This window comes from Lycorma delicatula, chromosome 3, assembly GCF_047948215.1.
Source record: "Lycorma delicatula isolate Av1 chromosome 3, ASM4794821v1, whole genome shotgun sequence".
NCBI classification, from domain to species: Eukaryota; Metazoa; Arthropoda; class Insecta; order Hemiptera; family Fulgoridae; genus Lycorma; species Lycorma delicatula.
The window spans coordinates 172,919,725-172,991,813 of NC_134457.1; the positions used below are offsets into that span (position 1 = coordinate 172,919,725).

Below are 72,089 nucleotides of genomic sequence, written 5' to 3' on the forward strand. Positions count from 1 at the left end.
AATTTATTTTTTGTTAGAACATTTTTGGGCACTTGAACTTGGGCACTAGGACTAACTTAGTCTATAACTTTTAATACTCCAATTTGTTCTTTATTTTTTCTTGCTGCACGATTTATTCATTTATAAACTGTTACGAGTGAGGAACCGCAAATAAATCGTACTACAAAAAGCATATGATGTCAGTTTTCCAACGAACACCTTTAATAAAATACATTACCATTCATTAAGTACATATAATAAAGATATACATATACATATATATATACACGAGTGTAAAGGTGATATATGTATAAAGACACTTGCACTGAATAAGACCACATAGGTACAAGAGTTAACAAAGGTCTAATGAAAAAAACAAAAAAAAAAATCCATACCTAACAAATAGTAAAATAACAAACTCATGAAGATAAATAGAAAGAGGCCTTTCTATTAGAAAGGCTCATCACATATCTGATATTGAACCAAATCACACAGATTCCCAAGTCCAACACGTAGGCGTTTCAGTCACCGCACTTTCTCGTAAATGTCTAGGTGTTACCACTAGAAAGTTCACAAGATTACCTAACGCTTTGTATAATTTGAACCAACCGTTTGAATTCCTCGCGAACATAAGGTAATTCTAGGTAGTCGTGAATTTCTTCGTTCCGTGTGAACCACAAAACCTCTACAATGGAACTCGCCAACTTATTCTGAAAACGTTGCGTAATCTCAATTGCTCGTCGTACCACATACCTCTATACCATGCATCCAAATCGGTTTTAAAATCATCTTATATATTAAAAGTTTGTTGGATAGCGACAAATGTGAATTCCTACCTAACAACCATTACAGATTTTTATACCTCGTGTTTAACTGTTTGTTTTTTATTTCACGTGAAACTTCCACTTCAAAACGACGATCAAGGTGGAGCCTAAGGTACCGTTTTAATATATACAGTTTTATTGGAAAAACATAATATGATGAAAAATGAGACGATGAGGCATTTGACAGCATGTTTATTTTTTATATCCTGATATAATGGATGTACACAATTTATCCATAATTTTTCTTATTTTTTTTTATAATAGATTATGAAAAAAACAAATGAATTCATCAAGTAAAACTTCTTATTTTACACGAGTCAGTAAAGAATGATGAGGTTAATATAATTAAAAAGCAATCAATATTTAATATTATAATAATAAATTTAATATTTCTACAATGAAAAACAATCAAACATTTTTACAAAAAAAGAAAAAAATTTTAGTTTTGTCGAGTCTAGTCTAGTAAGGTTAGAAACGAACTTAACTAATGTCAGTTATATTTTTATTAGTCCTTAACTTAGTGATACGGGAAAAACCTATATACATCGTTTATCTTGTCTAATTTTATGTAACATTTCTGCACGGATATGATCATGATAAACGCTAAAATATAGAAGATTATTATTAATAAACGAAAATAACAAAAAATATAAAAAGATTCTGTACGGAAATTAATCTGTCATTCTACATTACCATAAAACTAGCATATAATAATATTTAATAAAACTAATTTCAAACGGTACAAAAAGTATACTTTAATTATTAAATTGAATAATTACAATATTTTTTTTAAACATTTTTCTGGAAAAAGAAACTGTCAAAAACTATGTCTCCCTAATAGAACATATAATTACAGAGTATTCCACCAGTAATTACCGTTATATTCTGTCGGGTAATCTTTCAATTTGAAAAAACAAAATACCGTCCAATTAAAATGATTGTTGTTGAAAACTAGTTCTTTTATTTGTTTTTATTTTTTTCTTTAAGAAAGTAAAACGGGATTCTCCATGTGGATAGCGTTACATAATACTTTTCAAAACAAAATTTATCTCTCTTAAAATTGTTGTTGCTTTATTCTACTACTCGTAAAACTACACTAGAAAACGATCAACATATTTTATTATTGCGATTATAATCAAATAGTATAGACACATATATATGTATATACTTACTTACATATACACATGCCGAACACTACGGGTACGTTTTATAAGATGTGTAATGTGAATTATATATAATTTGTAAGTTATTGCAGTACACAGTATCTTAACAGTGACGATCATTATAATTGAAACGAACTGAACATCAGGAACAAGAACTTCTACCGTACTTAATATTTTTATTTAACTATTTAGAACTGCAAGAATATGCTATTTACACATTAAAAAGTGTAACGGTTAATAAAACCGGTACTGTAATATTTAAATTATATCACACTACTTAGAGCAAGATGGCATGAATTACTTTGATCCCAAGCGACATTGATAATATCACGTGATACAAAACGGGGCCATCGTGCTTGTTATAAAATAAATATTAATGTTTTTAATTAGACACACATTTTGATTTTAAGTATACCATCCGTTCCTAATTAAAACAATAATGAATAAAGAAGAGAGGGTCATTTTAAAATTGTTAAGGATTGAACTGAGTTATCCAAATACATTTGATCACCTCGGCAACCTCGCATTGACTTAGCTACGCGTTTCTTCTGGCTAGCACATCAATAAAGCTTTAAAAGATATTTAAATCTTGGTTGGAAATACAGAAATTTTGTTACTGGAGTAAAAAGAATAAGCCACCTTTTTTAAAAATGTTAGCCAAAATATGAATATTAAAATTGTTAAAAACCACTTTTTTCGTGGTAAATTACGGTAACATTTATTCGTACAAATGAAAAAAAAAAAAACAAATAAAAAATAAAATAAGCTATCATCATGTTTTAAAAAGATCGTATTTTGGTTTGATTATTATAGAAAGAGTATCGTCATATATTAAAAAAAATTGGGTGAAAACCTATTCCCAGTCCGTGTGGGCGTTCGACTAGACGGATTGGACAAATATTTTTTTTGATTCTGCTCGGGATGATCTACAGATATATTACGAAGCGTCATCGTACCCTAAACTTGAGTATCTTCTGAAAAATCCTCATTTATTACTTAATTGAGGAAATTTCCGATGTTATTACAGGAAAATCATTTTGAAGGTCTTTCGATGCTGGATAACATATCTGAGGGTCATTCCGAGAAAAATAAAATTAGTCCGATCCTTCCAACAGAACGTTGGGACGGACTAGAAATACGTTCTGAGCATGCATTTTACCCGTGGTAGGAAAGGAAAGAGAAAAACAAGGAAGTTAAGGGAGAGATGTATCATAAATGGAATAGGTTTTTGCCGACTTTTACAAAATAGTTAATTACTTTGTAATAATAACGCCATGAAAAAGCACGGGTTCACTAATTTTTAGCCAATTTTTTTTTTTAAATATATAATATTACTTTGCAATAATAATGCTGCGGAGCAGCAAAGAGCCTCTAGTAAATTAATAAAAATCTTCAAGAATTAAAGATTCTATTGATATAAATTTCTTTGAATTATCCTATCTGCGGTTCGAAAAACTACGACCTGAATCTTTTAGATCTAATTAAAATTGTAACATTCTCTCCTGAAACCTGATGGTTAAAAAATTGGTGGGTAATTTAAAAGATTAATATTTTATAAAGTAAAAGGATTTGGGTACGCATAAACATCAACGGACAAAATTAGGCTTCATGAACTTGTTCTCTAAAATCTCAAAGTAAAATAGCGCTGGTTTTGATTTTCGTTCAGATTGTTTTTTTTTTTTTTTTTTAATTTAGTAGCGGTTAATGTATGTATAAAATTCGTACACATGATACAAAAATAGAAAAGTTAGTTGAATAGCTGTCATGAGTATAATGAGTGGGAAAAGGATTTTCTATAAACGTTTTGCCGATCACCGATCTCGTGGTGGAGTGGTAGCGACTCGGCTTTTCACACATAGGTCTGGAGGTTCGAATCCCGGTCAGGCATGACATTTTTCATACGCTAAAAATCTCAATCTTCATATTTCCTCGTACAAGCTTGTATGCAAGTTTCCGTACTGAATTAATTCATTAGTCAAAGTTGCTATAATGCATTTTTGCTTTAGTTTTGTCCTTTTTAAAAATTTATGATGATGAAAAATAAAAAAGCACTGATTTTTAGCAAATGATTGTACTCATCATTTAAAGGGTTTCAAAATTATTATTTTTTAAAAAGCCTTTTCAGATTTTATTTCTCAATCGTTAATACATTTAATTATTTATTTTAGGACATTTATTCTATTTTTACTCTAAAGGTGCGATTAGTTGGTTAAAATTCTATGCACATATTTAAAAAGATAAATATTTTAAGATATAAAAATTCCAATTTGTTAGAAAGAGATACAGCTGCAATTTGAAATTAAATTTTTTTTTTGCTATTTGATTTCATTGAAATTTGTCTTTACAAATGAATTCTCAATGTGTAAATTATGAAAAATAATATTACAGCGAAAGTGGATAGAGAACTCATTCTAAAATTTAAAAATCATTTGAGACAAAATTTCTTGTAAATTTTAAGGAATTTGAAATTTAACGATAAAATGTAACCTACTCAATGAAATTCCAATAAACTAATTTAAGGTATCTTTGTGTAAAGCGTAAACGAGAAAAGGTACAAATTGCAATTTCCTAATAACTAATAATCCTCAGTTTAATATGAAAGGCCCAACATATGATATGGCAAAAAATTAAAAACTAATTTAATATTTTATAATAAATAGTTTTTAATAATTACTCTACCTTAGTGGAGAAGGATCTTTCTTTTCATATTTTTTTAAAATCATATAAGGAAAATTAATTATCAATTATTTTGATCAAGCTAATAAAAAATTGTCAATACACGCTTACACTTTTTCCTGCATAATTTATTTATTTATTATCAGCTGTTGAAACAGCTAATCTGTTGCAGTGAAGTACTCAATTTTAAATATAAGTAAAATCATAATATGAATTTTAATTTTAACTGGATATAATGCACTTATTTTTTATTTACTTTACATGCAAATAAAGTTTGCACCACTATCTCAGAAATGGTTGGCCTGAGCCGGAAGCAGAAAAATTCTAACAACTAACAGTTTAATTCGCGATAATAATACAACTACGTCGTAAGGATTAACTTTTTAAAGAGAGCTATTCATCGATAAAAATTATATTTCTTGAAGACTTAATCCGCATTTTTATTAAGGGTGGGGGAGAAAGTACTTTTCTCATTAAATAGAATATATTAAGTTGAATGCAGAAAATAAATTCATGTAAAAGGTTACCACGTTGACGTGTTGGCCTACTAATTTTTTCTATATCTGTTAAATTTTTTAAAAGTAAGTTGGAAGATTGAAAGTATTATACTACATCCATAAATTTTACATTCATGTCGATAAAAACAAATAGTACGACATTTTAAATTCACCGTAGTTCTCAATTAAAATTATCATTATATTTTAACTTATATGTACTATGGAAAAATGTTAAAATAAAGATTAATAAAAAAAAAAAAAAAAAAATGGCAATAATAATAATTCTAATACGAGAGAAATTTTCTTATTATCTTGTTCTACCTTGCATGAAATTGGTTTTAGATATTTTGTGATTTTCCTACATAAATCTGAACAAACCATAACCAAATGAATATAATGCGTTTTTTAATGCGTGTATTATGTGTTATACTGTTAGTACTTTATGTACATTTATCCCCACCATTTTTCTCCTTTCACCCTCCCTCAATCGTTCTTATTCGTTCTCGTTCGTGCTCTACTCTTTTTCTCTTTCTATCTTTAAACAGTATTAAACTGGGGTGCCAACTGCTGTTGACAACGCATTCTGGAACACCCACTGTCAAACAGTTCAGTTTCCTCTTTTTTTAATGTTAGGACGTAACAACAAACCGACTGAACTATTCGTTGGTCTAGTTTTCCCGTTATCCGACATTTCCACACTTCATTTTCCATTCCGTCTTTATTATAGTATTTTTCTTCTTATAGCTAATACAGTTCCTTTTTGTAAATCATCCGGTTTGATAAATAGTATAAGATGTTAATGGAGGAGTACAGTTATTTATTAATTTATAGCACACTTCCTTATATAAGATAATAATTAAAACAACTCAATAATGTACTAAAATAAGAGCGCGTTAAAAATTTACCGATCATAAAATATCCACACAGTACAATGTAATCTTCACTAAATTAAATCAATAACTATAAAATAATTAATTTATTTTCACGAGGAAAAATAAAAATAAGTGTTAACTGGCAGAATTCTCTAACTCTTACATCGCACAGGAGTCTCTAAGACTACAGTAAATTCAAACAAAGTAGCTTCAGTATTATCAAAATGATTTTTTTTTTAAATTGGTAAACATTAGTGCCACTGTTTTATAAAAATCAGTATTTAAATAACGTAAAATTTTATTACAATTGTGAAAAAAAAAATTACTTTGATCGACAAATAACATTATTCATACAAATATTTTTAGAAACTTATTTTCAAATAAATTTGATAATTTAAAAAAAATATATATATTTGTTTTTCAACTAATCAAGCCTCTCTATTAACCTTCAGTCAGAGTTAGACGAGATTGAAGCGTGGTTGAAGAAATGAAAAATGAGGATGAATTAGAACAAATCAAGCCATGTGGCATTTTTCGATGAGAAGGGGTGATTGCCCTTAGGCCCACCTGAATGGCGTCTACATCCCTCAAACTGGTCGAGTACGGTACCTTGACCTTCACTTGGATCGTCGCCTGACGTAGAAGGACCACTTAGTAGAAATAGGAAACAGCTTAACATCAAGTGTAGAAAAATTAAACTGGTTTGTGGGCAGAAACTCACAGTTATCGTCAAATAAACTGTTGATTACAGAGTTATCCTTAAACCAATCTGAACTAACGGGATCCAGCTATGTAATAGCAATATTTAGGTAATTAAAAGATTCCAAAATAAATTGGTGAGCACCAGAAGAAAGGCGCCGTGGTTTGTTACGGGCAGAGAAATTCATGACTATGTAGGATTAAATTCTATTTTCGATGAGATCCAAAACATTAGTTCACGGTACTTTACCAAGGTTAGACAAACTTCTAAATTATCTACCAGTAGATTTACTGGTACATAACAGCGATGATATCAGGTGATTGAAACACTACCATGTGCTCGACCTGGGAGATGTAACGAGAGTGACAAGGAGAAGAAACCTACGTGTGGGAACATAGGATGACGCTGTAACTGGGTAGTGAACGTCACTTTGATAGTCTACAAATAACAGCTATTTCTATTATCAACGAAAATTTGTTTTATTTACAGCGTTGTTTTCATATATTGGTACTGATTACATCGGTTTTATTTTTTCCTTCCTGAGATATCAATGGAATGTTAAGTATTGAACTTTACTTCGCCCCTAAACAAGTGTTTTTCTTATATGTGAGATGTTGAACCTTTATAATCTTTTATGGGGGATTTCGTCGAAGACCTCTTTCCACGTGATTATCATGACTCCAATTTACCTATGGTCTCCTATGAGGTACCGATTTTAGGTGCTAACAAATAGACAAAAAAAAGGTTCTCGTATATTATTGGGGTAGTTATACAATCTCATACTACCCACTGTAATTTGTGTGATTGAGATGTATCGTTTTATATATCGGTTTCACCAAAGTTGATGAAATAGTTCTTTAACTATGCAGCTCTTTAGCTGCACAGAACAAATAAATAAATATCTTATCTTAAAACGTCATCAAATGTATCACAGTAAAAAATTGGCAGCAACAAAATATACAAATAGTTTTATTTGTTTAAAATATAAATTTTAATTTTAAATAATTCTAATAATCTGTGTTAATAAATTAAAAGTTAAACTCCTCATTTTTACGTCCCAGAATGTGTATCAATTTATAACAGAATACCCAAAAAAAAAACCTTTCATAGGTACAAAAAGTGTGGCTAAACCGAATTTTATTTATTTTTTTTGTCTAAATAATAACTTAAAAAGCTTCACGAAAGCAAATATTTTTCAATGAAAAATTTTTATCTGTCGGACAGATTATTAATCATAAATTCTTAAAACGATCAGTATTATTGAAAACAGGACTTTGTTTCTTACTCTAAAACTATTTTTAATTTGCGACATTGGTATGGTGTTAATGAAACAAATATAGTTTCTAATGTAATATTCTATAACTTACCATTTATTTATCCTCTTTATTTGGATTATCGTTGTTGTTGTTGTTGTTGTTAATTCATTCCCACTTAATGACATACAATACTTAACTTTAATCAATGGCGAATTAACGGGGCGGAAAGTCTTTTGAACCGTGTTTAATTGAATAAAAGCGTGAAACTTTGTTTACGATCTCGATTTAAATAAAAATAAAAAAACTACTTTCATTTTAGGTTATAGCCGATCAATCACTATCTACGTTTTAAATAAATAAAACCTTTTGACATCTATTGATATAGGTGTTGAATAAAAGGGTTTGTACGGCAACCTAATTAATATATGCTTGGTAAAAAAAAAAAATTACCTTTTATATTTTTAACTTTTATTTATATTTTCATTCTTCCTAAATTTCCTAAATATTTATTGGTAATTATGTGCCAATTGAAATTGTTATACCTGGTTATTGAGCGTTCCATTTGATATTTTATTTTTATATTTTTAATCTTTCAACATTTTCAGAACTATCTTTTTTTTTTTACTTTCTTTTTTTTCCTGTTTAGCCTCCGGTAATTACCTTTCAGATAATACTTCAGAGGATGAATGAAGATGATATGTATGAGTGTAAATGAAGGGGATACTCGGGGTGTCCCTGTTAGAGGCATTGGCATAAAGACCGAGTTCCGGCTTCCGAAGTGGGGACCCAAGGACGGTACAGCCGAGCCTGGTGGATCCTATTCTGGGGGTTTGAAGCGGACGCAAAGTGAGATCCGACCAGCGGGCCGAGACATGGAGGCCCAATAGAGAAAAGGACACTTCCCTGGGTTGTGTAATACTTAACTGTAGGATCCGGCCGGGGGAGAAGAAGAAAAAAGAAAAAAACCATAGAACACCGATATCCTTGATCTAGTATTCAAATCCGTATAAAAGTAACTGCCTTTACTAGGACTTTTACGCTGGAACTCTCGACTTCCAGATCGGCTGATCTGGGAAGACGCGTTCACCACTAGACCAGGGTATTGGGTTATTTTTTTTTTACTATACACATCAAATAAAACTCTTGAAAATGCTCATGTCTCCCGAATGCATACCATCCAAGCTAAATTCTTCGTTCAACTTCTTTGACTGTACCACCTTTAGTTGACATCCGATAGCCAAGATATATAAATGGTCTACTTATTTGAATTCTTCTCCAGAGACAAAACGTTTTCTTTGCTTGTAAAACTTGCTGAATATGACCTGGCTCTTCTTTTTAAGGTCCATTTTCAGAGCATAATTTCACCAGCTACTCGCAGTTCCTGTATGAGTCTGTAGTTCTTCTGGTTCTCGTGAGAAGAGAATTGTATCATCTATGATTCTCACCCTATATTTATGTGCGCCATTTATTCCTATGCCCTCTTCTTCCCATTCCATCTTTCTAAATACCTTTTTGACGCAGGTTGAGAGAACATGAGGGATATAGTGTCACCTTGTCGTAGACCTTTTTATATATCTGTCTCTTTGTATGTTATATGTAGTGTTTATGCTATGCATATTACCTTAATTTTTTAGTTAATAATCATAATGGAATGATCTATTCACTAAAGCCAATAAGATATAGCAGTAAGTTATAGTAAAAAAAAAATAATTACATTAATTTTTATGGCTATGTAAGTAGTCCGTATCCTTGAAAAAAATAGATTTCTTAAATTCCAGATTCATGTCCCCCGGATACAGACAATACATTACCCGTTACATTATTATCATCCATCGCAGTAATTATTATTGAGCGTCAGTCTGTTGCTGCTGTAATTATAAATTAATAAACAAAGATATTCGAGAAAAGTTATTAATTTGTAGTTGAATTAAGAATCTTTTAATACAGGTTGCATTTATAGATCTTTAGATAAGTTCTTTCAATTAAATTACATACCTGTAAAAAATATCTAACGTACAGTCCGAAAAGAGTGTGTGTAATATTCGGATATTATTAAATTTACTGTTCTGATTAATGGTTGATAAATAGATGGACTGTATTTTCGGCATTCTTCCAAAACCGGTGAGGCTGGAAAACACCTATCCCCTACATAAATCTCTATACTAACTTGTATTACAGATCAATCCACACCTCAAATTAATGGTTTCTGCAGTTCTAAAAATAATAATAAAACGGTAATTTTTTTTTTATTATAACGACTCAGCAACTTTACAATCTGTTGAGCAAGATAATTTAACAACAAATAAATAAGATCTATATTTGAACTAACATTAAGTAGCCACAAACCCAGCGGCTGGTGACTTAACGATAACAACGAAATGAAATAGAAGAGCACTCCGTACAGCCAGACCATAAAGTCAGCTAATTGAGACGATTAGGCAAACCAAGAATATTGTTCCTTAGCAACCTTCAAAAATCACTGTTCGTGTTATCCAATAAACTGACCGTCAAATAATTCGGGTGCCGATCCAAACGACTTGATACCGTAGAATGACCAGAGAAATTTCCTGCCGAACGATCCGCAACTTAAGATTATTATATATGAGACTGTTGCTTATGTACCAGGGTATGTTTAGCAGTTTTTGCAATGTTTTTGTCTGGTAGCGTTCAAGTATGTCAATGCTAGAGTCGCATGCTGTTCCCCACAATTCAAGTCCGTAAGTCCAAACAAGCTTCAAAACTGATTTATAAATCAGTTTACTTTCTACTGAAAGCCAAGATCTACGATCAGCCAGTACATGTTTTCAAACTGAATAACAATAATAATAATAATAATGGTAGTAGTAGTAGTACTAGTAATAATAATATAATTTTCAGAACGAAGGGATACACAACTTCAGATAAATTATTTAATTTTTTACTGATAAAATTTGAATACTTGATTAAAGATGATACGAAAAGGTATATGTACATATTTGTTATGTGTGTAAAACATTCATCGGAACTGGTCATAAATAAATCATGGTGATTAAGTTCTATTGATTAAAGGAAGTATCTTCACGAACAGTAACGCATATTAATACAAGACACTTTTTTAATGGTTAAATAGGTCGCAAATAAGAGAATATAACCGCTGTTAGAAAATTTATATTGTAATGAAAAATACAGAATAGTACGTGTACACGTTAATCGTCTTCATAAAATACGATTAAAGACTTACACTGTTTACAACATCGTATTTCCTATATTTGGAAACAGCAATGGAGAACAACAACAGAATAAGGAGGGTGAAAATGATCGTTTAATATTAATTACAAATAGATAATCTTTGTTGAATTTTATTAATAACATAAATTTATAATGACTAGCAAGGAATTAAAATTTAAATTCTTTTTAAATTAGTATCTATTATAACGAATATTTGATTTTAATGATTAATTACAACATCGGATCTTTGATTTTTATTAATTACATAAATTATGAATTAATTATTCGTAAATTCCCCCCAAAAAAACGGCTTAATTAATAATAATTTAAATAATTTATTCTCTAATAAAACAAAATAACAATTTAAATACGCATCTAATTTTGCGAGTATTCACTTTTAATAAATTTGTAAATAAGTTTCACGGATTTTAATGAAAAAAAAAAATTGTTTATAATATTCCAATTTTAATAATGATTATATTGATTTATATTATATTAATATAAATAAAGTAGTATATAAGTAACATTTACAAAACTCAATAAAATGTATTCATTTAAAAAACATAACCTGTAAACTGCAAAATAAATTAACAACCATACATAAAAGATTAATTAGTATGAATAATCATCTACATGACTTTAATTTCCTGAACTGAGCTTGATAAACGAAGATAGATGATCACACCGTGACCAAATGCTACATGATCAGATTAACATTATTAAATTTCAAAATTAGTAAAGTTGTAAATTTGTCTTCCGAAGTTTCTAGACTTTTGTATACATATACATCATCATTTCAGGCGTTATCGATTCGTTATCGATTCGGATGAAGGCCTATTCAGCACGTTTCCAACTAATAGGGCCAATTCTGCCTAATGTACTTGATAATCATCAATCCAATGAGCCTTTGGTTTTTACGTGGGCGTTTATTTATATACATAGATATAATAAATATACAACTAGCTTTTAATTAAATGATTTCAGATAATTTTCTGTTATACATTTCCATGAACTGCTTATAATCCTTTAAGAGTTGTATAGATATTTAAAAAAAGAAATGCTATCAGTAAAACAATGTTTTTTTATTACGATCAATAAGGTTTCAATAACGATACATTTAATAGAAGAAAAAGCTTTATTCGAAAATTACTCTTCCATTCAAAAGATAAGATTCTTTATAACTTTCTTTAAACGAAACTTTCTTTTATTGATATATTAACTCATTATTTTAATTGTTTGTCGTCGGATACATATTAAATTTTTTATCAAAAATCCATCAGGAAATAATTGTTTTTTTTTTTTTTTTTAATTAGAAATACCTTAAATTGATTAATTAATAGGACTAGAATAGAAAGTAAGTATTCCTTTTCAAAGTTACGCTTAAACATTAAAGTCGGTACAAATAATCAACTATTTTAAATTGTTTACACGCGAAATTCAAAAGAAATAATTTTAAACATCTTAGGAATACAACGTTTATTTAATTAATTTTATAGAAATATGTTGCTATTGTTGTTATTACTTTATTGTATAATTCACTGATTTACAAGTTTTGGAATTAGTCTTGAATAAATGTTTCCTTTAATCGATCATTTTTTATTATAATACATAAATATTATTTCACAACATCTGCTGATATTTTTTTGTTTTTATTAATTTACAAATAAAGCCAAACACGAATTAACTTTGCCTATTATGGCGAAGAACAGACAAGACAATGTGTAACTCGGTAATCTATACATACCAAAATAATAGTAATTAACCATTTCTACTTTCTTTTCCTGGCAAGACGATTTTTTTAACAGTAAAAACTAACCGCCTTTTTCCAACCAGTGAATCTACGTCATTAGCAGTTCTATTTAAAAACAGACGTATATATATATATATATATATATATATATATATATAACTTTTAAAAAACCTTTTAAATGTTTTTTATGTACATTTATATAAAACAACCAAAATTAGGCCTATCACCACAATTACAAGAAATATACATTGCTTTAAAAACGCAATATATTTTTTAAAATGTGATAAAAGCTTAACTATATTGAATATGAAGAATTTTTCCGAACTGCACTATTATAATTTAAAAAACTGCACTATTGTATAAAAGTGTGTTACTATTGTAACACACGATTATCGGGATGTAAGCAGTTAGTTTCAAAATAAATTTATTTGAGAAGAGAAATTGTTTTAGTAAACACAATTTAAGAACAGATACCGAATCTCCGTGGCAGAGTGGTAGCATCTCGGCCTTTGATCCGGAGGTTCCAGGTTTGAATCCCGGTCAGATATGGCATTTTTCATACGCTAAAAAATTCCATTTCCATATCCCACGCACAAGCTTCAAGCTTATATGGTATTATCATTAAACAAAATAAAAGCTATATACAAAATATTTTGAAATTTTTTTCACAAAGATTTAGAGCTAGACAACTAGTTTTCAAAAAATTCATTAAAACGGTGCGGTGAAAAGAAATAATAAAAACTCACTTTAAGCAGGTATCAAAAAAATTCGTGCTAAAAACACCAAGAACTTTTAACCACTTTTAAGATTTTTAACAAAAATTAATTCAAACGGTTGACCTTATTAGGCACAATGGTAAACCACATCTTCTTCCATCCTGATAGTCCGCAACACCGAGAACCTCATAGGGCACTGACTCCCAAACTGTGCGCCGCGGCGTCTTGAGGAGCCGTGGCCTCTTCACAGGGGCGCCGCGAAATATTGTAAAACCTTCATAATTAATTGAACCAAGACATTTATAATTATTAATTTAATGTTAATAATGTAAAAAATTAATGAAGGTACACGAGTTTTATTTATTTTTATCTCTTACTTACGAGTATCATAATTTTACTTAGGGTAGGGCGCAATGGAAAAATTTTAATTGAAAAAGGGCGCCACGACTCGAATAAATTTGGGAACCGCTGTCTTAGGAAGTAAAATTTTGAAATATAATCGGTTATATTTAAATAGAAACGATTGAAACCGTATTTAATAAACATATTTTCGTAGAACATGGAAGTTAAACGATGTTGAATTCAGTTTCATTTTATTCTGTAGGAACTTATTAAAGGCTAACAAGGATAGCTGTTGATCAAACTTATAATTTATTAAAGCTTTATAATAATTTTAATATTTAGATTCAGCTAATGAACATAAATCAGTAACTGTCTTCTTAAATGGTTTTATCTAAGAGTAGATTAACGTTCGCTATTACGTAGGTGCAAAATTCGAAAGTGAATTTCATCGGGTATATTTTTGTTATTATTATTATTCAAATAAACCAAGAGTAATTTCAGAACGTATACAAGAAGTTTTATTGGCTGTAGATGAGGCTAATCTGTCACAGTTAACATTTTATTAGCCGGCATTCGTAAATACTCGTACTGTAGATGAATGATAGCGATAGTTTATTTATAAACGTGCACCTTAGCCCTACTTATCCATACCACAACAAACTAAACTGTTACTGATGCGCATTTCCATTTAATTCAATTCATTGTCAATGCTGTCGGAGAGGGAGAGAGAGAGAGAGTGATAGAAAAATGCCAGTAGGAAAAAATGAGGACGTACTATCGTGGAATTATATACCTTCCCGTAACTGTAGAATAATAGTAACACAAAACTAGGAATTTCGATTCTTCTAACACAGCTGATACAAATACAGATATACCACGGATAAATCGTATTTAACGACGAATCAACCTCGATTCGCACGCCTTATTGAAAACTATCACTGTGTTTACACAATGCGATTGTAATCTACCTGACGGGTGAAAGGTCACCACCTCCATCCAAATAATACCATCAATTTTATTGTGACGACTACAAGTAGGGACGACAAGAAAACATTAACACAACGTAAAAAAAAATAACGTAAATACAATTTAACCGTTATTTAAATATTTCTTTAATTTTTTAGTACTTATATTTAAGGAGCCGGTAATGTTTTTTCTTTAAAAACAAATTCATTATCAACGGGCTAATTTAAAATTTTGACAAACAAGTTCTTGACTTTCTCCTTGTACAAAAAATATTGAAATTAAAACAAGAAAAAAAGACCGTAGAACAACGTTTATTTTTTTTAATATTTATCTGCAACTTCATAAAAAAAATTTTCAAATTTTTTCATTAATTAAAATTATTCATAATCACTGCAACAAAACTTTGATGTAGTCAGCGCATAACTTTCTGCTTGAACCACTCTAACCTTTTACAATATTATTTTAATAACGCATATTTTTATTAAAAATGATAAATCACTAAATTTTTTTGTTAATTATCTTTATTCTTTAAGGAAAAAAGAAAAAATCAACTGCCATACTGGTGTAAATATTAAAGTTCATAGGTTCCAGTATATTTTTGAAGATCCCCATTTAAAGAACGAAAAATTTGTAATATATTTTCTTTTTTTAGTTTAGTTTTTATTATATTCATCTACATTACTCATTCAATTAACGTTTCTTTCAAACTTTTATTTGTCATGTAATTATACTTAACCACACACGAAGGATACTTTCTGAAATTAACAGTATACAATCAGCGGATGGATAAGTAAAAGAAAAAGAAAAAAATTATTTTAAAATGTATAAAAATACTTTCTTACCTAAAGAGAAAAGATAATTCGGAGTTTTGATTTTACATGTAGATTTATTAACAACCACAACAGTAATAATATTTTTTTATTTTTTATTTATTTCATTCAATTTAAATTTTTATAGGATCTCTTAAACAACACAGCAGTTCGTCAAGGGTTCCTTATAAATAACAAATCCGCAGTTAAAACAAAAACGGAAATAATTTAGTTGAAAAACAAAACTCATAACTTAAGATTAATTATCATAAACAAAACTAAAAAATATCCTTATCCTCATAAACATCAATATTTTGCTCTCCAATTCTGTCCTTCCTGTTATTTAAAATTAATTAAATAGTTAAATAAAAATTAAGAATGTCTTCCTTCAACTTCTTCATAGAAATGAAATTTAATTTGCCTGGTGACAAATATGAGAAAATCTTTGGTACAAGATATGACAACGTACGATAACTGTACTTGTTATGAGGCCGGTGTATAGAATAAGGTGTGCTACGAGTTTCATAGTTCACATTTTCTATTTTTAAAAAGTTTGTTGAGAAAAAGTTATCCATAGTAATATTTTTATATAGCAGACCTCTAGGTGATAGAAATCTGCTGACTCCGTGAGAATTTTGGGTATTTATTTAAAATTTTTATTGTTATAGGCTTTTAGAATAGTTTCAATTACTTGTTTTTGGATGGAACGGATTACACTTAAATAACAATCTTCACCATGTTCAAAAGCAGTAATACCACATCCTAAGACTGACTCAAATACATTTTACATTGTATACCACGCAATCGAGCAGAAATAACACTAGTTGGCTTCGACCAAGGAAAAATCATCAATAATATTGCCTAAAATAATCCCTAAATACTTATGCTCGAATTAATAAGCTACAACAGGGCAATTGCAGGATCGTGAAAAATTTTGCAAACAAATACAAGCACGTATTTTAAAAAATAAATTTTCTTTAATTACTGATTTTGAGCAACAAATGTGCATTACAGCCGTCTTTTTTCATTAATAAATAAGCCTTGAACATGAGCGTAAATATAATATAATAATAACAAAAATAAAATGAAATATTTAAAAAATAAATATATTCTTCCATCAATATATTTAATCGACTAATTACGTAACACGTCACTATTGTAACTTACAAAAATAAATTTAAATTTTCACATAAATATTAGATGTAAAAAAAAGATCTCTTAATTTACTGTCTAATTAAGATCAAGGACGCAATATGGTAAATTGCGCATTATTATTGAAACAATTTTCATATTTCTAAATAAACTGAAAATTAGAAACAATAAGAATAATTAACACACCTTCGATTTTAAAAGACTCTACTCAGTAAAGAATATAAACACAAATATCAATTTAACAAAAGACGCATACAAAAAAAGTAGTAAGCTGTGGGATCATTGCAATGGAATAATGGCATCTACAGCATATAATTGGATAAAATTAATTAAAAATTATTTATAAAAAAAAAATAAATAAAAAAAAATATTTTTAATTTAAAATTTACGTTTTTCTTAAATTAAAAAAAACCGAATTTTTATGTTTATTACTTTTTCAATACAATTTTATTAATTCTCGTCTAGAATAGACGTGTAAAGAAGTTAATATTTTTTTTTTTTAATGTATATAATATATATATATATATATATATTATAAATTTGTAATGGTAATATTGTAAAAGTAAAAATGTATTTTAATATATATGATATTCACTACTATATTAATGTTGTTTTTATTAAAAAGAGCCCATAATCAGGTAAAATCAAAACGGATTAATACAGTAGCTGAAAAATAATTAAATTAAATAAAGAATCTCTTTCGCTTAGTTAACTTTGCGGAAAAAAATAATCAAGTTCTCAGAAATCTACTAAATTTATCAATTTTGACAATAAACTGGTTTATTCAAACAGGCTTTATAACATAACAACTTCTGTTTAGTTTAATTCAACACACTGTGAACATTTTTTAGGTTTTTTTTTCGGTAGACTAATTATGATTAATTTTTAACACGCTTCGACACAAATATATGAGTTTTTATTTTTTATTTCTTGAAATTAATGTGGTTCGCTGATGTATTTTTATAGATAATACATGATGACGTTAAACTACAGTATCTAATAACAATAAGTTTATATTTATCAATAAATTCTTTAATTTTTTGCCGGCCACCGTGGCGCGAATGGTAGCGTCTCGGCCTTTCATCCGGAGGCCCCGGATTTGAATCCCGGTCAGGCATGGCATTTTCACACACGCTACAAATCATTCATCTCATCCTCTGAAACAATACATAACGGTAGACCCGGAGGTTAAAAAGAAAAAATTAAATCATTAATTATTATTTATTAATATAGGTGATCCACCGGGTCGATCTAGTGGTAAAATCGTTATCACAAATCGGTTTTTTAACAGCTGATTTTCGACGATTAAACATATGTTCCTAGGCTCAAATCCTAATAAAGATAAGTTAATCTTATACGGGTTCCAACACTAGATTGTGCATACGGGTGTAATTTGGCGATTGGTGTTCAATTAACCACATATTACAGGAATTATCGGCCTGAAACTGAACAAAACTACATCTCAATTATATGTCGTGTATGATATGATATGTAATCCTCATTTGGACTATGAAGTCGTTTATTGTTTCAAAGTCAAACAAATTGCAAAGTCACATAAGGAATAGAAAATTTAAAAATATAGTGTATGCGTTTAAGGCAGAAAGAAACTAGTCATTTATCACATAACTTAATAAGATCTTCTCGGGTTCCGCCAGCTGATTTTGTACAGTAGCCGATTCTGAATTGGGACAGGGTAACTCTCCCAATTGAAAAACATACATATACACGATTATATACTAGAATATATTACTATTTATAGAAAATTCGTGATAGTCAGGAAACACTTGCTTTCATTAGTACTTTTTTACGGTTTTTTTTTAAGTAAATTAAATTTATTTATAAAATATTTTTCGAGAAAATAACTTAAATAAAAGAATTAGTATAATACTAGAAAACTCTATTGTGTGTATTTGCAGCAAAGTTGAAGTTTTACGCAAACCTGTCCACTAAACACATTTTTTTTTGTAATTTATAGAAAATTTTAATCTATTTTTTTTTTAAATTGATGTGGACACCACATGACTTTCTTGTACGGCTATTCAATTATACATACACACTTTTTACAAATGACAAGTACATAAAATTTTATTTCATTAATAACTTCTAACATTTTTTGTTTTTTTTTGTTTTCGTCATAAAATGTTTTTACAATAAGAGGTTAATAATTATTAATAAATCAATGTATTTAAATTAAAGAAAGTTTAAAAATAAAGGAGATTAAATCTAATTCCGATGTGTGTCTGAACCGATGTGCCTTCCCCTAAGATCCAAAATTTCATTAATTCAAATTTTACTTGGCTGAAATTCTGGAACCAATGAAAATAAGTACCACTTATGATATATCGTTGAGAATCTCTCGATGAGGGCTTACACTGCAGTTAAGAAAGTCCAAAATCCATTTTTTGTTTTAATTTTTGGCTTTTTTAGACACTTTTAGTTTAGTAGATTGCAATAAAAAAGGGAGGTGTACAACTAGACGTTACAACAGTCCTAAATCGAAAAATTCAGCATCATACGGCTAATCGTTTTTTAGTTATGCGAAGTACGTACGTGCGTACAGACGTCACGGCAAAACTAGTCAAAATGGATTCAGGGATGATCAAAATGGATATTTCCGTTTAAATCTAAAAACCAAAATTTTTCGCGATTACAATACTTTCTTGTACGTAACAAGGAAGTAAAATGATAAAGTTTAATTTCAAGGGTGATTACTACTAAACCAACCATCAGCAAAACAGTGAAATTTCAAAGGTATGTTCTTTTTATAATCAAATAAAGAGAATAAGTTTAGTTTTATATTTTACTTTCTGAAATAACAAAGTTGATTCTTTTTCTAGTGTTTTGCTTGATACGCATCAAAAAGTCGTATTATTTTCATAATAATAATTTAACATGTTTTTCAGCATATTATTTGAATTGATAATATAGGCTTGATTTTGTACCCCTTCAAGTAGTCTCTTCTTCCTTAAAAAATCTTTACACACAGTAAATCAATTTAATTTCTAGTACAATTATCTACGAAGTAACTTATCATGACAGTTAAAATATGATATACTTAACTTTTTTTTTTCAAGTTTTATGTATCAAGCGTTATCCTTTAGCATTCACTTCATCTCTTTTATTTGAACAACACAAGAGAATTCTGTTTTAATTTTATTTTCCTAAACGACTCAAGGAAATAAAACAAAGAAAAAATATTCAGAAAAAAAGTTCATTAATATTCGTTTTTTATGTATTTAAATTATTACGGTAACCTCAACATACAAGCTTTATACTTTTATACTTTATTGAAGCTTTATCATACACTTTAATTGCAAAATTTTATCACTTAAGCGTATATTAAACAAATTTAATTAGCTTGCAAGACTCGGAAACAATTTATGTAAAACAATTATGCAGTTACCTGAAAATACACTGCTCGGTTTTATTATAAAACCAATTAAATAGTTCGTTGGGAAGAGATTACAATTTGTCAACGAGTCTCTAATAAACAGATTGTAATTAAATTCTTCAACTTACAGAGAGATATACGATAAGTGAAACGTGTTCAGTTTATTGTATAAAAAAAAAATAAATAATGTATGTAATACTGATTACTGTAGGTTATAATCTAAATAAACGTGGGAAGTATTTCTCTTAGTCTTTACAATCATTTTATATTTTATTAATATTAAATATTAAAAGTACCTATTTCCTTTTCCATATTAGAAATAAAATTGTGACTTAAAATAATAATTAATCTATTTTTCTCACGCCGTAATTGAAATAATAGAAATTCTTTTAACAATATTGAATCCAGTCTACCTAAATTTAAAAAAAGGCAAAAAATGCGTCCATTAAACATTATTTCATTTAAAAATATGTACATGAATATTTTTTAATGGGTACTATGATTCGACTTCCAAAATATTTCGACATATCTTCGCGTTTCACATCCCTCAGACCTCAAAACCACCGTCAGAAAAAAAGTTTATATATATAAATATATATATTTCACTTTCTTGTGGACACGATAACTGCCGTAATTTTGCGACAATCACTTTCAAATTGTTCCTTTAAAATAACTCGTCCCAAAATCTCGGTCGATTTCGTTAACGGCCAAAATCGGACCATGAGGGTGGAATGGAAGGCTTTTTCGAAAAAACAAATATTGCTATAATTTTCTTATTAAGTAAAATGCCGAATTCGTTTAAAGTTTCTACTATTTTTTTTGGATAAGGGCCTAAAACTTATGTAAGTAAAATTTTTTAATATAACCAACCATTGACCCGGGGGTAGAAAAAATGGGGTTTCGAAGACAAAAAATTATACCTCCCTTAATAGGGAATTATCTCCCTTAACAGTATCGAATCGGTTTAAAGTGGTCGTTAGTCCTTTAAACACTACCCAAACGTTTGTCTAAAAAAATGTTGATATGACCTAACCCTTACGGCAAGGGATGACCAAAATGCTGCTGGAATTGTAAAAAGACGGAGCTTGTCGTATGCTAAACATGTGAAACTCTTTTTCACATGCAACCGTTGTCGTATTGAGTAAATTTGAAGTTTTTCTTAACTTTCAGGTGGAAATCATTTTTATTCCCTACTTAGCACCGATGAAATTGAAATCTACCTCTCCTTCCGGCGTACCGAAAGGTATTTTTTTTTTTTATTTCAACGTATTTACGCGCCTGGGTTTGTGTAATAGACTTACTGATACTATTTTTTAGATTATATATATTATTTTTTACTAAAATCACATAAATAATTTATTTTATTTTTTACCATACGTTTGTCATTGAAATATTATATTTTCTGCATGTTTAGCCGTATCAATGTATCAGCATCATCAAGAAAATGAAAATTATTCACATTACGTTTCGTCAGTCTTACATACAAAAATCATATAACATCATAGCACAATACTACACGTTAAAGTATATTATTATTACAAGAAGCACGCAAGCAAAATTGCCTTGTTATCCGGTCTAAGCTTAGGCTTGAACTGATTAAAATTCTACTAATCTTTATCTTTTATTGCCAATGCAGAAAACATGTTATAAAATTCAATATTTATTCATTTATGAGTTTTGGACCGAGCGATGTTTTGTTTGTATGTATTTGTAAACTTTCCTATGCATTTATATTATAGCCTTTATTACCAATTTTTATTACTTTAATTGTTTTATAAATTACATTATATTCATATACCGTGTTTAAAATATAACGGGCATAATTTGATTTTTCTGGCTGATTCAATCTTATTGCAGCTGTATTTTGCTAGTACCTATTTTTAAAATTTATTGTTTGGCCAGTGTATATGCTATAACACGATTCACAAGTAATTTTGTATACACCAGAACAGATGTACTTATATTTTTAATCAATATTTGTGTGTTATTTTCATTTCTAAATTATTATTAGTTTTATATACAATTTGGTACCGATTCTTTTTCTGAATAGATTTGTGATTTTATAAGTTTCAGGGTCCCTAAACGATTAAATATATATGTCGCAGGGAAATGATGAAAGTGGAGATTTGATCCAATCCATGAGGTAGATGATGAATTACGGAAGATGTTAAAATTACAACTTTCTGGGTGATTTCCCTAAAGAACATACGTGACTTTGAACAAGCGGCATGATAAAGAACCTCGTTAATCAGACGAGGTTAGCGAGCGAAGCGAGCGTAGGTTATGCTTGATTAGATTATGTTGATTCCGTGTAATGACTAACGCGCACTATATCAATATAACCTAACAAAACATAACCTACGCTCGCTTCGCTCACTAACTTTAATTAACGTTAAATATACAAATTGAATATATATACAAATTTTTTATATATTTTCTGGCCACCTATTTAGGTGGCCAGTAACTTCATTGTATCCTGACTTGTATATAATTTTAACATCTTCCGTGAATTGATCATCTGCCTTAGGGATTTGATCAAATCTCTGTTTTTATCATCTCCTTGCTATATATATATATATATATATATATGTGTGTGTGTGTGTGTGTGTGTATACCACACACACGTACGCGCGCGAGTATATATAATAATAAACTATTAAATCACTAAATGCTAGTTACGAAGCGTAAGTTAATTTAATTAACTATAAAATTTATTCTTCGGTATTGACAAAGAGAAGTATCAGGACTTGCAATTTAATATCTTTATTTTTATAAGTACATTAAATTTTGTTAAATAAATCAACATGAAAATGCATTTATTAATAAACATATAAATTAATTAATTTATTTTATTTTATTTTGGTTATTTTCTTAGATATATTTAAAACCTTCCGTAATACTTAAAAAATTCTCATTATTAAAAAAAATATATAGTGTATGTTTCCCGATTAGGTTCAAGTATCTGTTCATCATCCTCAAAAATTAATTGAAATCGATAAATTCGTTCTGGACTCTGTAACTAAAATTTAATTTATTTTTGAACAATTTGTTAGTTGTTAAAAAATAAATAATCAATAAACTTGTTACGTCTACTGATCAATAATCAATAAAAGTTCTTATGTTTATGGATTACTGAACTCCATTTCCTTCATTATCAGTTATCCATTTTTAACGGGTTCCTTTTTCTTTCTTTGATAGATACTTATTACTTAAAGATGCAAATTGATTTGATTGCATATCATCAAAATTTCACGAATTAAAAGTAAAACTTAGATCATTTAATTTTGTTTAATAAAATTATATTTTTTTTATTTATTTATCACAAAAAAGAAATAACGTATCCTTTCGAAGAAATATGGGATATTAAAATACAATATTCAACTGAAGAAAATAATAAAAACATTACAAGTTAATACGTATAATTACTTTTTTAAGTACGAAAAAATTCTACAACTCAACACTCTTGGTCATTATGAAATGTACAAACAAAAACCAGTGTAACCGTTATACTAAGCATCTACATACAGCTCATATTTAATATACTTTTTGACTACGTTCTAAATGCGTCTTAATTTAGAAAAATCGACATGAGTCACTGATGATAAATAAGTAGAAGAAAATATTTTTTCTTGAGTTAAAAAAAAAATTAAATATATATGTTCGTCACGAATCTTATGTAAATTCATAATAAAATTTAAAAAAATTCATGAATATTATAAAACAATAATTTTTTTTTACCGCAGATCATCTCAGGCAAAGTAATTCTGGCAAGTAATAATTCGACTGCGAATGATAAACGAAGCTTGATGGGTACAAGATGGAATAGATTTTACCAAAGTCTTTATTTTTTTATTTTTGACGGACGAATTAATTTACTGCAGAAGCTTAAAAAGAAGCTTGTACGTGGGAATGTAAAAATAAAAATTTGTAGTATATGAAAAATACCACGCCGGAGAGGAATTTGAACCCAGGACCTTCGGATGAAACGCCGAAACGTTTCCACCCCGACACGGACATCTTGCAATTATTTAATTTTAATAAATAATTACAAGCTTATAAATAATATCTATCTACTCTAAGTCTACTTTGAAATCATAGAAAAACAGATGATAATTCAGTACCCTACATAAAAGCCAGGTAATATAACTTTCGTTGATCGTTGAAAATGAAAAGTTTCAAAAGATCAGAAATGTATTTTTTATTTAATTTTGCTTATTATTATTTTCTGTTATATTATTAATACTTAAGTATTAAGAAAATAGAGAATAAATTATTCACAATTTTAAATGTTGATCATAGGAAGACTCAAATTTCTTGACGTATTTGTGATTTGAATAACTTTAAAACTGCAAATATTTGCATTTACGTAAAATTAAATTAGTGCCGTATATATATCATTATATTAAGTCAATATACTCAGCATTTTTGAAAATAATTTTTTTTAAAGCTTAGATTTTAGATTTTTTTAACATGAAAATTTTAATTTTCCATATACATGGAAATAGATCATGTAAAACTTGAAATTTCTCGGTCGCATCGATTTTTATCAATGAGAAATTCACTGGTATTACCAAAACAATTTCAATTAAATCTTATAGAACTAAAAAAATATTTATTTTTAAAAAAACCGGGATCATAAAAATGTACATCAACTGTCAAGATATAACGTTAAAATAATATATTTCCAAAAAATGTACTGTTAAACAGTACATAGACAAAAATGTTTAATGACCCTCTAATCATAACTTTAGAACTTTTTTAATCAAAATATGATTTCTTTTTAGGGAAATTTGGAGTTAACTTTGTAATAATACAAAATTTAACTAAAAAATAATGATTTCTTTATTAAAAAAAAATAATTAAAGCAAAATTTGATAATCTTTATGATAGGTTAGATTAAATAAAAAACTGTACAGTTAAAAAAAAATGATGCACATTATTTTTTTTCCTACATATGTCAATTTCCCGTTACTAAAATCTAGATTCTAAAATAATTATTTCAACCGCTAGATAATTTTAACTAAATCGGTTTTAAATACATCAAATATTTTTTTACGAATACAGTTACAGATCTTATATAAAGCAATCATTATCATAAGATAATTAAGAGTAAAGATTACCTAATAATTAAAATTTTAAAATTTATAAGGTAATATTGCCAAAGAGTATGATTTTATTTTACCAGATTTTAGCTAAAAAAATATAAAAATCTCTTCTTGTTTATTATCTGAGATTACTGGTGTCACAGCTGTAGATTAAATGATTATTTATTTTACAAAGGATAATGTGAAAAGGGGGGGTTTAATAAGCGTTTTCTGAAAACACAAGAATTATTTATTTTCTCTTGAAAAAAAATAAATTACATCCCAACTATAATTACGTTACATCGTAACTTTAAAATGGATGAAAGAATGATTGCAGCAAAAGATGCAAGCCAACCGAGATTTAAACACGATCAAGTTTAAAAAAAGAAATAATTCATCAAAAATTTGGAGCTAAAACAAGAAAAATCGAAATTTCTTAGCCTATTTCTGTTGTTGCCGTTTAGACATCGATATATTTCAATGGTACCGAATATCAGTTTATTTAGAAGGGTAACCAGGATTTATTAATGAATTTATTTATAATAACCTCTAAAAAATTTCCTAAGCTTATCACTTAAAAAATAATTGATTAAAATTTTTTTATCACATTTTAATTTTTTTTTTGTAAAAGTAATATAGATTTAAAACTTTTATAGACACATCACAAGTTAATCTAATAAAGCAGTGGATTATTAAACAGTTAAAATTGTATACCATTAGTCAAAATAACAGTTAAAAGTAGTTAAAGTAGTGATTTATTAAACGCGTAAGTAAATAAAAGAATGTGACAATAATGTATTCAAGCAAATTTATTCTATCCATTTAACTGATTGTAACTAATGGACTTCATCATGTTATAAAAAATATAAATATACTTATTATTCCTTATATTCAAAGTAACCTAACTACTGCTTGAATTTAGTTATTAATTTTACAAAAAATTTACATAAAAACTTTCGGCATAAAATTTTCTTAAATAAAATAGCTCGTAGGCTAAATGATCTCAAAAAATGTTTCCTTATCATGCAAAAATTCCATATGTAGAATTCAGTAGATTGAGTGCCAATCATATACTACTGATTCTCAGTTCAAAAATGTACCATTGAGAAATTTTAGCTTGCCTGTTTCCAATCTTTTGTAAACGTGATCTGACCTATAAATATAACACTGAATAGAATTCTTTCAAATTTTATATTTAATCAATTAACTATACCTATAAATTACCTATGTAAAATGTATTAATTCAATGCAAACACATCGTTTCAAAAGTCTTGTTTTATTAAAAAAAGCTTAATTTTTCTCAATTGAGAACCATAAAAAATCTTATTGAAAACATATTTTGGATAAACAAAAAATATTATCATAGAAATAAGCCTACATAATTGTTATTTCAAACAGTTTTATTTTCGTCAATACAAGTCCTAATTTGTTTTCAGTTACAGGTTTTAAAAATAAAAATAATAAAACAAGTTTTTAAAAATAAAAATAATAAAACAAGTTTTTAAAAATAAAAATACCCGATTTTATCCCCACTAAGGATTTGGGATTTTCTCATCATTTCATTTCCATCATCATAAAAATCTATCATTGGGTATTTGTTCAGATTAGAGCAAAATAATTACTTCGTCTGTGATTGATATTTGATTAAATTAAACTAATGTATTGATTATTGATATTATTTTTTTTTATTTAAATATTAACAAATGCAATTACAAAAAAAAAGTATTTATATATATATATATATATATATATATATATATATATATATACACACGAGTATATAAACTAATCATCAGTTTAAGTATTAAAATGATCTTAGTGAGTACTTAAATAACATTTTAACAGATTTTATTTTAATTTTTAACGTTTGATTTTATCAATGTTCACTGTGTTCAGTTTGAAAAACTTCTGAAAAATTAATTTACTTTTTGTTATTTTCTTTATTTTTTTTAAATTAACAAATAAAAATTAAATTTTTTATAATTCTATTATCTATGAAAATTTTAATTTCATTTCTAATTTAAATTTTATTAATTAATTTTAATTTAAATATCAAATTTATTTTCTAGACAGTAATACATATTAATCATATTTAGTATAAATATGATTGTAGTGTATTTTATACATGTAGGAATGATATTTTCTTGATTTTAAACTACGCATTTTTTGTTCTAATCCATGACTTAATTTAAAATATAAAATATATTTATAATTGATAATATAATTAAACTATATTATATTTCATAAAATAATTATTAATGACAGAAAATAATATATAATTTTTTTTTTTTTATTACTGTTATCTAAACAAATATAAAAATCGCAATACCTTAAGAATACACGAAATAAATAAGTTAGTGATTTTTAATGAATTATTGATCTTGTTATTTTTCTTTTCACTTTTTTTACGAAAATTAATTAATTTTATAATTACTGGCTTACTTAATAAAATAATATGTATATATATATATATATATATATATATATATATATATATATATATATGTTAATTTAAAAAAAAAAACTTAATTTAATAAAAATGTTGATCTAAATGATTTTTAAAGCTAACAGTAAAAAACGCTTAAATCCTTCTCTTTCGTTCTTTATTGGTATATACTTCATAATAATAATATTAATAATAATAATAAAACTATACGATTAAATAATAGTAAATAATTAAACAAATTATTTTATAATGAATTTTAAATTTCTGCTTTTAAAAAAATAAATAAATATATATATATATTCATTCATTTATTTTTATAATTATTACATTAAAAAAAACTTGTGTTTATAATTAAAAGAAAAAAAAACAAAAACATTAAGCCTATTCTTATTTTACAAATAATTTTTAAATCTTACACCTCTTATGAGAAAAATATTATTTTTTTCAGTAGAAAATGTCTATATGAAACCGTAAGTACTATATGAAACTATAGATACATCAGAAAAATTCGAGCTAGTTTTCAAACATTATTTTTATCAAATAAAAATGTAATAATAATTTACTTCTTCTATAACAGATACTATGTTATCTTCCCCTTTCGACGATCCTTGTCACCTAATAAATATTTTATTTTTACGCTAAGAAAATATGCAATTTTAGGGAGGCTGGAAAGTTTGATTTGTCGAAACCCCTGAGGTATAGACTATACACTTCTTTATCGTCATCATCATCTGATAATGTTGATATTGTTCATTACAGTGGATCCCAATATTTATAGAATAAATAAATAAAGTGTATAAAAACGAAAAAAACTGTAATTTTTGTAAACAAAAAATAAATACAATAAAAAATATTAATAGCGAATTAAAACCAAATTGAGGTGTAAAATATATATATATGGAAGTAATATCCAAAAGATACAATATTTATTACACAATTATTAAAATAAAATAAAAATTAGCTAAATAATCTACGAATTAATGATAAATAATGTTATTACAAGAAATAAAATCGGTAAGCGTTTTAATTGAAAATATTATCAATAAATAAGCAAAAAAATTAAAAAAAAAAAAAAAACATTATTAAAATTTCCAAATTAGTTGTAATTTAATTTTTTTAATTGTTAAAAATTTTAATCGGTTAAAGAATTGAAATAAAACAAAATTATTTAATAAAAAATACCAAGAATTGTACAAAAATATTAATTTTATTAATAAAATTGAAGTAAATCGTAATTATTAATATTTACCTGAAAAAATGCAGAGATTCAAAAAAACGCTTCATGACGTAATTGACGTTCCAATATAGGGGATGTTGGCAACCCCTGTTTTCAAAAAGAAAAAAAAAGGAATGATCGAAACACAGTTACACTTAATTAATTGTTTATTTAATTACAACATTACCACTAAATAATCATTTCATTAATAAAAAAAAAAAAAAAAATTACGTGAATGAAAAATATTTCGTAAGAGTTATAGAAAATTATACTGGTAAAAATACTCGTAATATTAATAATTATTCGCGTAAAAATTTTTAATTATTGTTTATAGTTTTTTAATAAAAAAAAGGTTTCTTTTTAAAGATCGCACCAGTTTGACTGTTTCTGATGGACTGAGAAGTCAAGAGTACGAAGGCACCTGCTACTAGCTGTAGCAGAAAGAACACGCCACACCACGGCACAAAACAGTCCCCCCTCCTCTGTATGCTGAAAGACCGCGCGTCCTACCTTGCAGGATCAGATGAAGAAGGCAAGGTCGCTCTTCATTCTTTCTACTGCCTTGCATAACAGGCACCGCTGCTGTCTCTTTTTCAGATAGGGTTCACAGTATACACAGTAACGTGTCTCAGCGACTTCGACATTAGAAACTTCTTCGAAAGAGTAGATATCGTACTACCCTTCAGGAAATATTTTTTACAGTGCATCTCTTTGTATGTACGTAAAATTATCCCTGTACCGTTCTATTGATCGACCTAATAATGAAAATAACTGTCTTAATGCTTTCACGACAAATCATTCTTCCGTATTAATATACACTGCTCCATAAACATTTTATTATTGTGTAAAGATAATTCCTGAATTTAAATTTGCACAGTATTCTATCTTGTACCAATCGTAGAAATTACATTTTGATTAGTACATACTGAATGTAATACAATGATTTCCACTACTTGTGAAATTAATAAAAATAGATTGATATAGACATTTATATATCTCAGAACAAGTTTATCACACAGTAAAAACAGCTGTAAAATCTTATAATTTTAATAAAGTATCTTCAATAAATTTGGGCATAATTCCGCTAATTAAATTTTTTATTCCAAAATTAATATATTTACAATCGGCTCCTTAAATGGACCATAAGTAAATCTATTAGTAAGATAATCAGTACATGTTTCTTATTATTATTGATAATAAACACATCATAACTCCCGTAATAAGTCAATCCATAAAAATACATCAGTAAGCTGATGTATTGAACATCCTTAAAGTTCAATAGTAAAAGAATATATCTCTGGCTTCACTTCATAGTTCATAAAAACAAATAATAACCAATAATCAAATAAATAGTCGATAAAAAGAAACAAATTATCAAGCGATGCCGAGTTTATATAACATAACAATGTAGAAATTGACAACAACAAAATAACTTTTAGTTATATACAAAAAAGTAAACAAGTATAAAAGTAAAGTCCGGAGTCCCGGTGGGGGGGGGGACCCCCTTAGGATCTTCTCATTATAGGCATGGCATATCACCAAAAGACCGAGTCACGGCTGCCTGGGGGGAACATTAGTTCTCGACGAGGCGAAGGCATTCCCTGGAGCTCTGTTAAGGCTTAGTTGTGTATTCGGCTCTGATGGGGAGGAGGATAAGAAATGATGCACTCAAAAAAAAAAAAAATCGAGTAAACAAAAATAACATCACTAGAGTTGGCTATAGCAAATTGTCATTCAGTAGCCCCTAAGTCAAGTATATGGAGTCGTTTCAGCCTTCAGACGTATCTGCACTTAACAAGTAGATTCGCTAAGTGGTTGATGTGATTTTCTATACGTTGTTAGTATTTAACACTGTACTGCCTCGCAACCTCACAAACCGTCGGAATATTCATAAATCTCATCGTTCACTGTGAACCATGCAGGGATGGATTCAAGGGAGACCATGGAGGCAATGAACCCCCCCCCCACACAAAGACCCCGAAGGCCTTGCATTTTGAAAACTTGTTGAAAAGAATTGAAACATTTTACCAATACTGTATTGTTAAAATAGCCATTAGTAACTGTAATTAACGTGAATATATATGTTTTCTTAATAAGTAATTAAGAGAGGCTGATGTCACTTGCTGTAATGCATATTCATAACGACATATAAACTGATATAAATGGCGTTATCGATCGTTATGGTAAGATGCGTAATCATCGACGTGGATTTATTTTGTAAATAAACTATTGTATTTTTTTTTCTTTTACGTTGCATTTTTATTCCCCCCCCCCCCCGGCGAAGGACACGCAATTAAACATAAACTTTACGTCTCGCCTTTAATGAGGAACACCCAAAGGGATCCTCACCGGGACTACGGTCTTACCTTCCTCCCAAAGTGCTGAAAGGGATGGAGTCCCCGCCCGGTCACTGATGATGGGACGCTGGAGCCTCCCACCCCTCCCGTACAAGGCTTTTTTTTTAACTTCCGGGTCCACCGTTAGGTACTGCTTCAGAGGATGAGATGAATGATTTGTAGCTGTGTGAAAACGACATGCCTGACCGGGATTAGAACTCGGGACCTCCGTATGAAAGGCCGAGACGCTACCACTCGCGCTACGAAGGCCGGCTCCCGGACGAAGCTGTCCCCCGCAAACACTGCGCCAGAACAGGCACCGTCGACTCATGAAACGGGTGAAACCTTACAACCTCAACCTCCGAGGTACATGCCCGTGCAATTTGCAAGAGGGACAACGAGCTTCCCGTTTTCAGTCCTTCCGCAAGCGGCCAGCCTCTCTACAGATAACGGAGTAGTGACTTCTGTCCCGGCCGTCACAAGATTGGGCCTAAGCACATCAGATAGATGTGCTTACCGGAAACATAGATCATCGAAGGTGCGCTGTGTGGTTCTACAGGCCACCCACCCAATACGGATCCGCCCATCTGACAACAATTTTTCCGCAAGGAAATGGGCGGCACCGCTACCGTGACCACCTGCGTTGCCCCATAGGCAGACCGCATGGACATGATATCTACCGTAACCGACTTCCCCTATCCCCTTGCAAAATTCCGCAATGAATTCTCCGATCGTTCAAGTTTCACTTCCATATAAAGCTACTTGCCAAACACATACTTTCAAAAATGTTTTCCTGACATTTAAATTAATTATTGATGTAAGCAAATTATATTTCTGACTGACATCTCATTTCACCTGTGCTATTCGGCATTTTATATCGCTCCTGCTTCGTCCATCTTTAGTAATTGTACTTCCCAGTAACAAAATTCTTCTACCTCCACAATCTTTCCTCTTCCTATTTTTATATTCAATGATTCATCTAGATTTTTACTACGACATTTCATTACTTTGTTTTGTTATTTATTTTCATGCAGTAGTTCTTGCGTAGATCTTCATCCGTGCCATTCATTGTTTCTTCTAAATCTTTTTTTATTCTCAGCTAGAATTACTATTTCATCAGCTAATCGTAGCATCTTTACCTTTTCACCTTGCACTGTTACTCCGGACCTAAATTGTTCTTTAACATCATTAACTGCTAGTTCTATGTAAAGATTAAAAAGTAACGGAGATAGGGAACATCCTTGTCGGACTCCCTTTTTTATTAACGGCTTCTTTCTTACATTTTTAGATTATTACTGTTGCAGTTCAACAATAGTGTACGAAATAAAGTGTAAAATTTTGGATGGATTAATTATAAATATTGAATTGAACGAACAAATCAACTTAATTGAAATCTTCATCTTGTTATTTTTTATTCCATCTTATGTTATTATATAATTTTGATTGTTTTCATGGCAGTTTTGATTACAGCTTTTAGGACTATACAGTCCGAGCTAAAAGTTAATTTAGCATCTGATGTCCCCGAAATAAAATTAAAGAAATTAAGCACTTTTTTGGTATTTCCGAAACTGTCTCGTTTTACTTCTTTTACAATTGCTGTAAAAGAGACAAAACGGGTACAGATAGTATTGCACTATTTATCGGTTAAACGATTTTTCGTGTTTAAAAACAATTCGGAATATATATGTATCTAATAAAAATGTATGAAATATTATATACCCAATTAGAAGGGAGTAGGAAAATGGACCCCTTGCCCCCAACGGACCTCAAAATTCAGTTGCGGGATCCACCTCTGTGAATCTTGACGCCACTAATTAAATTGGAAGCAAAAAATCAATATTGTATTTTAACAATTAAATTAAATGCATGAAAAATAAACTAAAAATGATAATATCTCTAAAAATATTATTTTAAATTAAATACCGGTTACAAATTAATATCTTAGGAACAGTCATTCATCCTTTCCCTAACACAATGAGCATGGGCAAAATTTATGTAACATAATCTGTTTTCAACGCATTTTCAACGCGTGTATATGGCCCACTTTTTTCCCTTATTCGAATACTATTCTTTCTGTCTGCGATTGGTGTTTCTAGATAAGGAAGTCTATAAATTTTGGAAGGGGCAAAACTGTAGCTCTCTTTTTTTAAATGTTTTTCATGAGTTAGCAGATTTAAATTGATAAAATTCTAGTTTCTTTATCAGTAAGTTATTAAAAACATAAATTTGTGAATTAATGACCGTAACGTATAATTTTCTAAGAAAAAACAACTAATAAGATTGTGATGTCACTTTGTTTTGCGTCAATTGAATAGAAAGTGTAATTCTGGATAATCTATCAATATCCCACTTTCATCTTTATTGTTCAATCTCTAATAACGATACTACTTCACATTTCTATAATTATTTCATAATTTCTACAATGATAGGTTTGTCATAATTGCCCTCAGTTTCTGTTAAACAAGACTAGTCAGAAAGCGTTTTTCTTTTAGCACATGTGAAACCGATGAGAATTATCCGGAAATTCAAATATAAATAAATCTGTTTTAATGAAAAATTTAACATTATTATCTCATTTCAGTCTTTTCTTTAAAATTTTTTTATTAATTTGGTTCCCTTTTTTACGAATAGAATAAAGAGAATCTCAAACAAGGTCATTTTATAAATATATTCTGATTTTCATGTATCTCCTTTCGTATGAACTTTAAACCTCTTCTTATCAATCTATATATATTAGTGTAATAACATATTATTATTAAAAATCATACCTCTAGTAATAAATTTTAAAAATTGCAACAATGTTTTACTATATCTTATGATCCTTATAGGCCAAACTAATACTTTTAAAAATTCTTAAGTTTTATTTCGAAAAAATATACTAGCAAGGTTATATAAATTATTTCATTGTCTTTTCCAGTGATAAATTGGTAATCAAACTTTTCAGTTCATTCATAGAATTGGGTATCTTCATCTAATAATTTTTACATTAGTTAGTTAATTACATTTATTTTGTGTCATGTGTTTCATCGTTTTATAACGTCAATTTCTCGTAATTCATCAGAAATATCGTTGTCTACCTATTTTATGTGATCCTTTAGCAATTCTCGTAAAATTAAATCTATTTCATTAAAGGAATCATTAACTGGATTTATAGAAAGATATATGTCTTGGCCGACAAAAAAAATGGTTTGTCAAAATCTTAAATAATTAATTCGTCTTTGACGTGAAAGTAACGCGTGATAGAAAAAAGGAAACGGTTAAACACGAGGTATAAGAAGCTTTATGGGTTGTTAGGCAGGAATTCATACATATCGCTGTCCAACAAACCTTTAATATACAAGACAATTCTAAAACCGATTTGGATGTGTGGCATACAGATATGGGGTACGACGACCAACAGTAACGTTTATATTATACAATATTTTGAGACTAAGTTGGCGAGATCCACTGTAGAATCACTGTGGTTCCAATGGAACGAAGAAATTACCTAGAATTACCTTATGCTCGCTAAGAGGTCAAACGGTTTGGTAAAAATGATAGAAAGCGGTTATATAATCATGTGAACTTTCTAGCAGTTAAGTTCTTAGACAACAGTGACGATATCCGGCGAATGAAACGTCTACGAGTGCTGGACTTGGGGAATCTGAGTGACTCTTTGGCTGGTTCAATATCACATAAGTAATGAGTATCTTTCTATGCCTTGATGAGGAGCTTAGGTTCTTTTTATTTTTCCCCATGATCTTGGTACGTTACTATTTGTTTGCCTTTTTTTACTGTTTAATGATATAAATTTTTTTTTTTTGTTTTTCATTAGACCTTTGCGAACTCTTGTACCTATATGGTCTTACTCAGTGCTAGTATTAATTTTAAATATTTGTGTACTTTATTTATATAATTATGTATACGTACGTTTATTGAGGGTGCTTGCTGGAAAGCCCTCATCTAGTGTTTTTTTTTTTTTTTTTAAATACGATTTATTGCGGTTCCTTACTCAGAATCGATTGTAAATAAACAAACAGTGAGGAAGAAAAAAACATTATAATTACACGTTTGATACTTGAAGGTGCAAATTCCCGTGATAAAACAATGTAAGCAAAATGCTATATTTTCTGCAATACTTATCATGTATACTTATAATGCATGAGAATTAAGATCTGATACGATAAACCAAAACACAATCATTCCACAAAGACTACTTCAAGAAAATATTTTTGCAAATTTTAATTTATAAAAGTAATTAATAAACATTCGAATTTTTGTTTCACTTAATAACTGTACAAAAACAACAAATTAATTTGTTTTTTAAAGAAATTTGAATAACACGGTTAACTACGCCGATCAATCGATCAACGTAATGGTTAATAGATCATTCTTTTTTACCACCCATCCATTTTGCTTAACGTTGATGATTCCTTCGTCTCCATTTTCGGTTTTATAAGTACAGTTTGATTTTGCTAGATTTAAAATTCTAAAAATTCTAGGATCGAAAAACCATTGCATCCACCCTTAGTTGGTAGAGACACTGATTGTGGAACTAATCATCCATTCTTGTTTCTTGTCCAATGGTTGCATAATAAGACTAATTGAGTAAAACCGGGTCTCGTAATTCCCACTCCGAATAATCAAGACCTATTATTTTTTTTAACATTTCAAACAATAAACGAGAACAACGCAAAACCGCAAAGATAGGTTAGTTGATCGACTGAGATAGTTCATTACAAAATGTCTATTTTTGATTGTTATAATTGGAAAAGAGAGGATTTACTTACATCAACTATTTCACAAAAAAACTGGAAAAGTAAAATATTCACGAATTCCATCCATATTTTATTTTTATCAAAGTAAAAAAATTATTTGGCCCAGCGACTATGCTTATCTCAATAGCATACCCATTAATTGTAATGACCATCATTGTTTAGAATTAGTTCAAGCTATCTTTGTTTAAAAAAAAATCATAGTTTGTTTCGTCAAATTAGTTAAAAATTTACCAGGTTTCGAGCATTGTGCTAGAAATTAATCATTTAGCATTAACTCCGCCTGAACTTTACAACATTAATTCCTAGAACCAGTGACATTCGCTTTAATATTATTTTTTTGTACATAAAGGCATCCAGTTGCTTTAACGCTAGGTACTTCGACTAGTAAACAGTAAATGTCAGAGAGGTACACATCAAACTTGTATTAAGAATACGTACCGCATGTTTTCAATTTACTGGTTTTTATATTATTATTTTTAAAAATTCTTAAGTTTATATATTCTTACCCTATACAACAGGCATAAACAGAAATAATCAAACAGACTCCGTAATACATACAAACATATACATGTATATAATTTATTTATGGATAAAAACAACTCTCAGCAAAGCATTTACAGAAACAGTTTCTATTGCTGCCTAGACACCTTGGAATGAAGCCAAAACCAGAAAACTCGCTGTTACTTTAATATAATTTTATGTGACAAATCATGTACATTATCCAGTAATGCAAAGTATAAAAGAGAACGTTTTAAAGCTACTTCTCACCATAAACGACATTCGGCCTACAGGCTACTTTCATTTACAAATTAATTTAAATACGGTTAACAAAATCAGTTTATTCTTAAATTATATTAAGCCACTTATATTATAAATGTCAATTAAAGTTTTATTATCAGGTTAATTTTTTTATATTTATGTTACTTTATTTCAATAATTTATTAATGTAGTAATAATTAATTTTTTTTAAAAGGTTTTCTATTAAATGTAATTCTCTTCATATTTAACGGAAACCTTTTTGTACATTTTCTTAACGTGAAAAGATTTAAAGTATATTTTAGAATTTAATTATAAACACAGTGATTAGTAAAAGTAACTCCGAATAAATTAAAATTAAAATGTTAATTAAAATTCTGAAGTGCTATCAAATTATTATTTGTTATTGTGACCAAAAAGGAAGAAACATGCCTAATACAGTAGTTAACAATTTATATTCGTTCTCGATCTAGAAAACCCTCATTTATTTTGTTTAAACGCATTGTAAAACATTCTAAACAAAGAAGTTCCTTTTTAAGAATTTCTTTCTTCGAAGTTACTTTAAATATTCAACTTTCATTCACTAGAAAATTTTGGATACAATTGTAACACATATATAAACAAGATAAAAAATGAATATTTTGCATTTTAATTTTTATCTTCAGTCATATTTAAAGATAATAATTATTCTTGAAGCTACATTACAAGAGTTTTAGATTTTTTTTTTTTACTCCTCTTAACAATTTTGACGTAGTACAAATATTTCTACCGTTTTGTACAAGTACTGAGATGGCTCTTCGATAAAACTCCGTGTATACATTAAAGGGGCGTACATCATATTTCCTTCAATAATTTTAAAGTATAAAACCTTGCAAAATATAACGGAGCTAAAAAGAGGAAGATCCAAAGAGTCTACCGAAATTTTGTTCAAGTTCAGATGAGTGAATGACATACGCATCCGCCATTTTGTGGCTATTCTATTATATTTGAGATAATTATATTAGGTAGAATTACTAAAATTAAAAACTCAGAACCACAACGTGATAGCAATACCGTAAGATATCATTAGTTTAGTCCGCGTGAGATTTATCGATATCTTAGTAATATTTGTAAGAAAACTCCAGTATGTGGAAATTTATGATATAGTTTGAGAAATGCCTCAGTATCTTAATTTAGAGAAATTTAGTCTGTCTCATTCAAATGTAAACACGAAAAAATGATGAGCAAAAAGGAATCGAATAAATTAAAAATGTCTGAGCCTGAGCATAAGAGAGCCAATATTCAACCTAACAAAGTCGAGGCAGTCAAACTCCGTTAGCCGCTACCGAGTACTATCCCAAACCTAGAGTATTCAACACCCAATAGCAATGAGACGTATTCTAATCTCTAATTACCAGCGGCCGTCGCTCCGACACTGTCCCTATCGATTTTTCTTGACATTACTTATTTTTTAACGTTTATCTGTTTACTTTTTATACTTTTATTTGTTTACTTTTTTAAAATTTATGTTTGGCGCATTGTCTCTTTGATGATGAGTTTGAAAGTCAATATAACCAGAATCATAATAAGGGTAAACGAGTCGAACGTGATAAAGTTTGAATCCTCGATCATTTCTCTGCGAGTGAAATGATTTATTTTCAATAAAAATTTAATCCAATATTTTGATTTATGGAGTAAGATTAATACTTTAACTTATTAATTGATTTTAAACGCGCTCGCTCGCGCACGCGCACGCGCATAGAGAGAGAGAGAGAATGATATTCCTAGCCAGAGCAAGTTACATCAGTAATTCTTACAAGAAAATGATTTGCGACCATATTGTCTTACTAAACACAACGTAATCTATGCATTTTTATGTTACTATATGAAGTTACAATATATTTGTGCCTTTGAGGCAGATGTATAGGTGTTATTTTAAAAAATCTTTCCTTTCTAATACCACTTCATCCGAGTCATAACGGCGGTTTAATAACTGTTTGCATTTTATTATTCAGCTTATCAAAACAAATATACATTTTTTTTTTTTTTTTAATTTAATAATTTCAATTTGTTTAATCTTTCCTAGCTAATTCTTAGAAAATGGTCAATAGCTGGAAAACAGTTTATATAAATAAATAATCCTTTTATTGCGTAAAGAACAATACAAAATTGCATCACAATCGTCAACAATCAATAACTAGGAAATTGTGGTTAAAAATCTTCAGAAATGATTAAAATTTTTTAAATTTTAAAGTCCTTTCTATCCATTCAGTCGCTCATTCAAATACGTATCATTTGACTACTGAATACGTATTCAATACATATCATTTTGCACAATTCACATCTTTATGACATCAGGCTCTATCCTAATAAAATTTTGATTTATTATCCCAGCCGCTATCCATGAATTCGTCAACATTGTAGAACGCCCCAGATACCAAAAGGCGTTTTAGTCGAGATTTAAACCGACTCAGAATGAGAATTTGTTTGAAATCCTCTTGATTGAGCCTATTAATTAATCTGACACCAACTCCCGACGGCAAACGTTCGAAAGCCACAGTTCTGTGATGTTGGGCACGCAAGTTGTCCCTTCCTCTGATATCGTAAAGATGTACATCTCCGTTCTGCACTAAATTACATTTTGAACGGCAATACACCACAAGATCCAAGATAACAATGCAGTGCAAAGTCAGAATCAACCAAACTGAGCAACAACAATGAGAAAAGGTTGGCTATTAAGACATGTTTAAGAAAATCTTTTCCGTATTTCATCTAAACGTAAAGCGGTTTTAATTGTTAAAAAAAGTTAAAAAAGCGTAATCTTAAGTTTATCATCAGCTATTTGAAGAAAATTATCAGTAATAAAATGAAATGTCATAAATTAACAAGAAATTGATTGGGGAAAACAAAATAACCACTAACAATATTTTACTAATATTATTAGCCAGTAAAAATAAAAATTTTAAATAAAGTAAAATTTCAAACACTTGATAATAGCTATCTAAGTATAGTTTTTTCATGGTTTTTCAAACATTAAAAACATTACATTCAAAATGTATGAAATTATCTATTTTATGACTCACAAAAATTATCTACCACGAATTAATTTACCACTTTCTAGTACTGGATATAAGAATCAGATAATTATTGGATCCCAAATTAGTAAATTACTGATACAAGAATAATCAAAACAGAGGTTGCATATTTGCCACAACATAGGCTACATAAAAAGGTAAATCTCAAAATTCAACATAAAATGCTCATTAACTGATTTAATCTTATATTTTCTTATAATCTTACTTTAAATCAAATACAATTTTTGACTAGTCGTACATGACCAGTACCAGATCTTGGAGAAAGGATTTTTATTTCCCTCCACATTCTTATTTAACTTAATCTTTTGTAATACGATAGCGACCAGTAATACCAAACGATTTAATTATGTGATTAAATAAATAGCCTTTACAAGAAAATCAAGTCTTTTACGATTTTTCTTTGGATGTTCAGAAGATGCCGCAATTTAGACCAAAAAAACAGGTAACTTTACATATGAGTCACTCCTGGAATATAACGCCCTCAAAAAATTATCCTCTTTTGACTATACTAAAGAAAATGAGGACTAAATTGATTAACTGAGGGAGAAATCTTTTTCATTAAGTCGTGTTGCCTACTGTTGCATGTCAACATGCAAAGACTACCGACGTGCAGGTCACTATATACTGAAGGAATTGACCGTAAAGTGAACCTATTCACCCTTAGATAATGAATCTCCAACTGACAACACTTGTATATCACGTACTTACACGTGTCTCAACTATAAAAAGACTGGAGAAAATCGTGTAATGCCACAGATTAATATCTCCTTTTTTTATTTGATAAGATACATTACACCCATTGTTTTTCATTATTACAGGAGTATTGTTATATATAATAATGAACAAATTTACTATTAGCGAAAATCAATGAGTGATTTTTTGTACTTTGTATAAGGGAGTACTGTAATCGCGAAAAATTTCGGTTTTCGGATTTCAACGGAAATATCAATTTTGACCATCCCTGAAGCCATTTTGACTAGTTTCGGTATGTCGTCTGTTCGTACGTACGTATGTATATCGCATAACTATAAAACGATTAGCCGTAAAATGTTGAAATTTTGGATTTAGGATTATTAACATCTAGTTGTGCACCTCCTCTTTTGATTGCAATCGACTGAACCAAAAGTGTCCAACAAAAGCCCAAAATGCAAAACATTTGGATTTTGAACTTTTTCTTAACTGCAGTAATAAGCCCTCATTGAGAGCTTTTCAAAGATATATCATAAGTGGTACTTAATTTCATTGGTTCCAGAGTTATAGATCAATAAAACTTTAATTAATGAAATATTTGTATCTTACAAGGGGGAGGCACATCGGCGAGAGTCGGACTTCATTTCTTTTTTTCCTTTTTCTAATTTTTTTTTTAATTTAAATATATTGTTTTATTAATAATTATTAACCTGTGATTATAAAAAAATGTTTACAATACGTAATTCAACAACATTTACAATAAATAAATCAATAACAAAAAATTTTTTTTAAAAACGCAATAGGCGTACCAGGAAGTCATGTTATGTCCACATCAGATATTTTTTTTTGTGAAGAGACGATTTTTTTACCATCTCAGCTTCGTACTACAACCGCCATTTATTATTTTCAGTGAGTGTTTTTTTTTTTTTTTTTTTTTTTTTTTTTTTTATGAAAAAGTAATACACTGAATGATACTGAAGTTTTAAATTAGTTAAAGATATTGTAACTTTTAATAAGGTTGGAGTTCCAGTTTTCCCAGAATTCTTTGTATTTACAAGTTCAATTAATAGCACTGTCTTAGCAGTAATAATTGTTAGAATAGACATGACTAACTAATGAACAAAAGTGAAAAATGATATAAACGGCGACATAATCTCAAAAGAAAATTAGCTAACATTTTCATAATATGAAATCATGTTAATTTTTCCTTAAGATTTTGGCTACCGTGAAAAATTTCAAAATATTATAATTTGAATACATGACAGGAAAAATTCTAGAACTTCAAAAATGAGCAACTTTTAAGGAATACGTAATAGCGTTTGAAAACAAGATCAATAAGAATACAAAATCAAATTTCATAATAAATCCTATTGTAACCTATTTGTATTTGTTGCCTATTTTACCTATTGTAATTGGTACGTACCATGATTCGACTTCAGGAAAATATCGACATATCTTCGTGTTTCACATCCCCAGACCCCAAAAACTCCGTCAGCTCAAAAGTTTATACATGTATATATATATATATATATATATGTATACACATATATATCACTTTCTTATGGACACGATAACTGCCGCAATTTTTCGTCAATCACTTTTAAATAGATACATAAAAATAACTCGTCTCAAAATCTCGATTGAGTTTGTTAATGGCCAAAATCGGACCACGGGGTGTAAATGGGGGAGGGCTTATTCGAAAAAACAAAATATCACTATAACTTTCCTATTAAGTAAAATATCGAATTCGTTTAAAGTTCATACCATTATTTGAATAAGGGCCTAAAACTTATCTAAGTAAAGTTTTTTGATGTCACCAACTATTGGCCCAGGGGGTGGAAAAAATGGGGTTTCGAAGACATAAAAATTCATACCTCCCTTAATAGGCACAGTATCGAATCGGTTTAAAGTAGTTGTTAGTCATCTAAACATTACCTAATAAAACTTTTGTCTGAAACAATTTTTAATATGACTAACCCTTACGTCAAGGGATGACCAAAATGTTGCTGGAATTGTAAGATGGGGCTTGTCGTATGCTAAACATGTGATACTTTTTTTCACATGTAACCATTGTCGAACTGAATAAATGAAGTTTATCTTAACTTTAATGTGGAAATTTTTTTATTCCCTACTTAGCACCGGTGAAATCAACCTCCGCCTTCTAGCGTGCCGAAAGGAATTTTTTTTTATGATTAATCTTTTGAATTGTGTTTTTTATGCGTATTTCTTTTAATATTATTTTTTTATATTATTAATTCACTAATAAGTTAATAAATTCTTGCAAATTCAGGAATTAATAAAATATATAACCTAATGAAGAACAAAAAATATATTGATAAGAGGGATAATATTTTATTATAACTTTCTAAGCATATCCTTGTATAATCAGCAAATCCTTGTGTAATATAGAGTTTACAATCCAGAAGCTGTTACCATCAAAGAGAAATAGTCAGCAATACTACTATTACTACTGCTGCTACGACTACTACTACTACTACTACTAATAATAATAATAATAACAATAATAATGATTATAAAATAACTTTCTATTTGCGTAAAGCCAAAACCAGCTTCTCATAAAATTTAATTGAAATTATTTCTTAGAAAATGGACATCTATTGTATAAACATTAAATGTATGTGACCTTGGGTCATACTTTCGTAAGAAAACGAGAATACTTGTTTTTTCAAGATTAAGCAAGAAAAAGTTAATAATGTAAATTTAATTAAATCACTTATATTAATACCGATACAAAATTTACACAATATTCATTTTCGATTATATAAAAGCATATCGACAAAACTTTCGATTTATAGATATATTGTAAACTGTAACAAACACTTTTTAACAGATTTGTGGAATGAAAATTAAATAAGTTTATAATTAACTGACGCTACAACTCTTTTGAAATCTGGTAATCCATTCACACTTAAAAAAATGTTTAGCACTATTATTAGAAAAATCACCACCACATATTGCAAAAATGAAATGTAACTGTATGTATACAAATACATAAATAGAAATGAGTACGTACATAAATCAATTTTCATTTCACCAAAAACAATTCGATCTTATTGTTTGATTAGAAAAAATATTCTTATAAAATGTAATAAAAATGAATTTAGTTATTTATACGTTATATTCTCGTACACAATTTATTTATATTTGTTTGTTTGGTTTAAAGTTTCTGCGGTATACTGAATTTAACAATATTAAATTAATTTAACAATAAAAATTACTAACAATTAAAATAATTTAACAATATTAATTTAACAAATGAACTCAAACATTAGTGTAGTCTACTGACTACATGATATTTAAGGCCGTTTATGAAATTATTTTCTTTTATGACTACACGCATGATATTTATCACTTACCACCAACTAAAACTTAAATACTAAAAAGAGACACTGAACGGTAAGAACTCTTAACTAGATAAAACTAAAAATAAAAATTAAAACAAATTTAATTAACTATGACAAAAGACAGAAAAATTCATTATTTTTCATATAATCTAAATCATAATCATAATCTAAATTTTGCTTAATCATAAAATTAAATTATAAAGGTTGGTTAGGAATAGAGTATCAAAAGCAGATTAACACGAGCAAGAAAGATTTATGTAGAAAAGGAACGTATAAATATTTACACTAACATAGTTTAAAAATTATTAAAAATATTAAATTAAAGAAACTATTATATTAAAATATTGATTAGTATTATAATTACAATTTACTATTAGTATTACTATTATATTTACTATTAGTATTGATTATTATTATACTAAAGTAAGTTTTGAGCGTAAGTCTTTGTAATTTCGTACACGAATCGTAAGTAAGCCTAAATATCGTTTTACAGTTTCTACAGTGAACCTTCCGCACTGTAATTGCACACACTGGCGAATAAATTCGGATAAATCTAGCTTGCATGTGTGTATTTATAAAATGAATAGTTTTAAAGTTTGTATTAAGTTCAAAGGAGAATTTGAATACATTAAAAGAAATCCGAATTTAAACGTTGAAGATGTAGTGTCTAAATAATAAATTTATGTTTAAGTTATTTCAGAAAAGAAAGAACGGTAAAGAACGTAAATTTATTTACTACAGAAAATAATTTTACTCTTTAAGAGAAATGGAATGCATAATGTTGTAGATGAAAAAGCTGGCAACAAGGTTGTTATACTTCTCTGGCAATGGTTATTTATTCTTATATAGTGGAAAAATAATGGCTGGAAGAGAAAAATGTAAAAAATCGATAGTTTTAAACTTTGATTGACTCCCCCACCTCAATATTTTTCCCAAAGTATTTTTCTTTTGAGCCACTTGCAAAACAAATATTCTTAGGAAGATAAAATAGAAAATCGGTTAAAAAAATATGCAATAAATTAAAAAAAATAATTTTTTTCGATTTTTGGGAAAGGGGGAGAATTTGGGGTAATTTTTTTTTAATTGTAAGATAAACACGTACACAAGTAGTGATTGATATTAATATAAAATGAGGTTATGTTTATAACATTTTAAAAGATGACCCCCAAAGAAGCTACCTACCCCACTCTCTGAAGATACTGAATAGAAAATTGACAAAAAATAGAAATATTCACGAGTCTCTGCGCTAAATCACATTAAAATCGGTTTATCTACTCAAAAGATATTAAACTTCAAATACGCCAGCACACGTACATATGTACGAACATTACTCCTACTTTTTTTTGTTTTTTGTGGTCCCTGAGTCATGAAACGTCAAGAAACGCAAAAGCACCCATTTTTTTTTACCGATTACCTTACTTTCCTTCTTGTAGCATAGCTCTAGAGCTATGATGCTAGGAAAGTAAAACGGAATTTTCTAATTTAACTCGCTGAACTTTAAAATAGTGGGGCAATGTTTTCCTTCACGAACGCCATATCTCAAGTTTTTGATAAAAACTTGCACGAGTGAAAATCTAATACGGTGGCAAGAAAGAATAATTTAAAATTAAAAATAATTTTTATTTAAATTTTTTTTATTTTCAAATTTTAATTCAGAAATTAAATCTATCAATTTTCCTATGTTTACAATTTAATATTTCGTTAGTTATGAACAACTGAACAAGATATATTAAATATTAAAATTCTCCGATTTCTTTGAGAAGTAATCAAAAAATAAATTTTTAAAATGAACAAAACGAGGAGAAAATTAAATTTTGTTGCGAGTTTTTTTTTTGCGTACGCAAGATGAACGATTATAATCGAATAATTTGGGACATGGGTGTACGGATAACGTATGAAGCAAAACTGAATACAAGGTTACGAGGTAAACAGACTCGTGAGTAAAGAAAGCAAACGGCATTGAACTACAGACACTGACCGCAGTTTAATAACATCTACCTTGTAGTAATTGTTAACGCAGTCTATGCATGAACGTAAACAACACTATTCACGCAGTGCTTTCTCCATTTATATTTACCTGGTTGTGGCATAAACATTTTATTTTTATAGACCCACTTACTTCACTTCTGCTACTGATTTATTTGCTTATTACTACAGTTTTAAGTGCTTAACTAACTTATTGATTTATCACTGTGTGACTTTTTTTTAATCTTAGTACCATTCGCCTGTTTTTTCTATAATTGCCTCCTACTGTATAGATGCTAACGAACACATGCTAACTAACGAACACACTTGTATATAACCAGTTAATTTTAATTTCAAATTAAGATACTACAAATAGTAAATGAATACCTGTTGTATTTTTGATATTTTTCATATTATTAAATGAAAAATGACAGAATTTAACTAATAACTATTAATAAAAAGATACAAATATATATTTTTAAAAATGAACCAGATGAAATCACTAAAATAAAATTTCAATATTTAGTTTCTGAATTCAAAAGTCGGTCTGAATCTACCTATCTTCTTTCTTGTTCTGTTTAGCCTCCGGAACCACTGTAAGATGGTACTTCAGAGGATGATGTGTGTAAACGTACGTAAATGAAGTGTAGTCTTGTATAATCTCAGGTTGACCATTCCTGAGACGTGTGGTTAATTGAAACCCAACCACCAAATAACACCGGTATCCGCGATCTAGTATTGAAATCCGTATAAAAACAACTTTTATGTCTGCAAGGAGTCTATATTACTTTAGCACACGAAAGGAATTTGCTCCCTCTTTTTCTATCACGTAAATCATTTAATAATTAATTTATAACAATAAATTCACAATGATACTGACTCAGTGTGTTCCATACCTCAATGAATTGACTGCTGCGTGAAAAATTCACCTTCATTAAAGAAAAAAAAACATAAAAAGTTTAAAAATTACAAATTTTTAGATTAGCCAAGCTTATCTAAACCAATTTGACAAACAATTTTTAAAAATTATAACTGATCTGATAATGGTTTCCATGTGTAAGGCCTAAGGAAGCTCGAAAGGTAAATTCTTTTATAAATTTAGAAAAAAATTTCAAAATGAAAAAAAATACATATATATTTTATTCAAATATAACCAGTTCTACAACCAATATATATTGGCAAACAGTACATAACCAATATATATGCTGGTTGTAAGGTAGTTATTTTTTTTATATTTAGATAGTTGTTTGATATATATATATATATATACACACACACACAAATACACACACACACACATATATATATATATATATATATATATATATATATATATATATAAATATCCATTCAAAAATTCATGCTGCAAAATATAAATCTATTTAATTCAGTAACTTTATAAACATTCCAGCCAAAGTACATTTTATGGTAATAATATGCGTAGGTACATACTTAATATGGATGATAAATGTAATATCATGCATTATTATTTAAATGGCAACTAAATGCTGTCTAAAGTGAACAGAAACTTAACAAAGTGTATAACAAAATTACTTTATGGGGGTGATTATAAGTTGCGTGGAAGGGAACTCCCTTCCTTGCTGTTCTGTCAAGCTTACATAAATTCTTGAAACTTTCCAGTTATTTCAATTTCGAGTAAGATTTATAAAACATCAAAAATTAGTGCGAATAAATATCTCAGAAAATAACAGAATCTAAACGTTACCATATACTTAGAATGAACATGTACACGTTATACACTGTTTACAATAGAAAACACAAACGGTATAATAAAGAAACTATTTTTATTTATAATTTTAAATTATATAACATGAGCTAAGACAGATTATATTATATAACGTTCAACATGAACTAAGACAGATATTTTTCAATATTTTAAAACAATAGGGTAATAAGTATTATTTTGTAAGGGATAGTTTAAATAAGGACTCAAAGATTAGTAGGCTGGAAACTAAGAAAAAACTGTATATATTCACTCGTTTACTTGTAACATGACTGGGAAAATGAAAAAAAAATTTGACTCTTCTGTTTACAGATGACCAACCCAATACATTAGAGACTGAAAAACTGTGATCAGAGATCTCGTTCTGAGCTTGCAAGAGCTGCCAAAACATTTAATCTCCTGAGAAGACAAAAGTAAATGTTTTTAAGGGGCTTGGAAAATAGGATACTGGAAAATAAAATTACAGTACAGGAAAATAAAGTTAAACAGCTAAACTGTTTTAATTTTCTTATTTCCAATATATAATATTTATGATAAATAGATAACAAGAAGATAAAAAGATTTAACAGAATGAAAGGCACTTTCAAAACAACCTTAAAGAAAAATTTCCAAAGGTTAGTGTTATGAAATTTTATAAAGTTATATGTATTCTTAGTCGTCTTTCTGTCAGTGAAATGTGAACGACAGCAATTTTACTCAGGTTTAGAACTGTTAAAATGCGTTTTTAAGACAGTAGCAGACATATAAGAAGAAATCGAAAAGAAAATGCAGAGGTAAGGAGAGAACTAGGCTAATAGAATTTGGATAATAAAGTTATTGATACCTCATGCACTGAACGGTATACTTGGAATGAGTAGATATGTCAAAAAAAAAGTATAAGTACCAGCTTCGGGAACGACGAATTTTAGGAGCCCAAAAAGGAGATGAAAGAACCAATTAATCAATGATAGAGGATGATATGGTGTGTGTGTGTATATATATGCAGAGCACGTGAAAACTAGTAATGTAAACCTGTAACACAAACATATAATTACGATGTAACCCTCTTATTCCATTATAAACAAACCTCACGTTTCTTTTCAATCAGTAAATTATCTTATAACCAATATCGTATAAAATTGAAAGGTTAAAATATTGACTCGAACTAATTTGTTATAACTTACACCTTTTATCAATTACAATAGATAATTATACCGTAATAATTACGTTCTATAAACAAATTGTAATCATTCTCTTACACTTGGACAAGGAAAAACTGAAAATAATAAAATAAATAAATTAAATAAAAAATATTAACAAACTGTTATAAAAATAAGCATTTTTACTTAATATTAGTTCCCATTAATCGGTATTACTCTTTGTAATATTTTTTTTAAATTTCACTAGTTAATAATTAATTTGGATTTCAAATAAGTACTTATTTTTTTAGAAAATAATTCAAATAATTTTTTTTTAACAAATAATACTGTACGTTTTACTCGTGACCTTTTTATCCTTGTTTGGAATGATGTAAGGAATTAACCTTGCTTTTTCGGATGTAAACAGTTCGAGATATGGGGCTACGATTTTAACGTTTTTCAATATTGCCACTCGACTTTTTATCACGAATTTATCCTAGCTTTGGGATCCACATGTAGAGAAAAATATAGCTGTATATTCATAGCAAGGACCAAACTTCTAAAGGGTATCATATCAAAAAAGGTTCAAGAAATATTTTATGATTTCTGAAATCCTTTTAAATCTTTGCTTTTTGTGTAATGTTTTTTTCTCATTTTTTTATTTATTTATACGAATCAATCAGCTACTTCACTGGCTGTTACAGTATAATTAATATAGGTAACAGATGTGCTATTAATCAATAAATGACACCCAGACCTTTTTATTTATAGACGCTTATTAAGTCCCTCAATTAAAAAATTGCAAATATCTCGAATTCAAAATTCTATGCATATAAACACATATATTTGTTTTGGGGGTCTACATTTTTGCTGAAAATTGATTCTATAATTTTTGTTTTAATAGGTTAATGAGTTTTAAGGTAATTATATATAAGTACTAATATATCACGGAGAAGATTTAATTCCGTTATTATTTCATTTAAAAAATCCAGTTTTATTTATAATTAAAACTGGAAGAAAATATCTGGTAAACTCATCTCAGTTGTAAAAACCGGAATTTAAAAAGAGCATTTAATTTTTAAAAAAACATAGAATACATAAGTTTTTTTTAGATTTAAATATTTAATTAATAAAATCGAATAATAACTTGTTCAAGAATAACATGTACAATTTTGTTCATCATAGATTTGTATTTTTTTATTTTTTTTATTAATAATCAAACTTTTACCGCCTTAATCATCAATTTCAAAAATATTTAAAACGTTTCCGGATACAGAAATGTAATATTCCTGTACTCGCCAATAATGAAATTGGCGGGAACGCAACAGCCACGAACTGGTCACTTGTTCGGATCTTATTCCCCGACAGGGGGAAAGATCCAACCTCGCACCTAGTAATCGAGCTAACTCATGGAAGAAGTATTGGAGATTTCGGAGCATTATATAGTATAATTCTTTTTTCAGATTTTTTAAATTTATTTAAACATACATCTATATATAGCCTATGACATTTCCGATAACGTAAGGTAAACAAAAAAAACACTGCGGAAAATGCTCAACATACCCTGGTACATAAGTAATAGCCTTATATATAATGACCTCAAGTTGAAACCGTTTGGCAGGAAATCTCTCTGGTCAGCCTACGGTATAAAATCGTTTAGATCGGCACTCGAATTACCTGGCGGTCAATTTGTTAGATAACACGATTAGTGATTTTTCAAGATTGCTGAGGAACAATATTCTTGGTTTTCCTTATCGCTTCAATTAGGTGACTTTATGCTGGCCGTACGGAGTGCTCTTCTATTCCATTATTAAGTCACAAGCCGCTGCGTCTGTAGCAACTCAATATTAATTCAAATACATCCTATTTACTTATTGTTCTATGAACAGATTGTAAAGTGTCACACTATAACTGTGTCGTTATAATAAAAAAGAAAAATATTTTACCCTATACATGCAATAATTTTAATTTTTAATGTATAATTTTTAATGTGTAATTTTAAAGTTTTTAATTTTTTATCAACTGACGATGAGGGAAAATCCTCTAAAGTGCTTTTGATGTACAAATGAAGAAATATATTATTAGAATCTGTACTGTGGTGGATTGCTGAGTTTTACTTTTAGTCTAATATATATATATTTTTTTATTTTATTTATTTATATAGATTATAACACTCCCGGTAAAGTAAGGATTCCAATGCGGGGTCATACATCTTTAAATCGGTTCAGCCCTGAAGCTGCTACGATGGAACATACATACATTCTAAATACATTATATTCCTTTTCTGGCAGTCGTGTAAAAATACATTTATGTAATTTTTTCATCAGAAGCAATTATTATCAAGAACTTGAATTTCAATTAAATTACTAAATTCATCATATCCTCGATAATGTATAATAGTAAAAAAACAAAGCGATAGAAAGGAGTTGGACGAGATTAATATCAAAATATTTAATTAATTACAAAATTAAATTATGTAAAACTTGATTTAATTTTAATTACACAAACCGTTTTTATTACGTAGAGATATAATTTTTACATCACAAAGATTACATCTACGAATTTTCACTGAAATTAAATTGTTTTTATCTGAAATAAAAGGAACCGTTTCAGTTTTATATTAGAGATGTGTTCCATTTTAAAAAAGTAGTGGATATTTTATTATTACTATTATTTAATTTTAGTTAAGGATATATAAGGTTACATTGAAACTGGCTATTTCTTCTCTTCTAATGTGTTTTGTTACTTCTGTTTTATTACTGCAATCTCAAGGAAGTAATTAAAGTTACTAAACCACAATAATTAAAGGGGAAAATTGTAAATTCAAAAAAAAAAAGAAGAAAGACAGGAGTTATCACTCTGGTTTAATTAGCGGGAATTTTATCCGACACAAATTCGCATGTAACAAATTCCGTACTATGTATATACATTTATACTACAAACTTGTGTATAAAAACCCAATCACTTTTAACAACATTCAACAAGACGACATAATAACTACGATTTTAAACTGTCTTATGTTAAGACATAACAACAACATATCACTGTCAAGTATTCCATGCGAACAATTTTGTTAAGCTTATTACCACTTCGAGTTTAAGTATTTTATTTAACATTTAATTAATTTCTAAGATCTAGATTTATTTTATTTAAAAACGCTTCTCGAAATAGAAATACCAGAGGTGGAAAACTGTACTCGTATAATCTAGTTATGAATACATACCGGTATAATTTTTTTTATGTAAATTAATAAACTGTTGCGCCTTGGTGATTTTGAAAAGTGTCTAACGCTTTCTGATGTTAAGTATTATATAGTATCCATAGACCTGAACTGATTACTACTGGTGCAGATGGTTAGCATATGTTCAAGTTATTTCTATATCGATTATTCAATAAAAAATATTCATAAATATTTGACGTTATTTGTATAGATTTAAAATACTTAATTATCGTCTGAATAATTTACTATACCTCTCTTGAGGGTTGTATTATATATGAAGAGCGTAGAATTTTTAAGTGCACTAAACGGGATCTGTATATACAAATACAGACTACGCGAGGAAAGAAGCACTTTATTTAACCAATAAGATTGAAGCCCATTATTTATCGGTTATCGTTTATCTACCAGCGGTCAACGATCAGTAGCAGTAACATATACATGAACTGTAATTATCGGCTCGAATACAAATACACAATAAATCCATTACGGAATAACTTGTCTTACAAAAATAATTAGCCTTATATTATCCAGTCTTTCCTATTCTACCTTATGTATGAAACTGTTAATATAGTTTAAAATAAAACAGTAAAAGATTAGCTAACTCACGTATAACATTGAGTACGTACGACTATAGTATACGGGAGTATCTGAAGACAAAAATACGTACCAATACTAAGCGCAGAGTAAATGTTTATTATAAGTTCTTTAAATTTACAAATAAGATTTTGTTTTAATTTTAAGTCGTTTTCACTGGAAAAATTTTAATCCCTTATTTAACATATTACTGTCATTCAAAAAGAACCAACCCATTGATATAGTGATTAGCATAGTCTCATAAAGTAACTACATACTGTATTCGTTTTACAAAATCGTAAAAATTACCATAGGCAAGTATTTTTGTGATCGATTCATGTCACATACGAGAACGCTTTTAATCGTTAGAGAGATGCCACCGAACATACGAACACAGAGGTATCGAGTAATTTTATAATTATTTATTTTTTAAATAATAAAAAGTATTTTGACTGCAGGCGTTTTACCTATTTTTGATAGTTTTATAATTAAAAAATATGATTAAAAAGATCATTTGAAATAAAACTAGTTGGGCATAGTAAAATATATTTCCTGGATGGGAATTCTGGAAAAAAACACGCTATTACAAATGAACTTGAAAAACGAGGTGGCAGAATAGAGTAGGTATGAGAAAATATGTCACCTGATACTATTTAAAACGGTGAAGTTTTGTCATTACTCAATATTCATTTTATCAATATTCATCGTTGAGAAAACTGTGACTTCTCATTTATAATCACTAAATGACCATCATGTAGATTCGATTTTTTTACAAACTTTTCGAAGAAAAGTAGTCGTATGATGGCAGGGGAGGTTGAAAATGAAAATAATATATCGTTTTGAAGTATGAGGAGTACGAAAATACCATTTACTTAAAATCCGGTTTCGTTATATATATATATATATATATATATATATGTTCTGTATAAAATTTTTTTGTGGCTTGAAATTCCCAAAACTACAGGATCAATTTCACTGAAATTTATGTATGCTCTAGTAGTTTATCTGAAGTTGTGCATGTTAAAATTTGATAAAGATTGGTCGAGTCATTCTACAGGTACGCTCAATTTAAGGTTGACAACAGACGAACCTCAATTTGAGCTTGTGGTTGTGTAAGGTTTACTCGTTGTTGTTAATTATTACATCAAATTACGGTTACAATAATTTTAATTTTCTTACAAAAGAAAATATATTTTAATATTAAATGAATAAAAAATTATATCTTTAAGTTTTCTCATTTAATTTTTGTTTTGCACATTTACTACGCAAAAAATTATACAAAATAATTACACAAAAAATAAACAGAATAAAATACCAATATTTGTTTTTTTTTACCAATAATTTTTTTTTTATTTACCCTAAAATAAATAGAAAAAAAATAGCATTAGCTGATAATGATGAGTACGGAAAATCTATTGTCATATTTATGGAAAGTAAAATGAAAAACTTCTTCCCAAAAAACAGTTTTTCGGTAATTATTTAGTTGAGGTGCCTCACCCCGAAATCACAAAAACAAAATATATCAAATTCATTCAGAATTAATATTTATTCATTTAATGATGTATTTTGGCGTCGGAAATAGAAAATTAGTAAAAATTTACATAGTGATACAAATAAAAAAAAAAAACGAAAACTCAACAAATATTCAACAGAACCACTAAAAACATCACTAAATGACTAAAAACGAACAACAAAACCAAAAAGTAACAGAACTATTAACGAAAACTGCAATAATAACCACGAATACTCGGAGCAAGAAAAACGCAACCGCAATCATCAACAGCTGAACCTAACCTAATTAATTATTTATTACTTAAATAATCAAAACATTCCTGTTGATAAGTCAAGGTTATTTAGCGAAGCGAACGTAGGTTAAATTTGGTTACATTATATTATTTGTTTTCATGTCTTTAAATATAATGTTTCACTATGATATAAGTATTTTTCCGATTTTCATTATGTTATGTGTTATTTGTATGGCTACGTAAATTTTTACTAATTTTCTATTTTCAGACACCAAAATAATCATTAAATTAATAAATATTAATTTTAAATGAATTTGATATGTTTTTTGCGATTTCGGTGTGAGGCACCTCAACTAAATAATTACCCTTATTTCTAATTAACAATTAGTATACATTTTCAGACTCTTTCGTTGAAATCCATTCACGTTTTATAATTATTTCTGGATAAAAAGAAACAAATATATGCAAACACAAATACGTGGCAAAATTGTCAAACGTTTTAAAGAATTTGGTTCTTCGAAAAATATTTTGAATTTATTGAAAATTTTGTAGCCTGATTAAAAAACTCACGCGTTTGTAAACAAATGTATTTAAACATTAACAGTAAATAGGAGTATGGGCTCGTTTTTTGTTAAAATCTTATCGTGCGAGTGCTATAACGTATACAAATAATTAGAATTTTTTTTGTAGATGGCCAGAAGTTGGTTGTAATTACTACTTGAAACTGACATGCATTATAACGTTACAGAAAAGATTCTCTCAATTTGTAGTGTAAGTCGACAAAATTATATTTAGAAAGCGGAATAACAGAGCTGGACATATAATTCTGTAACTGTGGATATTTAACAGACTTTTCAGACAGACGGAAAAGCCCTTTCTAAAATTTATTCCGGATAGATACCTAAGCGTAATAACAAATACCGTCAAAATAAATTAAAAATAGCGAGATCTGTCATTCATTCCAAAGCAATGGAAACGTATTGTACCAGCACACTTTAAACAGCTGGGTTCAAACGTTTTAAAATCAACTACAGGTTAATTTTGTGGCTTATTAGAACAATGCATGTATGCGAAACATCGACATACTATGGAAAGGTTGGTAAATGACAAAATAAACAAAACTTACGTGTAACCAAATGTTCACAAATAAATTATGTCTACAATAACGTATTTATAATAGAGATACATGTCGCTGATAACTCATTCAAAGATATTCTTTGTCCTATTAATGACTTCTAGCCGCCAATAATAACGTAAATAAATTTACGTAATAACGTCAATAAATGTTTGAAAATAATTATACATGAAAATAAATGTCCAAAATGTGTAATAAGTTCAATCCTAATGATAATTATGAAAAAGGGGCTAATTTACAACGAAGAAGTTTGTTATTGCATTGTAGACGTGAATAAGTAAGGTTATAAATGGTCGACTAATGCAAAAGACCATTGCAGGTAAATGAACTGCAGGTTCATTGCCGATAAATTAATATAATCTATCTAAACATAGCAAGTCTATTTATATATATATATAGTAAATTTATTACATTACCTCATTTTTACGAAGAAATAAAAGAAATTAACTGAAGCGAACGACAAAAAATTAACGCATCCCGTCCTTCCAATCGTCATTGTAATTCAAGTAATGAACAACGTTGTAGACAGCGTGTCGATCATCTGGCCCCGCCCCTTTCTTCATCCAGTGTCGTCTTGCGTCTATCTACAGATGCAATACTGTTATAAGCATATAAAACGTACACTAAATTTTTTTTTAAGAGTGACCGGTACCTTGTGTTAGTCCTCTAAAACTTCTGCCATGTTACGTATAATTTACGTAAGAAAATAATCAAATAAAACAACAATAAATTAACAAAGGCAATAGTAATTTAAAGTTTCTTCAGTAAATTTCCTCTCTATAAATGCAATCCCAAGGAACATCACTGACAGCTTGCTTTTCTTACAATATATTTCTTTTAAAAAAAAACAATTTTATTCGAACGCCGACTCCATTTTAGAACCACTTTTCCAGATTAATATTTTATAAAAAAGCTGTATTTTAGGTAGATTTTATAAGAAAAGAAAGCTACCTGTTGTAATAGGTACCGGTTTGACTTCCAGAAAATTCACATATCTTCCCGTTTCACATCCCCCAGACCCCAAAACCGCCATCAGTTCAAAAGTATATATATATATATATATATACTCGTGTGTGTATATATATACATGTATATATTTCACTTTCTTGTAGACACGATAACTACCGTAATTTTGCGCCAATCACTTTCAAATTCATACATGAAATATGACGACCCAAACTCTCGGTCGAGTTTATTAATGGGCAAAATCGGACCGTGGGGTGGGAATGGGGGGGGGGCTTTTTCAAAAAAACAAAATATCTCTATAACTTTCTTATAAACTAAAATATCGAATTTGTTTAAACTTCCTACTATTCTTTGTATAAGGGCCTAGAACTTATCTAAGTAAAGTGTTTTGATACCAACAACCATTGGCTCAGGGGTGGAAAAAATGGGGTTTCGAAAACAAAAAAAAATCATACCTTCCTTAATAGGCACAGTATCGAATCGGTTTAAAGTGGTTGTTATTCCTTTAAATATTACCTAAAATGTTTGTCTGAAACAACTTTTGATATGACCAAACCTTACATCAAGGGATGACCAAACTTCTGCTGGAATTGTAAGAAGATGGGGAAGATGAAATTTTTTTTCACATGCAACCATTTTCGTATTGAGTAAATTTGAAGTATTTCTTAACTTTAAGGTGGAATTCTCTTTTATCCCTTACTTAGCACGGGTGAAATCTACCTCTGCCTTCCCGCGTGCGGAAATAATTTTTTTTAATTCAAAATATTTTTATTAACCGATATTTTTTTTTAAAAATCATAGTTAGATATTTATTTATTTATCTTTTTTTATCTGTTCACAAATTCTGTGATAAAAATTTTATCATATGCACCGATTTTTTATGAAAAGTTTTTAATACGTAAAAGAAGTTCTTCTAGTCGTCTGGTGGCAAGTTTCTTCTGTACAACCTAAGTGGAAAATTCTTTTCATTGAATAACTATGAACTGTAATAGATAACTAGAAGAGATTTTATTTTATTTTTCCTACTCATTGCTTAATATTAAATTGTTGGCTTGATGTAATTGCTACCTACAATGATTATTATATTTTCAACAAAAACATCATTAATTGGAAATTTTAAGAAAAAAATATTACATACTCCCTCCCACATGTCTGAGAATCATATTTTTATTAAAAAAAAATGGGACTTCTTGTTTACAAATATTTTGTAAGTAGAATGCGTTTTTTGTGGGCCTACGGTATTTTAAATACAAATACCTAAAGAATTTAATATATACATTGTTTTAAGATATCGACTAAAGTTTAAAAAAATAAAAGAATAATAAATTGTTTTATTTATAGGAAATGTTAAGTAAAAAATTCTAACTAAGTCTTTTTCAGTTTTATTTAAATTTTTTTGCCTGTAGCATTTACCATCAGTACCTCAAAGGCGACCATAATTAAATTTCAGTAATGATAACCACGTGAAGAGAGGTCTCCCTCGACGTGAAGATCGAAAACCTTCATAAATCATATAAACCTTCATAAATAGCTGTAATTCGTAGCCTATAAAAGTGACGTTCGCTACAAAGTGGCAGAATCATCATGTGTTCCTACGCCTAGGTTTCTTCTCCAGGCCACTCCTCTGTTACATCTTCCAAGTCCACCACATGGAAACGTTTCAGTCGAGTGATGTCATCGCTGTTGTCCAATAAATTTACTGCCAGATAATTTACATTTTTGTCTATCCTCTTTTTGTACCGCGAGCCAATTTTTTGGATCTCTTCGTAAGCAAGAGGGATTTTGGTAATCCTAGAAGGTCATGAATTTCTCTACCCCTAACAAACCACGGTGTCTGTGTTATGCTATTTATTTTGGAATATTTGAATTATCTAAATATTGCTGTTTTTCTATTTATTTATTTTTTTTTTTTTGACTTGAATTAATTAACTGCAGAAGCTTACAAAGATACTTGTACACGAAAATATGAAAATGAAAATTTATAGCGTATGAAAAATGCCATGCTTGATCAGGATTTGTTCCCGGGACCTCCAAATGAAAGGCCAACCACTCCGCCGCGGAGACCAGCAATAAATTAATACTTATTTAAACTATTATCATTTACAATTAACTAAGTAAGAGCAAGTAATTTTTTCGGAAAAATCTTAGTAATGTAACGTAATATAATTTAGCATTTCAAGAGATTTGAAACAATCTTACAAATTTATTTTTAATTAGTAATAAGCTAAAGTTTTACGAAAATTATCATATCAAGTTATTCGCATACTAAAAATGTGCTAATTTTATCAAATTACAAAAATTTTGACGGTATTAATTTCATTGTTAAAATTATCAAACTTAAATATCTTAAAAAATACTTTTCAAAAGTTATATTAGAAAACATTTAAAAAAGAGATTATTTAATCACAATACATTTTAACTGTTTTCAAAATTACTTTATTCAACATTTCTTTGAGAAAATGTTATATTAAATTAAACATTACTGTTAATAACTGTATGAAAGTTTTCATGACCACCAATTTTCTGCCGAAATACGCTCTATCATATTTTAAATACCGTACGAGAAATTCCGTAATACAACATAACAGTATTTTGTCGACTGCAACAGCCACTTATTGTTCATAGTTATACTTTTTTTTATCATATTAAAACACACTCTTCAGCTATACAATATGACGCAGGTGAGTAGCGAACGGTGAGCGATGATGCTTAAGGCAATTTAACCAAATAAAATTGTTTACTGTTTAAGATAATGGAAACATAAAACTTGAGCAATGTCAAATGCAGCTAGCCACTCCTACCGAAGCTGTAGCCTTATACCGGTTAGTGAAATGATTAACGTGCTAACCTCTAAATCAAGAGGTTCTTGGTTCGTTTCCTTGCATAAAGGTTTTAGAATTTTTATATTATTCTTACAATTTCATCTTCTTAATTCAAGCAAAGCTCACGGCTTATGTGAGAATCATTAAAAAATATGATTAACCTTTGAACTTTCTTTCAATTTTTTTCTGTTCGAAATTGACTTTCATTACTTTAATGATGTAAAATATTGTGTACACAAGAAACTATCATTTTCTTGTGGCGTACACTTATCTGCAATGCCGATGATGAATTACTTAGGTTAACCGATGAGGTCAGTGAGGATAGTAGTTTTTCATCTGGAGAAGATGAATAACATATCGTATTCTTCTTGTTGAAAGAAATATCACTGATAGATGTATTCTTAATTGGTGAAAGTTATCTCAAGCTAGAGGTTATGGCCGAACTTACCGGTAATTTACAAGAAATAAATAATTTTTTAGATTTAAAAATTTAATTAAATTTTAAAAAGGTTTAACGGTTATAAAATCAATTGCAAACACTTAATTTAAATTAAACAATATATTAATAAATAACCTAAAACAAACTTGCGTTTTAGTTTTCAAATTTGTGTTAATAGATTTTAGATAATCTTTTACTTTATTACGTTTTTCTAGTACGATTAAAATAAGAGCTACACAAAAAATGTATTTCTGATTATTTTGAAAATCTTTTTATTGTATTATTACTTTTTCAAAACATATAAAAATAATTATACAGGGTCTGGCATATAAATCTGACGATTTTGTAGTAATTTTTATGTTGGCATCGTTATAAGTAGATTATTATAGGTTACATTAATTTTTGTTTTTTTATTTTTTATTTTTATTAATTTTGATTTTTGAATTTTGCTCTTAATTATGTACATATCGCCCGTCACTCTCGCCCGTCAGGTTTATATGCCAGACCCTGTATTTTTAAAATAATATATGCATATATATAGATGTATCAATTATTTTTGATATTTTATATAATTAATCAGCTTTTAGAAAGAAATAGAAATATTTTCGATTAATTTTAATAAATATTAATTTTATGTATTTTGTTTATTAATTAAATTCCTCACAATAGCTATCAAAAATAACAAAAAAAATTGAAAAAAACATTAATTTCTCATATATAATAAGAAATCTGTGTTCATTTATAATTATTTTAGTATATAAAGACAATATAGATAAAAATGACGATAAAATATCTGAAATGGCGATTTTTGTATTAATATCAGACTTCTTATTAAAGCTTATACCATGTTTAACCATGACAGAAGACCCGTTTTCTCAGTTATTACTTTATTTTATTGCTGATGTGTACGTTGGAATCTTCTTAACTCATTTTGTTTCTGTTTAGCCTCCGGGAATTACCTTTCAGGTATTACTTCAGAGGATGAATGACGATGAATAGTATGAGTGTAAATGAAGTATAGTCTTGTACTGTCTCAGTTCGACCGTTCCTGAGATGTGTGGTTAATTGAAACCCAACCAGCAAAGAACACCGGTATCCACGATCTAATATTCAAATTTTTACAAAAGTAACTGCCTTTACTAGGACTTGAACACTGAAACTCTCGACTGCTGAATCAGTTGATATTGGAAGAAGCGTTCATTACTAGACCACACCAGTGGGTTGCAATCTGCTTAACTGTTGAAGATTAAGCAAACCTCCCACGGTCCAGTGAGATGAGGATGATATGGGTGACATGTAAATGAGGCATAGTCTTGTGTAGATTCAGGCCGACTATTCCTGAGATATGTGGATAATTGAACCCTAATGATTAAAGTACACCAGTATCCACTGTCTAGCAATCAGATCCGTATAGAGTTAACTTTTAGTAGGATTTGAACCTCAAAACCTCCGACTTCAAAAATCAGCTGCTAAACAAGTGATTTGCGACGAGTTTACCACTAGAAAAGCCCGGAGGAGTGGTTCTATATTAACGAGGTTTTTATAGAATTTATATGTTTTATTGTGAAATACTGAAGATTGCTTTATAAACAGCTTAAACACAAAAATGAAGTGAGTGTCATCACTTAATATATATATATTACATATACAACTTTAATCAACTTATCTTACAACATTTTGTTCATAATTAAATTTTCTACAAGTTTTGTTTAAAATTTTTATGTTTTTTATTACCCATTTAACTAAGTAATTGTAAGCCAAACATAAAAATACGGTTTTTTACCCCAATTTATTAGTTTTCATCCCAGTTCTCAAAAACCTCTAGATACCGAATAGATACATACGGTTCTGGGACCTACTTATTCGATTTTTCAGATCAAAGATCATACGAAATCTTTAATCCTTCCCTTTAATTAACGTCCTAAAAATTTTAATACGACCTTAATTTTTTGCTAGCCGTAACTCGCAAACGAAGCATTTTATTGCATATGTTTATATAAATTTTTCCATTATTTTTACCAATAAAACAGGTTATGAAATTCCTGGGAGAACTTCGTGATACACTCTGTATGTATATATATATATATATATATATATATATATATATATTTTTTTAATATTTTTGAATAAAGTTTTTAAGGTAAGTTGTCTTATCGATTTTATTAGTGTTTATTAATCTACTGAGTATAAAGACTATTTGTTTTGTATTAAATAAAGTAGATTCTATTTTTGTTAACATCTCTTTTATTATTATTATTACTGAAATTACAATAGATTTTATTTTATTTTTCTCCTGTATGATGTATTGAAATAATGTTAGATATTATGCAAAATTTGTTGTGATGATATTATACCAAACTAGTTTTTTTTAATGTAGTTATTGATTTATTCACATCAGTAACTTAATATTATTATTGGGATTTTTTTTTACATATTTATTATTTTACATGAAAATAATCCCTAAAGCACGTTTTCTTCAAGAGTACTTATATTTTCCATAAGAATTAAGTTTAATTATATTTTAATAATGAATGTTTTTTACATAATACAAGAATTATTGTATTGGAAAATAAATTTATTTTTATTAATAGTAATAATAATGTAAAGTATTACAGTCAGGATGTTTGAAATTTGTTTATTAATTTTGATCATTTAATTCTATTCATTGTTCTATTATTACCGTTATTTTATGTCAAGATATGTTTTTAATGAGAAGCAATCGCAATTTTTTTCGGTTGCAAAATTCTTTTAACAAATTAAAAAAGTAATTAAGTTATTATATATGTTATGTAGTATTTTTACGTCGGCATATTTAAAAAAATAATAATTAATTGCATTTTCAAAATGTTCTCGATCAGTACTTATATTTCCAAAGATAAAGACTAATCTATTAGTTCCCAAGACGGGAACTAATCTTGCGAATTCATTTGAATACTATTTAGAATTGGAGACTTAACGTAATAGATTCTAAGGTTGAATATGTAGACCGCCATTTCCAAAGGAAGAGAGAGCTAGTACATATAAAGTCAGGCAGTTATTCATCCTGCTTCATCTTAATTCTAATTTATCAATTTCCTTTATGATTAAACGGTTTAATCATTAATAATTTTAGCTCAATTTTGATATATAAATAAGTATTATCGGTTAATTTCTATTGTCGTCTATTAGTTATGAGAATTAAAACGGATATTCGATATCCAGGAATATCATTTGCTGTTTTTATTTGTGTCTGGTGAAATCCAATGAAAAATATTAACGTGAAATGAAATGTTAAAGGTATCGATAATTCGTTTATCATAACCAAGCAAAATTTTAAAACTCTTCAGAATTGAAACAATGAAAAAAATACTCAGGGAAAAAAAGACCGTCCTTTCTCGATTTAATTCATTCACTTTCATTAAAACTTTGAATTCATAAAACAACTACAGGACCCGGCAATGCTTCGCTATAGCCAAAATATTTACCTCGGTTCAAACCTCATCAATCTCACTACTATATAAATCATAAAAAATGTATAAATAAATAATCTAAAACTTCTTTTACAGGCAGGGATGCCCCACTCGGGGTGTTCCATTAGAAGCGTTGGCTTAAAGACCGAGTCCCGGCTCCCGGAGTGGGGACCCAGGGACGGCATAGCCAGGAATGGTGGATCCTACACTGCGGGTTTCAGGGGGGCCGAAAGTAAGATCCCACCGGCGGGCTGAGACGGGGAGACCCGTTAGAGTGTAGGACATTTCCCTGGGCTGTGTTATATTTAACTGCAGGATCCGGCCCAGGGGAGAAGATAAAAAATAAAAATAAAATATCAAGAAATATCATCTATATCGATTGTTAACTTCACATTAATGCTATTTGAAATCAGGTTTAGTCCGCACACTTTAGATGTTCTTCAACATTTCCTATCCAGAGCTTCAAAGAAGCTTTGGATTACCAGTTAATAAGAGTTTTCGGTTTATCTTCCTGAATTTTTCTTTTTTGAAAAAATGACCCAATACAAATCTGTTGAATCCGGCAACATATCTGTAACTCCTATTTTTATTGTTAAAGATGTTATGAAGCTGAAAAGTTTGAAGTCTATTAGAATTATATAATGATAGTTTTGCTAATAATTTTATAAACAAGTTTTGAGTCAAAATTGTGCAAAATTTTGGTAGCAAAACAAAGGTTTATTTCAAACTCATTGATTTTAAAATATAGGTCAACATCTTTATAGGTACATATCTAAATACTAAAAAAAAATCGTTATAAATACTCGTTTTTAGCTCCAATTATAATATTCTGATTCTATTCGTAATATTTAATTTTAATAATATAAGAATAACACAGAATCGATCACATTAACTTTTTGTATAACTGTAAATAGATTGAACTGTGATAAAATAGAACTATAAATTTTATACAACTGTAAATTAGGCTTAGCCATCTGTTTATTAATAATTGTTCTTATATTTCCTCAGTTGTAAATATTTTGAGACTTCCTTACTAAGCTGGTTAATATTTAACCTCACCCATGAAATGACCATTAGAAGGTTCCTAAGAAACATCAAAAATAATTTTCTAAACTATTTCCTAGTGTTTTTTCCTACTGTTTCCTATTGGACAAGAATTCCCTCAGATTGGACTTTACGGTGAGTAGCAGCATTAACTGTGTTCAATTTTATTTCCTGGATGACATTGATCATGTTTGTCTTCAATTCATCCAGGGTGGATGAATGCTACAATGCTCCTACAAAACAATTTCTTTTAAGTAACCCCAAAGAAAGAAGTCTAGACTAGTCAGATCAGGGGATCTTGGGGAACACAATCCTTTAAAAATGATCTTCCATCAAAACAATCCTTTAGCATGTTCATAAAAGAGCGAGTCATATGAAAGTGGGGCTGTCCTATTGTAATTAACAGTCACGCTCATTCTCTTGTTACGAACTCTGCCAAGGCTATGAACTGTTGGATAATTTCTTGGTAGACAGCAGCATCCACAGTTTTTTCAAAAAAACAAGGGTTCTATTATTCTTCACCTCGTCTTGAAACCGCACACCACACGCCTATTTTTGTGGGTATAGGGGAGATTCAAAGAAAATGCGTAGGTTTTCAGTAAACCAGGTCCGACAGTTGTGTCGATGTACAAAAGAGTGCTAACAACACGTTACGGACGATAGATAATTGGTTGAAAGAGAGGGGACTCCAGCTGGCAATAGAAAAATGTAAATATATTATGTTCACAGGGAAGAGGATTTTAGACCGTCCGGCTATCCAAATTGGAAACCAACAAATAACAGAGGTCGAAAAGATTAAATACCTGGGTGTGACTTATGAGAGGAATTGCCGGTTCACCCAGCATATAATAGACATATGTGCCAAAGGTGAACAGATGACTAAGAATTTGAATATAATAATGTCTTCGCAGAGAGCTCCAAGACCCACTAAGCGAAGGGCGATAGCGTCCACAATGACATCTATGATGTTATATGCAGTACCAGTATGGTGGCACTCAGTCAGGGTTAAAAGAAATTTGAACAGACTGGTTAGTACTCATAGGAGGCTGTTGCTGGGGGTTGTTTCAGCTTACAGGACGGTCTCCTATGAGGCGTTGTGCGTGTTGTCTGGGGTGCCACCAATAGACTTAATGGCCCTAAATAGAGTCGAGAGGGCGCAAGGCCTCGAAGCAAATGAAGCAAAAGATAGACTTAGACATAGATGGCAGGAGGATGGACCAGCCAGACGCACCAAGGAGCTGATTCCAGATCTTACACTATGGTTAGACAGGGAACATGGTGAGTTAAATTATCATATCACGCAGTTTTTTACAGGTCATGGCAATTTCAATGAGTACCTCCATCGTGTTGGAAGAAGGCCAGGTCCAGAATGTATGTACTGTGAGAGAATTGACAATGCAGAACATACATTTTTCTGCTGCGAGAGGTGGGCAATTAAAAGGAGGAACTGTGGCATAAATATGTGTAGAATAGGGTAGGGTGGACAGCCTCAGTGATGAGAGACGGCACGCTGAGGTGTGTCGTTCTCAATGATCCACTGAGGACTCCAAAGGTTCCGATGAAGAAGAAGAGTAAGAAAAGACCCGGTGCCACGTTACGGCTATTTGAGGTATGTCGTGGTTTCCAAATGGGCAAACAGAAAATCACTCAAAAGAGCTGACACCGGCGAGCCGACCTGCCATGCCGGATGTTCAGCCGGTAGGCGGAGAGGCTCGTTAGAGTTTACCAGACACTCCCCTGGGTGGCGCAATACCAACCGGACCGGCCCAGGGGAGTAGAGTGGAAAAAAAAAAAAAGGTCCGACAGTTGTGATTATTGACATAACCACAAAGGTGAAACCACGCTTTATCTGTGAAAAACTTGATCTAAAATGCCATTTCCGCCTCTAATGAAGCTCTTCAATCATGGAGAGAAGTGAAATCTTTTATCATAATCCGCATTAGTTAGCTTACGGAAATCCTGCATTCGATACGGAAAACATTTCAGCATTTTTTCACTGCAGTGAGGACTGAATCTAGTGAAATGTTCTTTTCCCGGCTTAGTCTCCGCAAAGATTTATGAGTAGATCTTGTAACTACCGATTTAATATCAGGATACTAAATTCTTTCTTTTTTTATGTTTAGTCTCCGGAACCGCCGTAAGGTATTACTTCAGAGGATGAATGAGGATGATATGTATGAATGTAAATGAAGTGTAATCCTGAACAGACTCAAGTCGACCACTCTCGAGACGTGTTGTTAATTTAAACCCAACCACTAATTAACAACGGTGTCCACGATCCAGTATTCAAATTCGTATAAAAGTAATTTCCTTTATAGGATTTGAACCTAAGAACTCTCGACTTCGAAATCAGCTGATTTGCGATGACGAATTACCAATAGACCGACCAGATGGGTTGTTCTGTACGACCTGCGTCGGCTACATTTTTTATCTAATACCGAACCTTTTTTACGAAATTCTTTAACTGACTTCAGAATAACACTTTTCACTGGTACTTCACGTTCAATTTTCTCCCTGATCTTTCGGCAACACACAACATGAGATTTTATCTCTAAATATGTCTCCATCAAGAATACACATTTTTCAACAATTAATCGCATTTTAACATAAAACAAACGATTACGCAACCTTTTTCAAAAGCTAATGCTCGACACAGACTGACAATATTCAAATGTGCAGGCTACAAACAGTCCCTCCTCCAGCTCCAGTCGTACCAATACTTTCCAGATTATTTTACAAATCTGATGCTAATATAATAGTTTTAATAAAAGTATGCATTTAGTATAAACAACTGAGTGGTGGGGCCTTTTTTTAATTTGAACAACCGTTACAAACATATTACTCAATCCTTATATTCCTGATGCACAGAAATTATACAGGAGATTCTAATATTTTTCTTTTCCACCTTTTCTTTCTTACTTATTTAACTTTAGAAATTAGATTTTACATTTAATAAAAATATAGGCTAACTATTTTCTAATTTTGAAAAATAAGTAAACGCATACGTGAATACACATGGGTTTAAAATGATAGGTGATTGTTTGAAATAAATAGAAAGGATGTATCTTTCCAAACGCAAAACAAAAACATATAAGGTAAAACCTAAAACTCCAATATAAATATTGTTAGAAACTTCACTCGAACGGTTTCAGAACTTCATAAACATTAATAACAAATCAAGGCAACAGCAAATTATTCTAAACAAATGACAACTAAATTTTATGTTTCTCTTCGTTTTCCTAAACTAAAAGTAAGCCAAAGTTATATCGTAGATCACATGTTATTTATAAATTGGACAATGAGAAAGAAGTAACTAAAAACGGGATTTTTAGCGGTTTGCTGGCTAGTTCCTTTCGTAACATGTAGTACAGTACAGCAGAACCGGGTAAGATATATATGTAGTATCCTTGTAGTTACCGATAAGAAGACAACTTTATGGGTACCCTATTATAACCAGTTTCGTTTTCTTCCCTTGTGACCGTCTACCAACGTTGTTATTTATTCACAAACATTTCTTAGACACCAGTACAGTTTTTATCATACATCATAAATTATAATGATATTAAGAAGTTATATTTACAAAAATTTCAATAAATAAATTAATGTCCGGTATTAATAAACTACTTATTTTTGATATTATGTATTTATACATTTTTTTTAATTTTAAAAAGATATAGTCTTTATTCAAATAATATGACCCGGCATAGAATAGAACAATTCCTTCTTTGTCCAGCTGTTATTGTATACTGACTGTAGAGGTCTTTATTACCGTAAAATGTGTAGTAAAGTATTACAATATTCAAATCAAATTTTGATTTGATAACTGCATACAAATATTGATATGCTATTTATAGTTTTTTAATGATTTTTCGTCGTTTTACAATACCTTTCAATTATCGGTGGATTTAAAAAAAATATAAGTAATACATTTTTTGAAAGATGGTCCACAAATAGAGCATGGTTATGTGATTTATAAAAAATTATGTGCACTTACGTAGACTGATATATGTTTGTTTGTTTTTTTATTTGTGTTTACCGATTTCAAAAATGAAATTCCAGATTTTGATATAAAATAATTTAAAAAATCAAGTTAACTCTATTCATTATGATTAATACAGAATGTGTTGAATTATTTTAAGGTGCGTTTACATGTGAAGTTGTGTGTGTCTTTGTGATATAAAATATGTATATGGCAATTTTATCAAATAGACTTATAATCCTTAAATGATAAAGATCTTCATTCAATATCATCGCTTAAAACAGGTAAATGATATAGAAGTAACTATAAATGTACCTTTTTAATAGAAATTTTGTAATTACTACCGTAAAATTTTTTAGTTATATCCTCACGTATCGTTTTTGAGAAATTCCTGTTATGACATCTTAGTTCAAAAGAAACTTATAAAAAAAATTGTGTAATTTTCTCGTATTTCTAGAATTTTCCAGAAATTATGATCATAATAGATTACAAATATAGATACAAATATATATACAAAAATAGATTACATATATCACAGTTACAGGCTACAGGATCATCATAAGAATGGAAAAATGATCAATAGCATCAAATGGTAACACCATTGATCATATCGCATAGTTCTGAAATTGATAACATATATATATATAATTTCCAATTAATCTGGCTTTTGAAATAACGATTAACAAATCACATGGTCAGTCGTTTCAAGTATGGGAACTGAATTCGGAAAATCCATGTTTTTCTTGTGGTCAATTATACATTGCATTCTGCCAGGTAGACCTAGCGATTTGTTTATATATGCGCCAAATGAATCACAAAAACATCGTACATTCCATAGCATTGCAATGATTTTGTTTTATTTAAATGAAATACAATTAACATTGAATTGATATTATACATTTTATTATTTTCATAATATAATTAGTAAAATACAATACAAAATTTATTTAATTCATACGCTCAAATTCATCAATAGCCAAGCCGTGCCGGTTCTACTAGTTTTTAATAAAATACAGTTTTTTGTGTTAATTTTCATATGTGTACAATTGCTGAAATATCCCATGCTCCAAAGCCGTATTAGCTGATGAGCTAACAGTATTTTCCCGTAGTCACCAATATTTTCTACGTAATATTGGAATTCAGAGAACATGACTCATACCTCCTAGGTGAGTGAATACAAACGATACTGATGCATTTATTTGTAAATTCAGACAAAAATACAAAAATTCTACCTCGTGATAACGTTATTTCACGACAATGATATTCTATGAAGGCTTATGTTTTTAGTTGACAAAAATCATTAACATTGTACACATCAACACATTCCTTACAGAGGTGGTAGAACTTATATATATATATTTAAATAGACAATAAAATTTATAAAGTTTAAAGTACTTGCACCAGATATTTATCATTTACATGCTACGTTGTATAACACCATCAGGTGAATGATACACGATTGATGGAGCGTCTGCTGAACTTATATTTCTTTTGTATCTGGCAAGAAGTGCTTGATTATATTTTTTCCACTATATCTTTTTTTTATCCACAGATAATTATTCTTCATAACAGGTCTAGAATTTCTTTTATACGTATGAAGAAACGCATTGCATGTATGTGTGTGTATTTATGTGTGTGTCACGTATATTTAATTTATTATTTTATGTAATTTATATTATCCTGATGAGTAATAGGACTGCACTGTACCGTTTTAAATATATTATAATATTCGCTGTGTAAAAAGAGTTGTATCATCTTCATCAAGAAGTAATGTGTGGTGAGTTAACGGTAGCATTAATGCAGCAGGCAATCCTCATAGGATACTGACTGCGAAGTAAAAACAACCCAATAATTCATAAGTAACTTATTATATTACGTTATACGATAACTAACTGTAAAGTTTAAATAATGTATATAAAAATAAATTTTATATATTTATGTAGGTATGTATGTGTATGTATGAATTTTGTATAGCCAACCTAGACTATATTACTATCGTCAGTACGTTTCCAAACACCGTTAGTCCATAAAATATTGTAGTAATAGTAATATTAATTAAAAAGTTTGCAATTATTATTATTTAATTTTGTTGTTGATAATGCATCAATAAAGAAAGAAGCTCGTTAATCAGAATTAATTATAGACACCATCGCATAATTGAAAATATATCTCTTCTCTATTGAGAAACAACCACACAGTACAAACGAAATAGACTGTTGTTAATTTTTATGTGGATTATAATAAATTATCAAACAATATGTTTCATAAAAAAAACAGATTTTTCTCTGAAGAAAAAATAAAACAACATTATTACAAGACATTTACAAAATAATTTCGAAGTTAAAAAAAGTTAAGGATATTTAAGAGCTTATTGTAATAAAATTCTAAAAATTATTAACTTTTATCCCTGTTTTTTTTTTTTCTTTTTTTATGTACGTTTTGAGATAAATAATTAAAATCGTTTTCAAAATTAGTAGAAAAATGGATGTATACACAGCGTATTTACGGTAAATTTGATTAATCCGGTGATTTTGCAAAATTACCGGTTAATTTGATTAATCGCCTCTAGTGTTGGAGAATAACGTATATAATTTGTATATATAATGTTAATTAGACGAGATTAGCGAGCGAAGCGAGCTACGCTTACTAACCTCGACTAATTAACAGTAATGTTTTGATTATTTAAATAATAGATGAAGGGAGGACAGACAGCCCTCTGCAGAGCTGGCGTTCGTTCGTGCTTGCATGGATGGGCGACAGTGATGATGCACGGGGACTCTGAACACACTGAGCTCAAAGGCATTTTTGATGTTACGTTTTTCGAATAAATTCTTAACAAATTTATTATCAAAAAACATTAAAAAATAAAATAATTAATAATACCAGAAATGAATTCATTATTGATTACATTTGATTAGTGTACATCATCAACTTTTTCTGAGACTTTTCTTAAATAATGGATTGTTTCGAAATAAAAATTCTTAATCCTTTATTTAATTCACTCAGTTGATTTCCCGATAGAAAGAGGTATCCTTTACTTTTTCCCTTAGATTATCTAGCCACTTTTCTTTATATGACTCGAGTGCATAAAAAGTGACCGTAAGGACTGTTTTTTCACGACACAACCAGTCCCAGTAGCAAATAGATCCGTAAAATTTTTCTTGTAAATTTTAATATCAAACGATTAATATACTGATGAATAATAATTGAACTCGGTTAAGAAAAAAAGGGAAATGATTTAACTCTTCATTTCCCTAGAAATCCTGGAATGGGATCTTGTAATTCTTGAGAATAGTTAATCTATTTTCGTGAATAATTTGTGTCACAACAGCTCATCATTAATAACCCTTTGATTGTAGCCCTAACACAGCGCCACAACCAAGATTTTATTTAACCTAAAAAGGTTTACTCTACTACGATAATAAAATAAAATGGTTTCTAGATCAGCTGATCTCGAATTCGATTTCCAGCTCACCTCATCCTTCTCGCCTTATCTTTCACCTTATCTTTCTCAGTAAAATAAATGTAGCAAGATGAAACTAGAATTCACTGTTATATACAAAATACGAACTGGAAGTTATAATTAACTCAAAACTCTTTCTTTAAGATGAAATAAAAATACTAAATGTCAAAGAATGAGAAAATAAATAAACTGAATGTGTCACACAAATTATTTATATTTCAGTAAGATAAGTTTTACATTATTTAGTAAGAATTTTGTAATAGAAATAACAAAACAAAACAGATATAGAACTTTAAGAAGGGATCAAAAAATATATTTTTAACATTATTTTAAACCGCAGCGGTTTTTCAGTTGGTAGAACGGTCGAATAATGAACTGAAGATTTCAGATTTAATTACTGACT

General features: G+C 29.0%; 1 long non-coding RNA gene across 1 annotated transcript; it reads right to left on the reverse strand.

Annotated features, from left to right (window-relative positions):
- Window positions 1–19,747: 19,747 nt before the first annotated feature.
- LOC142321107 (uncharacterized) lies at window positions 19,748–56,042 on the reverse strand. The gene is made up of 3 exons (XR_012755584.1): window positions 55,941–56,042; window positions 29,080–29,154; window positions 19,748–19,883 (listed from the first exon to the last, which is right to left on the reverse strand). It is a non-coding gene; the product is annotated as an uncharacterized LOC142321107 (long non-coding RNA).
- Between the last annotated feature and the right edge of the window lie 16,047 nt (window positions 56,043–72,089).